The 72089-nt window shown below is 38.6% G+C and overlaps 2 protein-coding genes across 2 annotated transcripts; both read right to left on the reverse strand.

Annotated features, from left to right (window-relative positions):
- Nucleotides 1-9659: 9659 nt before the first annotated feature.
- On the reverse strand, nucleotides 9660-38348 carry LOC131689579 (dual specificity protein phosphatase 18-like). Its single transcript, XM_058974772.1, has 3 exons — nucleotides 37707-38348; nucleotides 10769-11015; nucleotides 9660-10708 (listed from the first exon to the last, which is right to left on the reverse strand). The coding sequence occupies exons 1-3, from the start codon at nucleotides 37985-37987 to the stop codon at nucleotides 10379-10381; spliced, it is 858 nt and encodes a 285-aa protein (XP_058830755.1). The 5' UTR covers nucleotides 37988-38348; the 3' UTR covers nucleotides 9660-10378.
- Nucleotides 38349-52612: 14264 nt separating this feature from the next.
- On the reverse strand, nucleotides 52613-59749 carry LOC131688049 (uncharacterized). The gene is made up of 2 exons (XM_058972193.1): nucleotides 59345-59749; nucleotides 52613-59287 (listed from the first exon to the last, which is right to left on the reverse strand). The coding sequence occupies exon 2, from the start codon at nucleotides 58910-58912 to the stop codon at nucleotides 52613-52615; it is 6300 nt and encodes a 2099-aa protein (XP_058828176.1). The 5' UTR covers nucleotides 58913-59287; nucleotides 59345-59749.
- Between the last annotated feature and the right edge of the window lie 12340 nt (nucleotides 59750-72089).

Consider the following 72089-nt stretch of genomic DNA (forward strand, 5'->3'; position numbering starts at 1 on the left):
GGCTCTAAATTTTCATAACTTATGCTACCCAGTAATCTCTAGCTAATTGAATGTCGTTAAAATGTAAAGAAGTTGCATTATCTTGTGAGTAAAGACATTTTATCTGCTTAGCAAGCTCATCTCTACGCTCGTGTCGAGTCCGTCTGATAGTTTCGCGATTTATAGCATAATCCGAAACATTAGAAAATTCTGCATGGCCGTCTAATACAATAGAATCTAAAATCAAACTTGCATGCAGCCAACACTCTAGGCGTAATAATGTTAATTTTTGCTGCTCTATGGCTAGAAACATCCATACACGATGGTTTCGAATGATCTGAATTCGCTAAATCAATCGAACTACATTCGTATATTTCAATCGCTTATGTCCATCATCGCACTCGGCAGCCTGTGGTCAAGAAATGGGTAGTTAGTCAGATTTTTTTTAAATAAAACTACAAAATACAATACTTACTTCACGGCTTATGGCCGTTGCGCAAGAGAATAGTTTAGATTTCGAACACAAAAATTCTTCGCGCATTCTTTTGTCATGTATGTGAATATTTGGTTTATATTCTCTTGTATTGTTTCTAATATATGAATATTTACTTCGTCATTTTTCATATATCCTTTTTATTTCACGCTGTAGCAAATTTTTTCGCTTTATCCTGAAACCGTCGATTCGAGACTTTTCTTGTACTTTCACGAATGGTTAAATTTTTTGTCATGGTTATGATTAAAACGCGTTCTGAAGATCACATGTTTCCGGTGATACCATCTGATCTATATTCGCGCTTCACACCAACTGTATCACTGATGACCATAACATGTACGTCAAGATTCACTTGATTGAAAGTCCAGTCTCCCGGGTAGCCAGAGATAATATTATTTTCATAACTTTCAAAACATCAATGGATAAATCTTGTAATTAAACAAGAACCCGCTGTGATAGCTATAAACTGTCTTTAGAAAAAGTTGTTCCCCTTGGTTGTATCTATAAAATGTGGCACACTATATATTTTTTGGTGGCACCCGACGATAGTTTTACGAATTTAATATTTAATGAAAAGTCATTGTTTTCCTATGGTAAACTTCATAGAAATTTGTAAACGCTTGTGCAGATTTATTTCAAATTTCGCATATGAATTCGGTGGCCAATTGTCAATTTTTCTAACCTGGTTCTGCATTGTTTCATTTTTTTCATACATGCTTGTGCCACCCTAATACATACGGGCGTAATAACCAAAGAGCGTGAAACTCCCATGCTCATATTCAATACGTCTCTTTCCAAGCTCTGATTTGATCGCTCTACGTATAACACTTTATGGTATAACTTGAATACTCGTCAAAAGCGTGTCTCCCGACATGCATGCAATGTTGTGTAAAACTTGCATCCAATGTTGAATCTTGTGAACGATTTAGCGTTATAGTTTGTATGGAATTTTCTATAAACAGACGAATGATGTTATGTTCGAAAAAAGAGAAAAACGCTCGTTATTGAATAATGAATTATGTATTTCGTTTATCATGCTTCATTGTAGTCTGCACAAAATTTTATATCAATCAATTGCTTCGTTCGGAAGAAATAGTAAAATAGGGTCAACAGGTCTAATACGCCCCCCTTAAGCAAAAATATCTATATTTCACCATTCGACGCTATGATCTTCTCACCAACTACTCTAATTTATTGTTATATTAGTTAGAAATTAGTACCCGTTTCATTTTTAATTAAAAACATCCTGATACAAGTGCAATGAAACATTTTTCAAAGATGCCTAAATTCTAGTTTTTTCTTTCACCCAGGGCAAAATGCCCCCGGTGAAAGTGTAATATGCCCCACAACAAGAGGACGGTATGTCCCACAGCAATCGGTGAGTATGCCCCACAACAATGGGTGGGGCGTTTTGGCCGGTCATGAGCTGTTGTGAATACATGAATAATTCTACACACACATATAGTTTTAAGCCAAGCTATAAACTAAGATAGTAACTATAACATTCTAGTAAGCTACTTGAAATAGTTCTATCGAATCCGACTATTTCTAATTGGTTGTAATGCTTTTGGAAAAAGTGGAAGCTTACATAAAAGTAGCTCGAAACTTTTGTGTATATTGTTGTTTTGCAACATATTAAAAATACCAAACTAACTTAGTACGTTGATTTCATGAAACGATACTGTTATCAGTTATTTTTACTTTTTAGATAATTCAGGAATCCTGGGAATCGAAGAGGGGCATTTATACCCTTTTACCCTAATTGATCAATATGATTACCATTTGTGTGATATGGCGTCAAGTTACCGAACAACTGATGCGCCAATTGCATTTCCTAAGTATTACACACAAAATAACGATCGTTTTAAAATGAAGCAATCACATCTATCTACTCCGCCAAATTCAATTCAGGACAGAGATATTGAATCTTACAGAAAGCAGGCCATTCCATCATAGACTGATCAAATGTTAAGATACGCTACCCTAATAAAAATAAATTATAGGTACACGAACTTTAACCGATATATTCCAACGATTCCACATATTCTTTGGATGATTCTCTGAACAGGGCGTTAGGCTGTTGGATCATAAGATGTTTATTAGGGTACCCATTACAATAGCTTAGGTATTTTTATTTTATTTTTCGTCAAGCTCAAATATTATTTTTAAGACAAATACTATACAAATGAAAACCTACAGTATGTTCTTGACAAACAAAACTGGAAATAGTTAATTTGTTTTCAACCTTACTGATCATGGTGATTTATAATTTTTTGGCTCCGTGATGAAAATCATACATATTTTGCAGTTTTTCTAATGTGAAAAAAACTCAGAAATCGAACGGAACCTTTTTGACTTTTGTCCAAATACGAGAAGTTATAGGGCTTTTTGTCATCCGTATTAAATTTTATCATTTTCTCGTGCATATTTCTCTTTTATTCTTCACTCAATTTTAATAAACTGTACCTTGTTGAACGTGGAAAATCCTCAGGAACACAATAAAATAGTTACGTTACCGGAAAAATTCATAAGCATAAAATTTTCTGACATTTAGCCTCGATTTCACATTGTTATCATTAAATCGCACATAATAACTCCATCCAACAATAAATTCTTATTTAATTTACTAGTTTTAGTGTAAAATACTCTTAGGAATCATACGAGAAAAGTTTCATTCCTGGAAAAATAAGGGAAGTTGAGGTATTAGGGTATTTTATGAAAAAATGTGATTTGTATAGTTAATGACAAAAAAGTTTTATTTCTAAGAATTTTCCACGTTCAACAAGTTACTTTTTATGAAAATTGATTGAAGAATAATAGAGATATATTCACGAAAAAATTATAAAATTTAATATGAACGACGAAGTGCTCTATATTTATGAGAATTTTTTATTTTTATGAGAATTTTTCACATTAGAAAAACTGCAACATTTGGAGACAAACTGACCCAGTACCCTACTTTCCTGTATTTTTCGAAAAACAGAAATATCCCCATTCAAATACTAAGGTTATTTTCTTTAAAAAGAGGTACGAATCGTAATTTTCTGAGCGCCGCTTCAAAAGCTATAGCATTTGATATATTTTTCTTCCATATTTTATCATAGTACCAATTTCAAAAATTTGAAGCGAGGTGGGCGGGGGTCAAGAATTGTCAAATGCACAGTGGTTTTTTTCGCCAAAAAACGCGCGAAAAAATAATTACGCAAAAACGGTAAAGCAGCAATGATGTCTTCTGGGATATTTTAAGATTATCCAGGACCTTTATTTTAACGATGTAGTCATAGTGATTAATCTCCCTTGAAGTGAGATATTTGCTACAATTTTTTTCAAAGTACGAAAATCAAGAAGTATTTGGAAGTGTCAAAGAACTTGTTTTTGCGAACATTTTTACTAAAGACCAAAAATTTCTATTTATAGTACACTCGAAGTGTGAACAACCCCTTAAAAGCTTTTACTCAACATAACTTCTTAAATATCAATGATAGAGCTTCAGTATAATTAACCTTCCCTAGGTGTTGGGGTCAATATGACCCAAAATGAACTTTTAAAATGCGCTAACTTTTTTAGTTTTGCACCTAGCAGTTTGAAATTTCTTGACTTTTCCTCTTTCATGGAGCGCAACGATTTTCAATTGAGTTCAAAATTGTCGGGCATTCCTGAAGGGCTGTACAAAAAAAGTTACGAATAAGGTGTTAGCGGGTCATATTGACCCCGATTTCGAACTTAGTTTTAAGGCACATTTTCAGCCAAATCTACATGAACTTGTACCCAAATTGTTTGTTGAAGTTTCAATTTTCAGTTTCTGGTGAATATTAATGTTTTTGACCAGGTTGGCCAGTGGGAATCGGTGCCGAATGGGGTCATGTTTGGCATAAAAAGATGTATGCAGAACCATCATCATAAATCACCGGTTTATTGACAGAATACTAATAATAAATGCAAATAAAACAAAAATGAGAATGTATATATTAAATTTGTACATGATACGACCGATCTGGGATGTCCTGGATTACAATTCCGATGCCGATTCCGGCAGTATAACACTAGTTCATATACTATTGAACAAACGACAAAGTGATCAATCATTGAAACTGATCCCAAAGTTTTGTAATATTCTTGAAAACTTATATAAAATCCCATCTAAAATGATAGGAATACTCTGATTCAAATAGTTACTCTGGATTATACGTGAAAATTATTCGGAAGATACGGAACATCCGTAAAACAGGCTAATTCATAAATCTAGTCCTAGAACTCAAAAGTTTTTTCGAAAATATTGGCATCAATTCGTTGTCATTACTGGAAAATCGACCCTATTGGCCATATAATAACTCTCCGGAGATCTGGAACATCCGTGGAACTAGAGATCTGAAATATTTTCGAAGACATATAAGGGTATATCATTGGCATAAATTCGTTCTTGTGACTGCGACAGGAACCCTTTGATCTATCGGATGATCCGGCGTAGAATAGGCCAGTTTACAAATTTGGTTCCCAGACATGGTAGCTTTCGCAAAGTACTTTTCAAGGTTTTGTGGAATTCATTCATTTTTGTGCTTGGGACATGAACTCGTATTGACTCGTCCTTCAATAACAGTTTGGAAGTATCAGTCTGGCAGCACATGTCACGTTGCATCCGCGTGCAATCAAGAGTAAATTTTCGAAAGGTTCGTTCTATTATTGTAAACAAAGATTCAACTGTCAATTCAAGGAAACTAATAACACTTCCAGGTAGACTAACACCACAATAATGAGGAGAAACGATTCGTCGTCAAGATGGTGATGTTAGTTTGCGCGGAAGTGGCATGTTTCGAAATGTTTACTTATTTTACAGTTCGTTTTTACGCGATGCCGTAAAAATGAAAAATTCCGTTCGAATTGTTGTTTGCGACAGAGGATTCGTGTTTTTTAGAAGAGAAAATCCTAGCAATGTAAAACTAGGAAAGATGGATTCTGTGTTTACAGAAAGAGTCACGCACATAGTGATGGGGACCTTCAAGCGTCGTTATTTTATTTAAGATGCTTCCCTGTCTATACAAATTGTCCTTAATCACAATACCAATTCACTGAAACCAGCATTTGTGCTTGAAATACAGGAAGTATATATCTGTAACAAGTTATCAGCAATTGCAAAGAGAATTCTAGAAATATTTTACTAAAAAACTGCGAAGTTTCAGAACCAATTTCAAATATTGAGCAGGCTGTTCCTAATTTTTTAGATGAACACTATGATACCAATTGGGTTCTTGTATCACCGCAAGCACAAATAGGCACATTGAGACTCCTACAAATACAACTACAAATACCTACAAGCTTATCAATTGTCCAGTTTTACGGATATGCTGGATGTTCCAGGAAGATACGACACAGCCAATACGGTACAAAGTCAAGTCACAAATAAGAACTATAATGATACTTCAAAAAAACAGCAAATATATTTTTCAAGAATGCTGATAAAAATACTCTCTAAATAATCACAGAGCTATAGGTCCCAGTACATATATGCATTGGTCTGAGCTCCAGCACCAAGCATATGAAATGATCCATTTTACGGATATTCCGGAAAGTTCTTTGCAATAATAATTATGAAAGAAAAACTTTTGGGAAAACCACAGACTTCGAGAGTCGATTCCGGATCTTCCGAAAGGTTACTATGTTACCAATAGGGTCCTTATCTTAGTCACAAGTACAAATTTCTGCGAATGATATACACTGAAATCTCCATTCATGAACCAAACCTGGGGTTCGTAAATCGAATTAGTTCGTAAAAAAAGTGTTCGCTATTGGGATTTTATTGGTAGAAAATATGTTCGTTATTTGGGATTTAGTTCGTAAAAAAAATTCGCTTCACCTTCCTTGCAAAATTCGTTTCGTCAAAGCAGTTCACAAAATTTCAATAATTATGTATGAGTATTTTTTGAACGGGCTTGACGAGTAGATGATGGAAATGGATGTTTGGAACCATTTTGAAATCCAATATAACGACTTCCGGTTGAGCAATATTCTTGTTAATCCTTACAATATGTTCCAAACATCCATATTCATCATGTACTCGTCAACCCCGTTCCGAAAATACCCATATTGCTGAGGTTATAGAGAATTCATCTATACCGGAAGCCGCCATCTTGGATTTCAAAATGACATACGACATACGATTTCCGTTATATACTCGTTAACCCCAATCCGAAAGTACCCAACTTTTATTAGCAATTGTTAGCTAAAAATAAATCAAACTGTTTACGACTTCATACTGCACTGTACGTACACAAACTTTTTTTACCTGGTTCGTAAAAAAGATTTCGTTATTTCGAATTTAGTTCGTAAAACAGTTACATAAAAAAAGAGTTCGTAAATGGAGGTATCAGTGTACCCTTATATGTTTTCGAAAATACCTCAGAGCTCAAGGACAAGGTTCGTGAAGAACATGTGTAGGTCATAAATACGAACTCATTCAAATGAGAATTCGAGAAACACTAAAAACAGAACACGTAAGACCTAAGGTTCTAAGACCAATTTTATGAATGAACCAGTTCAGCAAATGTTCCGGATCTTCTGGATGGTCACTATGTGAACATGCCAATGCAATGTGAACAATTGTTTTCGAAAAAATTTCAGAATTCTAGATTCATAAATTAGCCAGTTTTACGGATATTCCGGATCTTCCGAATAATTTTCACGTATAATCCAGAGTAAGTATTTGAATCAGAGTATCACTATCATTTTAGATGGGATTTTATATAAGTTTTCAAGAATATTACAAAACTTTGGGATCAGTTTCAATGATTGATCACTTTGTCGCTTGTTCAATAGTATATGAAATAGTATTATACTTCCGGAATCGGCATCGGAATTGTAATCCGGAACATCCCAGATCGGTCGTATCATGTACAAATTTAATATATACATTCTCATTTTTGTTTTATTTGCATTTATTATTAGTATTCTGTCAATAAACCGGTGATTTATGATGATGGTTCTGCATTCATCTTTTTATGCCAAACATGACCCCATTCGGCACTGATTCTCACTGGCCAATCTGGTCAAAAACAGTAATATTCACCAGAAACTGAAAATTGAAACTTCAACAAACAATTTGGGTACAAGTTCATGTAGATTTGGCTGAAAATGTGCCTTAAAACTAAGTTCGAAATCGGGGTCAATATGACCCGCTAACACCTTATTCGTATCAAAAAGTTAACACCTAGGGAAGGTTAATTACTCATATATCATCTTATTCCTTATAAAATGGTGAAATGGTTTTACATAAATCGGAACATTGTAATAGATATTACTAACATTTGCACGACATTTTACACAACAACTACTGTTGGGGAGACTTGACCAAGATTTAATGGGGAGACTTGACCAAGTGGAAATAAGCTGAATAAAGATTCAAAATCTGATAGTTACTATGCTGTGGTACCTAATGTTAATGTTAAACACTTCACAAAAAAATCCTACCTCAGACATCAGCCTATATCTTTTAGTACTAGTAAACAAAGTTAGCAGTAATATGGCTGATTTCGTGACGTGTTAACAAGCAATGTAAGCAGTACAGTTATTCCTTAAAAATAAATGCATAAAAAAATCGAAATTTATGAAATGCAAACCTTTTATATTTTTTACTGTTTCTTAAGGATCTCGACAATATGTAACAACATGACAGCATGTTTTATGCCTTAATTTATTGTTTTGATTTTACAAAATTCTCTTGGTCAAGTCTCCCCAAGCCTTGGTCAAGTCTCCCCACGGTGGGGAGACTTGACCAAAAAAAACCCATCTCCGAAAAACTTTTATAACTTTGGAAAAAGTAAACCAAAAATTCTACAAAAAATCACGAATATGCACAATACTGCTGCGCATTATGTTTAAATGAGTTTTAAAGGATTGAAAAGGTTTTTAGACATTTACGTAGGTTTAACTGAAAACCTGGTCAAGTCTCCCCATGTTCCCCTACGGCAATTAATTTACTCATTTAATGAATAATTTAACTAACGAATCGTTTTGAATCTTGAATGAGGAAGAAACGAGGACAACCGTACCGACCGTTTCAGGTTATAGGGGATTGGGATATATTGTTGGGAGTGACTACAATATATTCAACAGTAAAATGAAGTCAATCGTTTAGTAGGTAGTTTTTCCTGTTGAGTTACGTGTTAGTAGGTTGAACTATCGCGAGTAAAGTGTAATTTTACATAGAAATTTGTCGTCACAACTTTGCCATTGAAATATGTGAAGCAAGCCGCAAAAAAATACGTCCGTTCGTTCCGCTTAGCGCCTGCAGCGTCGCCTGGACCTGAGTAGGTGATGCAACAATTTCACGGATGTAGGAGAATTCTTCACAGAAATCTCATGAATTTATTTATTCAGAGCTGGTAAGATCGTTCATGTCATTTTTCAATGCTTGTCTACCTTTATAAATATTTTCCTTTTTGTAAATACATGCCAGAATCAAAAATATTTTTCATTCTGGAAGTGCGAATATATTGCAAATATTCAATTGATACGTCGATGTATTCGCGCGGGGCTTATTGTATATGAAAGCGGCCTCAGAATGTACGTGTAGGAACAGGCATTCTTGAAATGGGTCGTTGGATGTACAATAGAGCTATCGCCTTTCATTTCCAGGGCCAAATATCAATCGATGAAAACAAATATATCATTACATAGATGCAGACAAGTTTCTTCCATAAAAGCACTGCCGGATAGTGAAAAATGATTTGTATACACACACACATAACGGTATCCAGATGGATTACTAAAAAACACTGCTTTATTGCTCACTGGTCGGATAACGGTAAACGCACAGAAACACAAAAGAAGGGAAAAAATACTCAAACCTCGACGAGGCGGAGAATGCGCAAGATAACCTTGGTAGCGGATTAGCACTAGTTTTTTTTTAAAGTTACACTGCACGGACTAGAAAGATAACCAATTGGTCCGATCGTCACAGAACGAATGTACCAGTTATTTTATGTGAACATAAAACATGTTCCCATTTTTGGTATTAACATCTATTTGGCAGTTAAGACGGCTGCCGTATTCTGATAAGCTGAATTCGATTCGACAGACCCAACTAATTCAGGATATTTCTTCAAGAGGACAATAATTTCGGCAGAATATTACTTTGGATACAATTGGTTTTATTATAGTTTTAAATATTTATTTTTATTTTATACTAGCAAGACTACAAAATTTGAAACTAATAGCTAAATTCAAGTTAAACGATTCAATAGAACTCAAATACGATTGTGGTGTCGTTAACATAATTGGACCATCACATGCTAATATAGTCGATCTTCCGATTGTCCCGGAAAAATTGTAATGGTTTCATGTTAATATCTGCTGCTCCAAAAGTACGCTTTTATAAAAAGTATTAAAATATATTTCCACTGCTTAGCTACATCAGAATGAACTGAAATATTACAATTTTTCCAGTTCATAGTTAACAAGCATCAAATATAGAATTTATTTTCTATGATAATTGAATTCGATGATTGACTCGATCAATTGGAAGACCGAGTATAGTATTCTTAACCGAATTGTCTTAAACAATAATGAATCTAATAGGAAGCAATAGGTTCAAACCGAATCACCCCACTCGTGAGCTGAGAGTCATCCGATAAAGAAACGACGGGTATGTAGAGCCTGACGGGATTCCAGGGCTTCTCTCTAACAGAATCGACAGATGATAGTATGTATACATTGTAATCAATACTCGTGAGTAAATAACACTAACGTTTTGTATTAGCTTGAGGGTTGAATATTTGAACGATTTTGACGACTTAACCTACAGCTATCGATGTCAGTTTTTTCTTTAATTTTAAGTTTTTAGTAGCTTAAAGTAATAGATCATCTTACGAGTGATGGGAATACATTACGAACAATTGGGACAGTGAAACATGTCTAACGTCTTGCGAAATTCCGTCGGAACTTTTGGTACAATAGTTCCATCGTACGGAACTCCGGCTCGTAAATGTCTGGCAGCTCCTGGTCCAAGGCGTGGCAATACACCATCGACACCGATCGGGTTCCATTGAGTTTGAACTCGAAATCGGACAGTTGCTTAACGAAAGCGACGTTAGGCCGAATTTGGGGCCTTCGAGCTTTCACGTGGTTGTACGCATCCTTCAAACTCATCCGGTGATACTTGATCAGGTAGGCCAAACATAGCGATGCCGATCGGCTTACCCCGGCTACACAGTGAACCAAGGTGACACCGTTGCTTTGGGATTCCTAAAATAAGCGACAGGTTAGTGGGCGGAATTAAGCTCAGTCAGTGGCACTGAAGCTTACCTGCTCAATACGATCGGCTACTTGATGAAAATATTGCTCCAATTCGGCTTCTCGGTTGTCTTTTACCGGTACCCTCAGATATCCGGTCGTTTCATCACAGGGCAATGGAGTGTTGGGAAGTTCCGATTCAGTCGTTGCGTTGATCACTAGACTTACGCCGAGTTGTTTCATCATCGATACACTGGCTGCACTTCCACCGCACAGATAGAGGTTCTTCAGCAGCTTGGACTCCCCGCTGATGGAAAATCTGCGTTAAGTAAACAAGGAAATCCCACGTTAGTATGCGATTGAATGTTTCCAAAGTAGTTGCACTTTCTAATGGATAGAGTTAAATGAAATCTGTGGTAAAGTAATATGTTGTGGTTTTGAAAACTGAAATTGGATTTACGTGTATATAAACCGAAATATGCATTTTCATCGGTCACCCTAATGAACAATAATTTAGATATTTTCAGAAGAGTACACACCCAGATCAATAGTAAGCATCAAAGTCAAAACCCACTAATTACATCCCGTCGCTCCGAGAATGATCTGCACTCAACACGCGGTCTGTGTGTCTGTCTTCGGTACGTGTGCGAAAAATGTGTCAATATGATTGATCTCATGCCAAATGACCTCGCATTAGTGGTCCGTCTGTTGCTGAAACCGACCCGATCGGCCGCCTTTTCTTTATGGGGCGAATGAGGTAAAAATACTGTACAAGATGTAGTGCGTCTCCATCAGCGAAGAAGCTGTGGGCGCCATCAATACATCGCCGATTGTCCAAACAAAGCCATCCTCATTTCCCATCGCGTGAGTAGGTGCAAATTTGTCTACGGAAAATTCAGTGCCTGCAGGGGTATACTGGCGTGGCGGCTTTCATCGTCAAGACATATTGCTGGCTGACGATTGGTCGTTGGAATTCGCCAGTGCATTGATGAGTAATTTGGACCACTTCTCAGCGTTGCCATGCGAACGGTAGTGGGAAGTGTTTCAATGGATGACAGCTGCCCCGTTGCAAACTTCAAGCGTACGCGGGCCAGATGGGTTTGGTCGTATTCGGAGGGGGTACTAGCTTTTCTTCGATGTGTGGATAAACAATGAGTATTAATTTGCGATGAATGTTTCCATGTTGATAAATGTAAACAAAGTTTTTTTTTGCGAGTTCCCTTGGTCTCGGAACGTTGAACTATTAAGAAAAAGGCGAAGATATTTCACTCAATGAAAAAAAAACATTTTTCAAGGTTTCTGTATTGGTATCAACCGTTTTCCAACCAACTTCTAATATTTTATGACTAGAGTAGAAATAATTAAAGACTGAATGAAACTGTTTAAATCGCACAACAGAAATCTTCAGCATGACTGGGGAGCGCGTAACCCTGGAAAATGTTTCAACATAATGCGTGTTTACATTTTTTACGATTTTATCAGCTTACAAGATGAGCTGACTTTCCATCCAGTATTACATGTTAATTGATTTTTCATCGTTTGTTATTGTATTATTTTCGCTATGATTATCTTGTGGAACCAGGAACCTTTCGAAAAATGATAGTCACTGGTCAATAGCATGTTTACATTACGTTACTCTACATCCTAAACCAAGCGAGGAAGGAACCGAAAAATTCTAGAGCTTTTATTCAAAACGTCATATCAAAAATGAGAGACTCTATTTGTTTACTTTCCCTTTTGATTCCAGCGGCGTCACTATAGAACTTTTCACTTATTTTACAGTACAGATCGAGAGATAGATATAGGTTTTTAATACAGACACTTTATACACAGACTTGCGGAGACAAAAACAGTAAAACTAGCAACCATGAATGTAAACTGGCATCACAGAATATCCCATAAGATTTGCATGGGATTCTTCCTATTCTTCCCCTCACAAAACCTTCATGCTCGCTTGGCTGCACTTTTTGACAGTCCGTTTAGCTGTAATTTTTAACACTTCACTAGTATGTGTATAAAATGTCTGTAGTTTTGACTAGCATATTACTCAAAGAGTTGAGGATTAAATGTTAAAGCGACCGAATTACAAACAGAAGAGAAAGTAAGATGAGGTACGATATTGTATTACACAAGTATGACGTTGGTTGAACACTAACGCATCATTTGGGAGCTTTTCGTCCACAGTTCGAGAGCGAAAAAAACATATGCATTTCCGCTCCCAAAGATTCCTTTTTGGTGCACAGGCGCGCACAAAACACGTTTTATTCGGATCGCTGATACTCAGTTACTTTTTACGATCATGAAATGTGGTCGTTGAAAGAGACAGACTATCGAATGCTCGTTGATTTTGAGAGAAGAATTGTGTGCCCAATACTCAACGGCACAATTGAGCTATACTAAGTATCATTGGACAAGTACATCGGTATGATGATAACGCACGATAGACTCGACTGGACTGGGCTTACAGCACAAATACCGGAAGGGAGTCTAACTAAGGTTAGGAGCAGTGTTTCAAAAATCACTCCAATCAGCGTGCGTTTAAGAAACCTTAGTTTGACAAATCATTAAAATCCATGATTTCATCACTCATGGTTTTTTTGGCTCCTGAGGAGTGAAAACCGCAAAGGAGTGAAAACAGGTTACTAGATTATAATTGCAGCATACAGTTTAAAAGCCCGAGCTCAATTTAGATTTTCAATTTTCATTTTATCAAGCACAAAAGCAAAACAGATCCTTGGTACAGTTCATGGCGAAAGCTTCTTTTCGATAGACCTCGAAAGTCAGCATTTAATGGTTAGCGTACTAGGCTAGGCTTAGGCCATTACAGTAATAAATAGTACACCTGTTTTGCATCCTTCCACTATGCATTTGAACTTTCGGATTTCATCACTTCAGTAGAAACATTTTTACACCGGATTTGAGATATGTTTGCCCGTGATTATTGTTATAACAATTGTTATAACAATATATAAAATTAAATTGAAAACAAATGATTTGCTTCAATATTTACAGGGTGCGCCATCTGAATGTATCCTATTTCAACATTGAACAACTCCGCCATTTTCCAGCCTATTTTGACAGATAAACATAATTCTGAAACATCATTTAGTGCCATTTTAGCTATAAGTCCATTTACACCAAAAGAACGCGCTGAAATCGTAGCGCATTACATGGAAAACGATCGTTCAATAGTGAAAACTGTGCGTGCTTATCGTAAACATTCTGGCAGGCTCACTTCAGCCATTCCGGCGGAGTAAATAACCAAATTTGTGGAATTTGGGGGACACAGAACCCACACGTTATGCATCAAACACCACTGCACGACCAGAAAGTAACTGTTTGGGCCGGATTTTGCTCCAAAACAATCATCCGGTCCTTATTTTTTCAAAGAGGTAGAGACCATCGACAACGCACGCTTCTGTTGGATTTTGGCGCACTTTGCAAAAAAAGGTCTGAAGAACGTCTATTTTCAACAAGACATTAGCAGAGTTTGAAATTAAATTCGATCTATAAGCGGCGACAGAACAAGAATCACAAACCGGAGTGGACAGGAGGAGCCAAAACAAGGAGTGAAAATCTAAGAGTCAAAACCCACTTAGATTGCTTTGATTTTTTACTCACTCCCAGAAACGTGCATAACATTGATTGGTTTCCTCCGCTCCTTTGGAAACAGGCTCCTTGGTGTGAAATGTGTGGTTTATTTGAAACACTAGTTAGGAGACAATAGACTGGCGGCTCTAGATCGAACAACCTGTAAGTCGACTTTCGTAGCATTTCTACCAGTACATAGAGTGCCATTCGTACGGTAACTCTCGGAGCGATAAGTCGATCTTACCAGTCCGAGCAGTGAAATACTATAAAGAATAGTGCTGATTCTCTTCCAAGGTTATCTTGTGTATTATTTGAGATTTTGGATTTATTTTTTCTTTTTTGTGTGTGTGCGTTATTCTACCAGTAAAATAGTAGCAGTGTTTCGTTTATTGTGAGCTGCCTTGAAAAATGAGTTCCCTTGACAATGACGCGCCTCTAGGTGATGTAGATGTCGTAATAAAATTGACTCCCCAACTGAAATTGTATCCACCCTCTGGGTTATTTTCAATCTTTTTCGGGGCCAAAGATAATAAATGTTCGAATGCAGATTCGAGTTCTGACGGAGCGTTACTCAGCTGCTACAGAAATATAGAAAAAAGTTTCGGATAATGCTAAACAGTGTGAAGCAGGCAAATGATATTGCTGGCTGTGGACCCTTTACAAAGGAGTACAGAGTATAGGTACCAGCTAATCGGGTTGAATGTGACGAGGTCGTCACCGATTCGAGTTTGAAATGCGTGGATCTGCTGATACACGGGGTTGGATTGCATTTAGCATCAGTCGTTTAGCTGACGGGAAGAGGACATATTTCAACTCCGACTTTTACCGAATGAATTTCGCCGGGCCTGCTCTACCAAATTACCCTCTCTTCTCTATTCAACTTTTTGTGCCGCGGATTTTGAATTATACTAACTGCAAACCACTGGGACACATTCCCATTGTAGCAATAAGCTTCGTTGTGGGAAATGCAGTGGGAGTCATGTGGATGATTCCTGTGGAAGGGATGGTGAAAAATGTCTCAACCATTGCTAGAAAACCATTTTAGTGCTTAGATCTAGGGCGCGTTCCTAAAGAATTTATCGAGTGACTAGAGCTTGTTAAACTCATTTAACGATCTCTATAAGTAAGCTCCGTAAGTTCAAACCACCTCAATAATAATTTGATCTATCTCACCATCCAATACCTGACCTACATATCTATACAACCATCGAAACTGACTGTTACCCGCACATCAAAAGTTTTGTGACTTAATCTACTTTTGTAGTAGAGTGAGTAAGATGTTCGGATTTATGTATTTATTGCTTCTTGAATAAATAGACCATGAAGAAGGCCCAGAAAAGGAGTCGAAACGTTGGCGAAATAATCGACGCAATTATAATTTGATTGTGCCGTCGAGGCTCACCTTAGATTGCGTAATCACTAGTCGAAAACATCCCATCTTAAGCTCAATCATTTTTTCAACAAACCGAAAAATATTTTGTTTTACGATTTTGGAGGCAAGGCAACAATGGATCTTTTGTGTAATGTTAGGATTTATTTATACATTCATTGTGTAGGAAAAAAAATATTTTCAGTCACGCATACAAGCGTTTCAAGAGTAGACGTCCAACCTTTTCCACGGCGAACACGATAACTCTTGATAAAATTTTCTGATAAAGGGCGAACACGAAATTATTGCGACACATTCAACAGGGAATAACTTTTTTACCATTGGGTAAAAATCAACCACATTTTGCACACTTTCTCATTGATGTGTATTGTTTACATGCTGTCAAACTCGAAGTCGTGTTTTTCGATTCAACGAAAATGGAGGTGAACCAACGCGAGTCGAGAGAACAAATTCTTTCCAAACACCTGGAATTTCCTGACCTGTCGCACCGGCAGTTGGGAAAAATGTTGAACATTCTCCATTCAACCGTCTCCAGAGTGTTGAAGCGGTTCCAGGAGCGGTTGACGTTGGACCACGGCAAAGGAGCTGGAAGAAAACCGGGACCGGAGAACAAAAAGATGGAGGGAAAGGTGAAGCGGATGATTAAAGCAAATCCCAACGTCTCAAGCCGTGATTTGGCTAAAAAGATCGGCATGTCGCAGAGCTACGTCCAGAATGCAAAGAAGAGAGCTGGACTACATACATATAAGGTACAGAACTTCCCAAACCGCGATGAATGGCAACAATTGACGGCTAAAACTCGGGCACGGAAGCTCTACGAGAAGATGCTGACAAAATATGGCTGCTGTGTGATGGACGACGAAACGTATATAAAAGCCGATTTTAAGCAAATTCCGGGGTTGGAGTTTTTCACCGGCAAGAACAAGTTCTATGTGGACGACAAATTTAAGAAGAGGAAAATGTCGAAGTTCGCCTCCAAATATCTCATTTGGCAGGCCATCTGCTCTTGCGGACTGAGGAGTGAACCTTTCGTGACAAAGGGCACAGTAAATGGCGAGATCTACAAATCTGAGTGCCTCGAGAAGCGCCTTTTGCCGTTCTTGCAGCAGCACGACGAAGCTCCGCTATTTTGGCCAGATTTGGCATCATGCCAATATTCTAAAAGTGTCCTGGAATGGTATGAGGCCAATTCTGTCCATTTTGTTCCAAAGGACATGAATCCGCCAAACTGTCCGGAGTTGCGCCCGGTGGAGCAGTACTGAGAAACTGGTACCGGATGACACTGTAAAGACTTTGATGGAGGGCATGAAGCGAAAATGCGTTCAATTTTACACTCAAGGCTCCATCGATTAACTTTTCTTTTGATTTTTGAAGTAAATATATGTATAAAACTACCCTAAAATTTTGGTTTGATTTTAAACATTATAAGAAAATTGGCATGACATTTTGGGTGTCGCAATAATTTCGTGTTCGCCCTTTACACGAAATTCAATATGATTTGTAAAGCTTAGACTTGTAGTTACTCGTTGAACCTAAACAAATAAAAATAAGTTCACGTTTCAGAAAATGGCTTCAAGAAAACCGAAAAATCATATATTTTAATTCAAGAAAAAAAAATTATTCTGTTTTCTGCGGCTCATCGCAGGTCATATATATTGGGAATTATCATACAAAATCGAGTAAATACGTTGATTACTCAGTTTCGAGAAAAAAGCTATTAAAGTTGCCGATAGATTGAAGTCTGCGTGTGTAACAGCAAATACGTACGACGAATGCATGGCTGTTTTACACAAAAGAAGTTCAGTAGCCTAGAGGCTCAATACTAACAATTAGGCTAATAAAGATGAGTTCACAGCAGATGGATTTACTGAGCACACGATTTATTAGGGAATTCAACCCGCCTGCATCATGCAACAAACCGAAGAATATACTTAAATATTTGTTCATGCAGCAACCATTATATTTATTTCGGATAGTTAAAACCCGATTTCGAAAAGATTCAACCGAAGATGGGGCTTATGTTCCAAACATTACCCGCCCATCCCTTTGCACATGCGAATATTGCAAAAGCACTTTTATGATTTATTGCTGAATAAGCTTTCGACCCATTTTTCATTCCATATGCTAAGAAAATCAGTAGCATCCAGTCATACATCGAGTGAAAATAGGTGCCGTCGTTTTTACTTCACTTCTGATTTCATTTTACACTTGGCTCTGGTCCGTGTATAAAAAAATGCTCTTCAAAAGGCACAGCTGATGGTAAAATGGATGTCGAATAATATTTATTCATCAAAGACTCCGACTGCCAGTAAGAAAATCATGCACATTGAACTCGGTCGGACTATACCTGATCTTTTTTAAGATCGAAGAAAACCTATTTGGCGGGTTTCCATATTTTTCGAAAAAAATGACAGAAATATTTAGACGCGAAAAATATCCTGAAACTTGGCCCGGTAAGCTTAGAATTGTGATATTCTGTCTGAAGAAAGGAAATTACGTTGCTGGCGACCAGTTTTTGTGAAGTACTATCGCGTGTACATACCTGCTCACAAAGTTGAAATTAACGGTGCTGTCGTCGATTAGAGTTTATCGTGCGTAGGAACATGTGGTTTGTTGTTTCAATGACCTCTTACAATCGCACTGAACGTGGCTAAATCGTGTGTTTCTTCAAACTCGTATCGGCTGATCTTTGGTGAGAGTTATTTGTATTTATTTACGTTTATTTCGACAAGGATCGTTTGCCGACTGTTTTGTACCACGCGTCATGCATGGCAGCATCGCAATAAATATAAGCAAATGGGCAATTGAAGCAATATAACTTAGAGTGACAATTGTGCAGGGAATCATGAGGATAACGCTTGAATTGGGATTGCTGAAAAGTATTCCTATTATGGGGGTAGTCCACATGATCTTTAGTCATGGCTCGTCCAATGAATGAGAAGCGTTCTTCTCAATATGCTATATTTTTTTTCTCCCCAATGATTCTCTATGCACTCTTTTGTAGAAATACCAAAAAGAGTTACGCCACTCACCACGACAAATGATTATGATCTCTTGACTTAGAAAGAGTGTGACTCTGGCGATTCTCATGTTGGAACATCTTTTCTTTCCCCTAAAAACTATAGACAGATGAGATTCCTTGAAAAGGCAAAATTTTCTCTTTGAGAGGTTGCTAAATATAACAGCTTGAGGAAGCTCTGAAAGTCGAAACAAACTACTCCTGGTCTTAGAAATATGGCATTTCCAACTGTTTCAGGAACACCAACATCACATGTAACATTTCAACCAGATATTCTACTTAGTGCAAGACTGATTGCGGCTAGATTGGGCACAGGAAGTTTTGTGGTATTACAGAATTCCTCCCAGTACCGAACTAATCTTTTCCAGTTCAACAATATATTTATGTAGCTGGGAATGAAATATTTATCATGATTTATTTTCTAACTTATTTTATAAATCAGGCCAAGATTTCAGTTCCCCTCTACAGCTGGCTTAGTGATAGGAACAAGCTGAGGAATTCCACGAAGATCTGTCCAAAAATCTCTGAAATCGTGATCGACCATCTTAGATTCCTATGAAATTTTACAGGTTTTACCGGCATGGAAGACTAAACATTTTCCAGAGTCGATAAGATTATTTTGACTCAAGCGCAATTTTTTAAATAGACGTAGACGTTTCTACGTGCAATACTTTCAATTTTTTTATTCGATTACTCCATTTTATACAGAAAACTATCTGAGAGCGAGTTACAGGAAATTAATAGTTGTCAATTAATGTCATTTTTCACAATAACAAAAATTCATGTTAAAAATTCAAATTGCAAAAAACCCATTTTTCTAATTTTTTGAATATTGTCAACAAAAACTTAAAAAGAAAAGAAACATTTTGAACGCGATGATGGAGAACTTATCAGTAAAAAAGTTTTTCTAACAATAACTTTATACATGTTTTTAAATCTCATACTAATTGACATACAAAACTGTTATTTGATTACAGAATATAGTTCTTAGTATCATTTTAAATCAAAATGCATTTAACAAATATCTCCCAAAATGCGATAGTTTTCGAGATATTTGGAACTTTTCTCCAACACAAACAATCATTTCGTGAAAAATTTTAAATTTTTTAAAGTTTTTCGCGTTTCCCCACCATAAAATGTCAAAAAACTAATGTTTTTCGTTTTAAAGACATAAAAGAAGCTTTCAGTGTATTTCGATCATGGAGAAGCTTTCAATGAAAAAGTTTTCTTAACAACAACTCTTGAAAAAAATTTATAATTCATACTATTTGCAGTCAAAAGTACAATTTTATTTTTAACTAATGCCAAAATTAATTAAAGTGAGCTGGATGAAAACCCATATGAGTGTGAGGAGAAAGTAAATAAATTAATAAATAAAATTTGAACTGGTATTTGTAAAGGACTCCTTAATACATCCACAGGCTGAAGCAATTTAACATTATAACTATCTTGTTTGAGATATGGCATATTGCGTGAATTGCGTGGAATCGACATTTTTTAGTTTGGTTGGGAGTTTTGAACCATCACAAAAAGAAGGGAAAATGAAATAAATTGCTGTGGTTTATTTTTATTGGGGCTATAGACGATAAATTTTATATTATTTCTAAACTAAAAATGAGTTACAAATGTGATCTAATTCGTAATGAATAGGTGACAATATGATTCGCGCCAAACCACTTGAGTTCGTGGTTGCGGCACGGGGCGACTGAAATTGTGGTAGAATCCTGTTCTTCGCATTAAATTGCTAATGAGAAACTGACGTCATGACAGTAGAAATATTTAACAGGAGTTATATTTTTATAATTTATTTTTATTGGTTAATTTAGGTACATCTAAGTTAAAAATTTAAAAAAAATTGAGGTTAGTCCAAAAAATAGCAATAAACCCGGAGGTTGAATATTTTGTAATCCATAATTTTTCTTAGAATATTATTTTATTCATTAGCATATCCATTACAAGAAAGCAAAATTATATGAAGTAATGAAACATGATTTAACAACTCTTGAATTGTAACTTTGCTGCACCCTTTCAATAACTTGTCTCGAAAATATTGGCAATCTCCCAATATAGCCACAATCTAAAATAGTCTTTGTGGTATGCAATTATAACGAAATAAAAATTCACAACCTTTTAATTTTGATTTTTGGCCACGAAATTCAAATTACTACCCTGTGAACTGGGTGACTCACCGTATTTTCAGCGTTTCAGTTGTACTTTCTCAATCAACTGTGCATCTTTCAAGTGTTTTAGAGGAAGTACAAAGCTTTGTACACTCACGCGAACGCCGGAAGGTTAAAATCGTCCACCAAATCATTTTCATTAAAATGCGCATTTGTTCTACTTCAAATGACACATGTAAACATTCCGCGTGAAATTTCGAATAAAGAGAAATTACTGCACTAATGCGCAAAAAAAACACAATAGCTTTGAGACTACAATTAATTATAACCAACTCAACGGTTTCGGATGAATATATTTAACACTTTAATGATTCAAAGAAAGTGGAAATAATTTTACTCATAGTCGCAAGATCAGAAAGAAGCACAATGATAAAAAGGATGTTGCGATAATTTACGAACTTGTTTGACTTTTCCCGGCTCGTTAATGAAGCCATTCGGTGGGTGAAATTTGAAATATTTCCCACTGCGTCATTTGTGTAGAAATAGCTAATTTCAGGTACCAAATTTTTTCACGTCTTCGGCTAGGTAAAGAACTAATTACAGATCCAATGCTAATTTTATCTCTCGAGTCTCGTTAGATTACAAGGGGACTGCGCACCTGAGAAAGCAAGGTGCACAGCAGCCGGTGAGGCCTGAAGCTCGCAAATGATGTGGAATGTTTTAAATTTTTTTTACGTCGCATATATTCAGGTAAATATATCGGCTCCGTCCGAGGCATTCGCATTTAGGTTGAAGTAATCTAAACAGTAAACACTACTGGCTAATGTTTGCTATGAAATCCGAATGAGACCGGATGCCATAAGTGCATAACGAATAAATTAGCTTTTGATTGAGTGTGCTTCTCACCAAATATTCGTAAAGGAAAATTTGCATATTGTGTGCTTATTGGTGAGGATACAACGCCTACAATCGATGATTTGCATATGTAATACCTAGTATTAATATTTTCGCTTCGGGAACGTTACGATAACTGGAGTGAAAAATGTGAAACTAATGGCTTGAACAGAGAGAGCAGGCGCTGTTCTAACCTATGATGGGAAACAAATTAGGATAACAATGGTTTCAACACCCTACGATAACCAATTTCATAGCTGTATGAAGACCCATTTTATTCATTTTATTTTAGTTCAAAAGCAACATACTTTATCGAATCACCATGTTTGCTTCCAGGCACTTTTCCGTTGGAACATAAACAATTTTGCAACTTTATTTCAAAAATCACTTCTCTTCCACAGGATTCCTATACGGGGTCCAACATCGCGTGCGCTGTCAAGCGGCAACCTCGAGTGCATTCCCTGGTTCTGAATCATTTGCAGTTTACCGGTGCGCAAAGGAATTTTGTTATTCAACATTTCACTCTGTTGGATTTTGACGGGTTCCATACTGCTTCTACCACCCATAGTCCCGACCCGGTGAAAATGGAACCCGACGTGACGTGGTCAATTATTTGCGGCATGTGCGGCGGTTGCGGATTATTGGAACTATATCAAGTGAAACGGCTCAGCTCGGCTAATTGGTGGGTGGATTTCTTATTGCGCGCCGTAATTTGCATAGCGAGCAGCGAAATATTAATTTAATTTTATATCGGTATGAGGAAGTAGGTATACTATTATTTTTTTACCAAAAAGCCAGCTAATATCAAGTATCATGACAAACCAAACGTCAAATTTTGAACAGGTGATTTAATATTTCTATCCTTCGACCACATGTATCGGTACGATTCAAAGTTTGGCTTCATCCAAAAAACGAACATCTTCACCACATAACACAATGTTTCTTCTCATGACAAGCATAACCACGGGTAGGCACACCAAAAGAATGCAACGCCAAGAAGAAAATGTTTACGCCCACATATATGTCTCGTCGTAAATAGCAACAGCCTGTCACCACTGACAGCCAGACATGTCACCGCCGAAATCTTACGTAAAACAATGGTATGTACTCACCCCTCACCAACTACTCGTACACACCCAGATACTGAAGTCTGTCAGTGTAAGAGCTGCCTAGGATGTAAATTTCAGCGAATCAAACATTCACAACGATATTTCCTTCAAATTGCGGGGATCGTACCAACGTGCGAATTAAAAATACGTTAACTTCAGAATATTTTCTGAAATACAAAGCAAAAGATTTAGTCACTGAGTTTTAATGATATTTCATTTTTTTTATTTGGTTCCTGCATTTAATCATAAAGAAAGAAACTATGTCGTTGCTTATTGGAATTTTATTATTATTTGAATTCTCGAAAAACAATTACATATAGGTTTTGTAGTGCAATACTGAATGCGATAGCATTGATTGTTCATATGGGTGTACCCTAGAGTGGTCCAAAGTTGTATGAAAAAAGCGCAAAGTGCTAAATTTTAAACCTTGCACTTGAAAGTGATAGTTTGGGTGGCCAATAAGCTTCCCTGAAAATTTCAGCTTATTTGGTACACTGGAAGTGGTTCCGCAAACGGCTCATAGTTTGTATGGAAAATTTGACTAAATGTATGGAGAAACGCATCAGTTTCACATTTTCAGCTCTAGGCGGCACTGCCATCGATGAATGTATCTCGTGAGAAAAATTAAGAATCCTATTGTAACAAGAAATCGACTCGTGAAGACTGAAAGTCAATCGGATAAAATCAGACAAAGTAATAGGCGCGCAAAGTTGAGGGTGTCATATGCTGTAGTTGGGGTGGCTCTGTCGAAAGTGAAAAAAGCTGCTGTTGATCTAATATTAAAGAAAGGTTTTTCACATTGGTTTTTGTCTATGACTGATCAAATCAATTAATACCAATTCAAGGTGCTTTCCAACGTTTGTGTAGCGGAATACTTCTTTTCAAGGTTAGTCACTCAAGTAGATGTAAAAAGATATAATGCTATAACTAGTTCAAATTTTGGCCGAAGTGCGACCTACACCAACAATGCAGAATTGCTAAACACTTTTTGAGCCTTACTGGTGCATTCAAAATTGTTAAGTTTTAAGAAACAATTACAAAATAATACTGTCAATGTGTACTATCATCTAGACTAAAATAGTAAACCAAACATGCACACAAATTTCACTTTTCGTGAAAAAATTTCAATATTTCTAAGATAATAAGATAATCTAAATTGCCTTATTTGATTAAGGGAACGAAACTTTTCAAATCATCCCAAAAATATTTATTTTTCTTATGTCATTGATAGCCGTATCACCTGAGAGTATTATCGCAAAGTATCAAAGCTTAACTTCGAATATTTTCGAAGATAAATATAGTAGAACCGATTTGCACGGAGTTGCGTAGGGTCAAGACGTAAAATTTAACGGGTATTTAAAGATTTTAAAATCAGTGTAAATGATTGCAAGAGAAACTGATTAACTCGAGTACACACTTTGTTGTAAAAGTTTAACTACACTACTGCTTTAACCACCGAAATCAATAAATAAAAATTAAAAAAATAATCCATTAATTGTTAAAAATCGGGGGTTTTGTTGTTACAATGGTGGCTTTAATGCTTAACTTTGACAATTTGTTAACTTTTTATGGTTCATGCATTTAATGGTCCATGCATGTCTGCTAACTAGTGGTGTCTCAGATGATTTCACAGTCAAAATCTTCCGTCGAGAGGAATTTTGGGCGATCGTCTTTAGAACTGTCATTTTGTATTTTTCCTAGATCAAAACTATATTGAAATATATACATTAAATATTGAATGCAACTCTCTTTATATCCCATTTATAATTAGTAATACGAGAATAACAAAAAATAAAAGTCTACGTAGACTTTTTCAAAGACCCCCCCCCCCTCGTAGACAAACGTAGACTTTTGCTAGACACCCCCCCCCCCCCGTCCCCCTATGAGTCTACGTGATTTCTGAACGGCCCCTAAACTATCTTATTTCAGTATGGGGGCGTGCCAGTATATCAAATCTAAAAAAAGCTACAAACTACAACTCTTGCACATCTCTAAAATAGGTTAAATACTCTTGTTCAAAATCAGTCTATTTTGAATTAAGGTATGAATGAAGCACATCAACCCCTTCATGTCCATATTGCATGTAAACAACAACGTTTTTAAACTGCTAAAACTTTTCATTTAGGCATAATTTATTCACAAAAACAAGGAAGACCAGTAACTGAGACTATTAGAACTTACTGAACTGAAGTTATTGCTATTAGTCTTAACTGAAGTTATTGCTATTAGTCTGATATAACTCTGCTGAAGCAGTTACGCCAGAGATATTGACAGTTGGCGTTGATAAATGAAATTTTGATATATCTTCATTATTTTCCATTACTATTGAAAACTGCTAAAACGTATGTTCGACTATTTTTTCCTTGCATATAGAATATTGAAAATTTTCTAGGAGAATTGTGTTGAGCACCGGAAGGTAAATATTGAGCAGCTTCCAGCACTGCGAAAGAAGCATCTTTCCAAGTGTGTTTTTCGTGTTTCTTGAACTGTATGAACGCTAGAAAAAAGTTAGGCATGTAAGAGTTAACTTAAATTAATTCTTCATGCATGCAAGATGTAATTGTCCAGGAAGAAAATATATAACCTTGAAGAACAGCTCATGAAAGAAAGAATGATGCATTTTATTATTCATTCAACGAATATACGAATATTGCTGGTTCAATATTGATTATCTCCCATATTCTTAAGCACAATGATTGTATTCTCGAGGCCATCACAAATAGAACTACGGAAACTCTTTGATATGAGAGAGAGAGTTTAACCCTGTACTGTGACGAGTTACCGAAACGAAAAAGGTATCGTCACAAACGTAGAATCTGTAGTCTAATGTTGATCCTGTACACAACACTGCCAGTTTCCATAGGATCCAAAACTTAATGTTCATTATTTTGCTTTTTTTAATATTTGGATGCAACTGTACTGGTAATACATCTAAGAGGCTTGAAATGTCCTTGTACCAAAACTGTGAAACTTAAGGGGGAGGTGGGTAAGGGTTCCAACGTAAAAAAATCAGTTTTTTGTCAAATTTTTGAAGAAAGATGGATGAAGCGAATTGATTGAAACCTTTGTACATTATACTACATCATTTCAATAACATTCTGTAAATTTTTCATGCAAAAATATCAACCAGCGACTCGGTGACGAAGTTTTTTGCACGGTGTGTATAATAGAACAATATTATGACAAAAAATAAGCATCGCTGAATTGTTCATTATTGGATGAAAGAAACTTTTACCTTTAATTTAAAACTAATTCGGAAATAATACACCGAGGGATCAAGAACAATTTTTTTTTAGTTCAAATTTAAATGTCATGATTCATGAGACATACTATATTAGGCTGTCCCAAAAAAATCGATGTGCGAAAAGTCATGGTGCACAACCCTATAATGAAAGATAAGCATATTTTAAGCACTTTTGTAGAACAAATCAAGTTTCTAAAAAAATCATCTAGAGGTTCCATAAATGCGATTTATGAAAAATGGCCATTTTTGAGTAAAATTGTCGTATATAAGCGGTTTTCGTAATTTTTTCGAAGTCCGATTATTTTTTAAACATTTTTTTTTATTTTTCTGTGGACCTTGGAGAATAAATTCCATTTAAAAGTTTTTCACAAAAAGTGCTTATATCAATGATAGAACAACACGTTCAATGATCAATGATTAAACAAAGCGAAAACAATATTTTTTAGTCAATTATGAAGAAAATCATCACAAATCAATATTTTTTTTTCATTAAACCAAAGGCATGTATTAGAAAATACTATTCATTACAAAAGCTTTCGTGAATAAATATTGTGAAAATTCGGTCGGGAGGCTGAGATATAGCATTTTTAGTAAATGCTTTCAAACCATGAAACTTTGTCACATTTTTTTTAATTGATCAATATCTCAACCTTAACTTGACCAGTGTAGGCATTGTGGGTGTCAAATAAAAAGGATTTCTCTCTATCTTACAATTTTTTCCATATGTGGAATTTCCCATCTTATTCTAAAGTAGTTATTGAGATATTTATGGAATTGTGCATGATCAACAACTTTTTCGAATAAGAAATGATAACTTAAATGATGCTATAACCAGTATAACATTCACGATTGATTAGATTTATTTATTAATGTAAATGTATGATAAGTCTTGTAATAAAACACTTCAATATAATTTTAGGAACGTGTCCACTGAAAGACAGACAGAGCAAGAATGACCGGAACGGTGAGAATGAAGAAACTTCAGCTCTAGTATTTCCATAGAGGATCGCCTTGAGGAGATCTGATTTTTCCAGCAGTTGTTGTTCTTTTCTTGCACTTTAATTTGTTTATAAAGTGGTTTGCCCGTTTAACAGTTATCGCCATTGGAAAAAGAGCTATTTTCAATCAAAAAACGTGAATATCTCCACACATACTAGCAATAGCAAGTTTCCGTCTTCGGCAAAGTAATGCAGTTTAATAGTCCAAATAATGTTCTAGAACATTTTTATACTGGAAAAAATCTAGAAGAAAACCTATGAGGAAAAAACTAATTTTAAGGGGCCTTTAACCAATAATGCCCCATATCTCTAAATACTTAAAAGATAGTGAGTTGAAATCTTCAAGTAAAATGTTTGTGACGAGTTTCTCTACAACTTTGCTGAAAGAAGTATTTGTCTATCTGAATCATTGACGAAAAAAAAATTCGTAACTCACTATTAGGGGGATTAATCATCAAGCCGATAAGACAGAAAGAAGGGGAGTTCTACTCCAAGAAACTTTCTTGAAAACACCATTATGCTAAAATCAACCGCTTTGACGCAATCTAAAAAAACCCTTTTTTGCTCTTTGGGATCACTGTGCGTTCCGGTCATTCTTTCTCTTTCTGTGTTCCAGTGGACACGTTCCTAAAAACCACTGAAAAAGGAAAAAAACAAAGACTCACGTCAAAACAAGGAATATATACTCAAATTGAAACCATTTTATATGTTGTCGAATACATATGGCATGATTTATTATTTTGGCCCCTTCTTCTTTTGGCGATAGTTCGCCAAATTGAATTGAAACAATAAAAATGTTCATCGACCCTCGGTGGATTATTTTCAAACAAGTCTTAAATTAAAGGTAAAAAGATCTGCTATCGAATAGAGAAAGATTATGCGATGCTTATTTTTTTGTAATAAGGTCATTTTATATACACACCGTGTTTTGTGGAACGTCTTTGGAAAAAATACGATTTGCGGTGTTCACTGCCATTCAAACTACTTGACCGATTTATTTTAAATTTAGCATACACATTCTGCGTAAAAATACCTAACCACTACGTTGAATTTTCGGGACAGTTTTTCAATTAAGGGGTTTTTTACACATAAAATGGCGAAACTTTTCTTGAAAAACAGCGATTCCGCCATTTTATTAGTAAAAAAATACCTTCAATTGAAAAATTACCGCAACAACTCAACGTAGGGGTTAGGCATTTTTACATAGAATTTGTATGCAAAGCTTGAAATAAATCGGTCAAGTAGTTTTTGAGTGTGGCAGTTAACACCGAAAATCGTGTTTTTCCAGAGACGTTCCACATCACCAAGTCGCCTGTACATATTTTTGCATGAAAAAATTGCAGAATATTATTGAAAAGTAGTATAATGTACAAAAGTTTCGATCAATTCGCTTCACCCATCTTTCTAAAAAAATTGACAAAAAAAAACTGATATTTTTTTCAGTGAAGCCCTTTACCACCCCTAAAATGAAGAAATATTTTCTTCATCTTGTTTACAGAAAAAATAGAAAAAACTCTACACTTGCAAGGGTTAAATATCTCGTACTGTATTTTTCATTTTGGAGTCTCTCGCACAAATTATGCGAAGGTATAATATAGCAAAGCGTCTTTTTTCTAATCTGCAAAGCCAAGCGAAATGTCTATAATAACGAAAGTCTTGCGATTATTTTTATGAATTATGCCTAACGTCCATTATTCCTAACCTACTTATGCCTAACGTATTTATGCCAAACGTCGCGCACCCGCTCCAAAAAACGAAAACACTATCTGGCGCTAGCTTAGTCCTGTCACTAAGTTAGTTTCGGATTCTGATGAGACGAAGTTGAAACGCAAACTCCACAACAAATTTATTTTTTACCGCTCTTATTTTGTTGCAAATAAGTTGTAGTCTTCATTTTGTTATTTCCAAAGTTGCACATAATTTGTCGTATGCAATTTTAAATGTTCGTTGTTTTGATGGCATTGTAAAGGGTGACGTATCCGCCAGGTGACGCCAATCGTGTTGACATTGCTTTGGACTGAGCAGACTAATTTCTATGTTTATTTGTACCAACTAGGGAATTAATCCACGGGGCATTAGGTGTACGTGGAGAGGACGCATGGTCTTGTCTGAGTGAAGTGATGACTTCAGTCATGTATGAGGGTTGAGAATTGACCATTCGCGAGAGGGATCGAAGGTCAGTTATCGATTTTCTTCAGTCATATCAGTACGAAAAAATCTTTTTATATCCCTGTCGCGAAAACGGGCGATATTTTTATTTTAACCTTAGGGTCATTCGCCTCTTTGTCGGGTTAGAGAAATCTCTTTAGAAAAATCTCTAACCCCATGTGCGGGGGTTGGGAATTGAACCTAGGTGAGCTGCGTACAAGGCAATAGATTTATCAACTACGCTATCTCCACCCCCTACGGTCGATATTGTTTAGTTGTGGCCCCAAATCGTTTCGGCTCCTGTTTTTTTTCTATTTGAGATTTTTTGTTACTTTACCTTTTGCAGGTGTTGGAATAATGTCTGAATCAACTTTATTCTATATCTACATTCAGAATTGAAGTGATGTCAACTATTTCATATTTTTATACTTCTTTTGTATTCACTTGGCATAACCGGTAGTGATCATAACAGTAAATTAATCGCGCGCGGAAGTGATTGCTTAGAATCGGAACTCTATTTTTTGCTTAGAATCGGCATTCTGTTATACTAATGCCACACAAATAAATCAGTTCCATTCATACATTTTCATACTATTTTTGTAGTTTAATATTAATAAATATCTATATTTTAATCCAGGAGAGATCTGGTAACACTGCTCCAGACAACGGTTCAACTTTTCGGCTCCGTAATATTTTTGTTTTTTACCGGTTGATTTCGCGTCTTCGGTGTCCGATTCTGTTTCGAGTGCTCGGGTCGCGTCCGTGTTACGTGTAGGAAGTGAAGTTAGAACACTCCGATTCCGTAATTGAGGAAAATACAATTTTCCAGCATCTGTTTTTGACGGTGAATTCGATCACGTCGGCTTGTCAAAAGGCGTAGTGATTTTCGTTTATGTGTTGGTGTAAAAATAGTTTAGGCGACCTACACAATCAAAGGGAGTATCCTTTTATTCCATTTCATCTTATAGTATGGGCGCTCGAAAAAGTCACAAGTGCTTCCAGCCGGGTTTGCCCTCGATTCAATTTTTGTGTATTATTCCTATCGCGTAGTGACTGTAAAAATGAAATCTCCACCAAAATTACAGTATCTCAAAAGCGGAGATTGGTATTTTTGTTTTTTTTTTAAACCAAATTATCTGTGCGCACAATCAAATCTTGAAAGTGAAATATCTGTATAAGTACAGGTTATTGCGTATTTTGGCAACCAGTATAGCGGTGAACGGATCAGATGTGATCACTGTCTATACTTACAGAGTAACGTTCAATCACACGGTACGTCGGTTTCAGTTAGCGGAACAGAGCACCAACGAGGCAACGGTGCCTCGGGATGATTGGAATGCACTTCCTGTGTGCGTACACCGAAACGTTGTGTTGTTTTTTGTTCTGTTTGAATGTCTGCATGGGACCTGCATGTAATTCATTTTGTCGTCCCGTTGATGTAATGTACCGTTGACGAAGGAGTGACGGATCGTGCGAATCGCAATTAATGTTGATCAATGACGAGTGAGGCGTTTGAAGTTTCCATTATACTCACACACGTAGACGTTTCTTCTGCGGTAGATTTTATTCATTGGACATGTTCGGTCGGTGCACTCATTGAGTGCCTGCTGGAGGTGTATGCGTGATGATGTTTGGAATCATGGCGTAGTGGATGAGACGGGGACGGATTAGGGATGTGCATTGTAGTGATATTGACGCATTGAAAGTATTCCATCAATACGTCAAAATATTGAACGTGTATCGCCCGCTGATGATCAACAACGTGTTTGTGATCAAAAGGTGTAATTTGATGTGAGGGTGGTTGATATGATTGTGCGTAGAGCGACAGTGCTCCTGATGTGGTATGATGAGCCGGCGTGGCTGGAATTAACATTGAATGTTGCTACACAGGACAGATTGACCGTGGCTGTCTGTATATTTGTCCAATGAACGTGCTTGGTATCACCAAGAGCCTGTGTAATTGTTGTGTTTGGGTTTGCTTTTCTAATCTTCCGGCTATCATATCACATGATTTGGTGTTCTGGGGCGCACTGGAATTCCGTGAATCCTTTTTTTCATTGGATTGTCTGCTCTAATTATGTCACCAGGGGAGCGTTCATGGGTGATGTTGCGGGTTGTTGGTCGATCGTATTTGGGGGGGGGGGGTGGTATTAACTAACATGGATTACCAAGATGAAAACTACACACTTCTTGAGGCTTTTTTTTCGGGGTGACCTGTCTACGGTGAGCGACTCCCATTGTATACTTTCTCTCCATCAACTCTGCGTAGTTTGGTAGTCAAAACCACCGTCTTTCTATCTGTATTGTAAAATAAGTTAAAAGTGCTATAATGATGCCGTAAATATCGAAAGAGGGAGTTGCCAGGGGGGGGGCACTCATTGTGGATGTGTCGTTTTCAATAAGGGCTCTAGACTTACTTTTTCTGCCGAATCTCTACTTGGGGAGGGTGATGCAGGAAAAAACTTGTTTTGGTATGTGTTAATCTCTTCTTCATTTTTTGTATTTTCTAAATTTAAAGTTTTTATAGTTGTTTATAATAATATATTGGTTATATTTGGTCTATAATAATATATTAATATATTAGTTATATTTGGTCTTCTTGTCGACCATTCTTCCTTCTATTTCTAGTAGTTAGCAAAATATAAGGCGCGCCTGTTGTCGGTTGTATGTTCGACATACAAGATCGGTCGTTTCAGATACCTAGGTGGTGCTGATCGTATGCCGCTCAAAAATCACTCACAAGAAAACGCGCGCGAATATTAATTGCATAAGAGTCGGTATCTCACTAAATCGTTCGTGGTGTAAAGAAACATTACATAGCTGTCGTTGTATTGCTTATAATAATATCAGTCTATACTTCGAAATATTCCATTACAACACTATAACCGCGTCTTTTTCGGCAAATGTCTCGAGGAAGTAAAAGTAAAAATAATCACTTCACGTTATTTTGTATTGTTCTTTGGATGTCGTGTTTTGCCGGAATACAGAAACAAGGGATAATAAAATCGTTCACAAGTCGTTTGATTCAATTTAATATAAGTAACACTCCCGACAGTCGTGTGTCCGGAGCTGACGTTACATTTTTACATTGCCGAATTAATTCAACAAACGATAAATCTTTCATATATTCTCGGCAACCGGTTGCCCAGAACAATAAACACATGATAATACTTCTTAAACTTGCATAAATCGCATCACTTATCAAGGTGAATCCAGATTTGTGTAACTCTTTTCCCCTTCCCACTAACAAAAACTCCTTCCCGTGGCAAACGTGGAGATGCAGAGGTATACACGGTCTCCATAACAACGTTTGTTACACTAACATTCCTTTCCTTTCCCGATGACTGTAAGGACGTGGCCGGCGCCGTTATTGTCCTTTCAAAGTATAGAACTCTCGAAACGTGCACATTGAGAATGGATAGTTACTCCCAGGCTCCATTCGTTGATTCTCTGTGCAATTTTGCTTGTTCTGGACAATCACGGAGTAGCAACTACGAATTGTACGGTCATCATGCTCATGCTCATGCTCATGCTCATGCTCATGCTCAATAAATATCTATATTTTAATCCACCTAGTGGTGCAATTGTGCCTTTCTCATTTATCCAAACTATGATTTCTTAGCTATTTTTTTTTGTTAACGACTTAAAGTGAGTCAATCTTTTCCTTTTTATATTGTGCGTTGCAGAAGACAAAAGGTTTAATCGCCGGGAAACTAAGCTTGCTCATATGACCCTATTCCACGCTTTTCTAAGCTTTCTTCCTTCAACTCCTTGCTCTTTCTTATGAGTACTATAGCTCTTAATATTGAAAAATAGTTCACACCTTCCTGTCCCTTGCTAATTAGCTGAGATTGTTCAATATAATTCTGAAAATGTCTATTACATTCTTATTATACGTAGCACGTATCCCAATACTACCACGAAAGTTGACGCCGAAACACTTTAAACAAAGAAGTATAATATTTAATTGACTTTATCAGCCTGAGTTCAATGTTATATTCATGTAATCGGATTTTGAAATTTTGAGGGAATAGGTTTGGAACTGGAGGGGCGGGGTTCAGTGGCTTGAGAATGGAGGATGCGTCAGAAACCCTACATCTTATTTCGGTATACGGGGTGGATGACAGGAATGCAAATGTAAGGGTGGTCCAGGGAGGGGAGGTGGTGATGAAGGGGGAAGGTGTAAGTCTAACAAAGGGGGGGGGCGATGCTACTTCCAACTGCATATTATATCTTACATTTGAGACTCGGTTAAGTCATCACCTAAGAATCGATGTGACTTTAATTGCGGAATGTACCCGGAATCTCGAACTTCCGGAATTGTCGATAGTGAACAATATATTCAAAGAATGTTTGATTGGCAATCAGTGATCTAAACGTGCGAGTCGAAGTAATTTGGTGACCATTTCAATTGATTTTTAGCCTACGAGGTATTACGTACGATTGTACGGTTTATATGGGAAATTACAGTGTGACCTTACTAACCAACCTGTAACTCCGGAACCAAGAGTCAGAACCGAATGAAATTTAGCAGCAGTCAATGGTATTACTGTATCTTTCATTCGAAATCAGGTTTGTAAAAATCGGCAGAGTATTCGCTGGAAAATGTGTGTTCAATTAGTTTAGGAGCTTGGTGAGTTCCCCGGGGGCATCAAGAACCGTCATAAGTGGCCAATGAGGTCAAAGATACTTTGATTGGTCATAACTGATCTAGACCTGCAAAGCCAAGTAATGTTGCACTTATTTTAATATGTGTTACATCATTTAGGCATCATGGTGTTACCAGTTTATATGGGAATTTGCTGGCTGACCACACTCTTCAACCCGTAACTCCAGAATAGGACGTCGGATCAACTAAAAATTCAATATCAGCTTATGAGAGCGTTACACCTTTCATTCGAAACTAATTGTGTGAGAATCGAATAAGCCATCTCCGAGAAAATTGCGTGAGTTTTCAATGACACACACTCACACACTCACACATACACACAGACACTTTCCGATCTCGACGAACTGAGTCGAATGGTATATGACACTAGGCCCTCCGGGCCTCGGTTAAAAAGTCGATTTTTACAGTGATTGCATAGCCTTTCTTTATATGAGAAAGGCAAAACCCCTCTTACTACGAAACCATTATACATGTGCAATTCCAACTATCTACAAGAATAGTATATGACACAAGAAAAAAATAAGACGCACTCAAATACCTCTTGATTCCAAGTTTTATTCAAACGGTCGCCGGGTAAAATAAGAACCGAGATGATAGAAACCACAAAAAATCCGTCGCGCGAAAGAGAAGTGAACGTTTCCGATTTATTAAAATATAAGCAATGCTCCTAATAGTCGGCTTTCCGAAGTTCAAGTAACTTATTTGGCCAATCGTAACAATACGACAAAAGATAAATTTCCTAAATTCTCGGCAGCCGGCTGCTCAGAGTAATTACTACATGATAACGTTATTGGCACACTTACTAACAACTCTTCCCTTCCCGTGTTACATAGGGAGATGCAAAGGATTCCTTGGTCCGTAGCAGCGACATGTATCGGACTAACATTCCTTCCTTTCCTAGAAGAGCTGCATTCGGATGTTGCCGGTGTCGGTATTGATCAGCATGCAGGGACCAATATTGATTGCACAATATCATGTTATTCCCAATCATGTTGTTCTAATGAACATTTTGCAATCTAAATTGGTTCTGGTCATTAACGGAGTAGGAACCACGGACGATCTCTGATGCTTATGTATTTTTTTTATTTTTGACGTATTGGGTATCCCAATTTTAGGTTTTTTTAGCACTCTACAAGAGTAATCTAAGTTTTAAGAGTGACTTCAAGGGTACCATAAAACCAAAATTGTTACTTGGGTATGGGAAAGTTTCTGTATACTTTTTAGGTCCTTGAGCCACAATTTTTTTAGAACAATCGTGCTGTTTGCCTTGGGAAAAATGTAAGAATTTGAATGGATCTAAGCGATCAGACTTAGTAATAATTCCAGCTCGCCAATTTGGCAGCCATATCTATCGAATCTATTGTGCTACAATAATTCCACATCACATTTTAGAAGAAATTCAAGAAAAAACCTAAATCAGACCTGGGCATTGATGAATTGACATACCATAGAATCACAATACCAGCACCGTACAAATAACATCTTTCGAAAACATCCAGCTTCTTGTGGGACAGAAGAACAACTTCTACCCTACTTTGAGAGCTATGTCAATGACTACTAGTTCAAAACCATCATAACATGATTTATATAGCTTCTGTGACCACCCCTGGCTGCTACTCCGGTATCGATATGGACTAGCTGAAGTTGCGCAGGGAATCAATAAATAATTATGCTTGGGAGTAGCGAAATATCTTTCAATGTACAACTCCTGGTAATCTTAAACTGCTTTATTGATCAATACTGGCGCCGGCCAGGCCCGAACGTAGATCGCGGAAGGAAAGGGAAGGAATGTTAGTCCGATGCTTGTATTTTCTGGAGGCCGTATATACTACTACTGCGCATTCCACAAATATCACAGGAGGAGGATATTTGTATTAGTAAGAGTATAGAAGTTGGATCTACTTCTTCTTTGCCGACGCCAGAGAGGTGACTCCACTATCTGGAATAGATATCGATCCCCCAAACTCATGGACCGGAAACCAACGGCTTTACATCCCTTCCGAAGAAAGACGTGACCACAATTTTTTTCACGTCAGAAAAAATCTCAACGACCTCGGCTGGAATTGAACCCAGGCCAACTGGAATGAGTGGCAGTCACACTTACCACTCAAACCCTAGCGCCGTCATAACAACATGATTTCACAATGCCCATTAAAGCTTTAGCATCCCATGTGATTTTTGTTACAAATGAGCTATCTGTTGATTGCATTCGAAATTAGTTTTGATTCGCAATACACGAGGACCACCAGGTTTGTTTCGACAAAATCAAGAAAAATACCCAAACAAGGTTGTCCTATCCAAAAAGCGAATCCAAAATCGAAATCTTGAACAGTATATTTCTCGGCTCACAGTTTTCCAATGCAGGACTCTTTTGCTTTAAGGAGCAGTAAAGCTGCCCCATAGTTGACCCAATTTTTTGCGGGTGACAGTAACACAAGACTTGTCACAAACGGTGTTTAGTTTCTAGTCTAGGTTCCCTTCAATCGCTGACAAGTAAACAAATATTGACAGCCGGTTGAGCACGTTCTGTCAGTCACATTTCTAGAATTTTCTTGAAATATGCAAAACGCGGCTGAAATAAACGCGGCTCACCGACGGCCCTTCACGTGAGGTGGAAATGCCTTGACATGATGCGCTGTAGACATTCATAAGTTTACAAGCAAGTCAACAGACAGTTCACGGTCAAGGTGATGGTGGAATGTTCTGATAGTATTATTTCCAATTTTTATTACTCACGACACTGCTATTTTCTTGTAAATTTCTTTATTTAAAAAGATGGGAAAATAATTCCACAAATTAATCATTATGGAAATCATATGATTCGGCGCATCTTTTTATAGCCTAATCATTTCACCGCAACAACAGCATTGTTGTATGAGTGTGCCCAAACGCTAAACAGACCTATTTTTAGTTCTCCAGGACAGGGTGAATTATTGCACTTTTTCGGCGACGTACAGTCATTCGTACAGCAAAATTACTAAATTATTGAAGCCATTCAAAATAATATAGTTGCACTGCTGACAAATTGAATCACTGGGTGTCCGAAATTCATTCAGAAATAGCAATGGCAAACTCATTAAAATATGTTAATGTGCAAGCAGCTCCGATAATGAATGATGCGCGAGCGAACTTCGAGAAAGTTCCGTCTCAGCACTAAATTTTCTTGAAGACCACAGCTCCGTCGTCGCCCACATCTCGTCCGACATCACAACGCAGAACGAAGCGTGACCAAACGTTACTCCTGACAAATAAACCCATTCAAAATGTCGCCTTCTATTCATAAACCAACTAATCGGCTACCTGTTTGGTGAACTCGACATTTATTCTTGCCTTTAATTCGCCACCACAACGACACTTGAATATTTATAGCATCACAGTGGCGTCGTCGGCACGTCGCCATCCGCATTAAAACACCCGATGTTACCTTGAATTCTTTTTCCATCACATTCTTGTTCCTTTCTTGATTTTCCAACTCAGCTGCTAGCATAGCGAGTGTGAAGGTAAAACTTTTCACTTCCCGCATCATCTCTGAATTCCTCTCTAAATATAAAGAAAAACTCCCAACACAAGCCAACGATGTTTGAAATGAGCCGGCGAAATCACCGCCGTCGCCGCCGCATGAACATCTCACTCAATCAGAACATTCCAATTCCTCATCGATGCGAAGGAAACTTGATCGCATAGCAGCGTGAAAATAACAACACATCGGCAGACGAGGCAATAAACAGGGAGTTAGCTCACCACCGCGCTGGTTCGGAGTGAAAAATGATTTCCGATTCGAACATTCCATTCCCTTCGCATAACAAAGCAGGCGCAATAATTACTTACGTGGAGGAGCTGCTGGTGGTGCTGGTGGAAGCGACAGCAGTCTGTGGATTCTCATGACGCTCCAGCAGAGCCTGAATCTGATTAGGCTTTCCGGATGGGAGCACAATGCCCGAACAGCATCCGCCACCGCCGTGACAATCACCACCGGTATCCCGCCCGGAGACACCTTCGACTGCCACATCAGAGGTGGCCTTCGGCGTGATTGGATCCTCCATTAGCGTCGTCTGCAAGCTGTCCAGATGATGCTGATGATTCACACTGTTTATGTTTACCACTTTCATTTTCCGCCCCTGTCGCGCAGATTTTTCCCGTGTTCACTCACTTCACTCGCTCTGGATTACCAAGATTAATGGACGATTTGCTTCTTGGCACTGAACAAGCACTTCAATGTCCGTCCCGCTAGTTCGCAATTTATCAGAATCAGGCAGCGCCCTTCACTGTATTTTTTGTACTAGTCACCAGAAAATCACAAAATCGATAACTACACCTACTGATTCGATGAACACAGTGTCGGCAATCTGGATCCGTCCAGTAATAAATATTTGTACAAGTCTTTGGCTCTCGTTTCTAACTGTTTTGATCACGAAGGATAAAATTTTGCTTGCGCTCTGTATGAAATTCAATTCACGACTGATGGCAAGAATGGAATGCCTCTGAAGCGACTCACCCGACAATTTCGACGATGGAGGCGAATGGTTGCCGGTGACAAAATAGGTGGAAACTTGGTGTGGTGAAGGAGCGCGTCACATCATGCACAGTGAGTTTATTTTATACGTTAGCTGGCAAAAAAATTTGAAAATGTTCTATGTCCGAATTACATACCAAAAATAAGGAATTATAGGAGTTCTGATGTTATTGAGGGGTTATTGAGTGGATAAAAAATTGATTTTTTGCGTTTTCTTAATGTACTCAAGAAAGTTTCCACAAAATTTCAAAAGAATCCGACTAGAGCTTCCAACACGGGATTTTATTTCCAGGGAATCCCGGGACTATTGCTTTTCCCTGGATTCTTGTTTCTCGGGAATTTATTTTTACTACTTCCCGGGATTCGGGAAAAAGTGTTTTCTTATTTTTACGAAAGATTTGTTTTCTCCAATAGAATTTCTGCAGATAATATATTGATCTGCACATTTTGAAGCTTATGGAAGGGTCCATAGTACGCTGTCAACTGGTTGACTCAATAATTATTTCGATTTTGAACTTTTGCGCAAATGTAACAATCCACATGACAAATTAAAGAAGTTTCGAGATCATTCATGGACCAGCTCTTCATCTAAAGAATTACATTTGATGAAAATGTTAAAGCTTCACATCTCAGATATGATTTATTTCAGCACATCGCGCTTCCATCTACGGTTCTTAAAATAAGGCAAAATGTACTAGTAATTTACCAGATAACAAAACATTATAAGTCGATAAATAGTATTACAATTATCACATTATTTGATTCACACAATATGGAAATTATATGAAAAAATTATTTGTTGTCGATTCTACTACTGTTCGTTTGTACTACCATGTGATTTTTGACCATCACTTCTTTCAGTTCTAGAGCTAAAAGTATTCCGGGCAAAGCTAACTGAAATCGGGTGTGAATGAGTCGTGGATTCATTTTACAACTTAACTCTCTATTACATTTGGCCTGATATTGTATTATGACATTCTTCGAAATAGTTGAAATAAGCCAATAAAATATATTTACAATTTGGATTATTTATTATTGGCAAGACCTACACTAGTATGTGGTTATATTGTTCGATTCAGTGTTATTCTTAACTTGTAGAATATGAGCAGTATCTACAATATTCCTTATCTGATAAAACTGAGCACAGTCGAAATCCTACTACGGAATACACTTTTTCTCTTTCAATAAATATTCCACTTCGCAAATAATTTTCGAGTCTTCTGAGCGGGGAAATCCGCTCTGTTGTTCTTTCAGAAATTGTAGCTGAAATCAATTACAATCGATTGGTGTATAGAGATGTATAGGCTATCGCTTCGAATTCGAAGTTGTTTGCCAACTAAAGGAAATTTCTGTAGTTCTACGTATTTTTGTCTATTTTTTGAGAAAATATAAAAATTGTTCTTTCAGAATTTGTAGCCGAAATCAATTAAAATCGATTGGTACTTCAAAAGGTATAGGCCGTCCCACAGAGGAGTAACTAGAACAAATTCTTGGCCAAAAACCAAAATATTTTTTTTTAATTTTTTGTTTCGTTATATTTTTTTACAGAACATACTGTATAACGTGGCAAAATCAGGAGTATATAAAAAATAGTTAAAGAATTTTTGTATGTATGCCCAATGGTGATATTTTAATGGATATTTTAATCGTTTGCGTTATATATTCAGCAAAATCGCTTTCTAGTGATGATGACTGTATTAAATAAGATAATATCATTACAAACCTAGTTCAACACAACCGTTTGTTTAACTTTAGCTTAAAACTAACTAAAAAGTAAACTTGCTGTGTATTGCACCACCTTTAGAAAATACCTTTTTTAAACATTTTATTCCAAATTTGAATGATAAAAAAGTTACATTATACGGCTAGACCCAGCAAAGTTGCTAAAGCAGTATTACAAAACAAGATTTCAGCTATACAAAAAATATTAGAACTCTTCCGATCTTTTCCGATCCACCAATCTCAAGCGATTTGAAAATATTGAAATTTTTACTAATTTAAGGTACACCGAAATGCTGTAGGGCCAAATTATATGTTTGCCAAAATGTATCTCTATGAAAATATGCACAGGCGTCCCTTTTCTTCTCCCTTTTCCACTGATCAAATGTTTATGCAACTGGAAAAACAAATGTATTCACAAAGATCACCTAGAAATTACTAGTATTCAAAAGGATATAGAAAATTGGCCTCTGCACTGGTAGGTGGGTAGATCCCAAATTGTTCCAAAAACTAGTAATTGTCTATTTTAGTTCATATTAAGGCATAATAACAACAATTGCAGCAGAAAATAATTTTGGCCAGGATTCGACCCCAATTGCTCCTCTGTGCGTCCCTTTGAATTCGACGATATTTGCGAACTAAATGAATTTTCTGTAGCTCTACGTATTTTTGTCTATATTTTGAGAAAATATAAAAATTATTATTTCAGAAATTGCAGCCGAAATCAATTACTATCGATTATTACACGAAAAGGTATAGGTCATCGCTTTGAATTCGAAGTTATTTACCAACTAAATGAAATTTCTGTAGTTCTACGTATTTTTGTCTTTTTTTTAGAAAATATAATAATTTATTCGTTCAAAAATTGTAGCCGTCATCAATAACAATTGATTGGTATATAAAAAGGTATAGGTAATCGCTTTAAATTTAAAATTATATGACTTTATATTTTGAAAATTCTGAACTTCTTCGTATTCACTGAATTTTTCCTATTACACACTATTATTTTGTAACTTACATACAAAATTCCGTTTCTCCACGTTTGTACGAACATTTTGATATAATAATATCCATATGTAATATGTAGAACTATTGAGTAAATATGTAACATTTCAAACCGTAAGGCTAAAAAAGGCGCAAAAAAATTTAAACAACCGTTTGCGAAAAAGTATAGTATTTTTTGAAAACCTAGCATCTATTGCATACATTACAAATCTGGGAGCTCTAATGGCGATTTCGCTTGAACCTGAAACTGAATCAGGTTCTAACCCCAACCGCTGTCAGTTCATACATTTTGACAGCAGTTGGGGCTAGGAACTGACTCAGTTTCGCCTCAAACAAAAACCACATAAGAAATTCATTGGTGTAAGGAAAATTGCAATTGATTGACAAACGGCCGAGATACGATTGTTTGAACAAAAAAGCTCATTTTGTCTGTAGTGTATTTTGCCTTTCAGTTACTGTTTTTACAATTACTTTGGATCTACAAATTTACTATCCATTATTTTGTCAACACCGTTGTTGTAGAAGATATACCTATCCAATGGCGAAGATTTTAAATCGGTGAACAAACAGCTAAGATATGGCAGGTCAAAGTTGCGTTCCCATATTTTTTCGCTGACTTTGTTTTACTCTTTTTAATATAACTTACGGTAGACGACACTATTTTCTGTTTTTTGCAATTATTATCAAAAGACACACCTTTCCAGTGGTGACAGATTTAAAATCGATTTAATAACAGCTGAAATATGACCGGTCAAAGTAAGCGTTCCCATTTGCTTTACCCCCTTGGTAGTTCGCATAATTCCGAGTATTAATCTGTGACCCTCGCATTCATGCACGGAAAAAAATGTTCTCAATAACGTGAAAAAATGCCATGAAATCAGAAACAATCACGTTTTTACGTTACGAAAACAGGACCATGAACAAAAAACATGTGTTTGATAATTTTGTTCCATTTGCATTCAGTAACGCCTAAATAACGCTTTTATTTGTGAAGATATTTGTTTTTGTTTTGTGAACTTCAGTCACGCTTTGCGTCATACCATTACTAAATCAATTTTCTGTACGTGAACTAGTTCACAACTTTGTGAACATTGTTCATAAAACCAAAGCTAATGGAAAACATATTTGCGCGTGAACTATTTCACGAAACCCGGAATATTATTCAAGAATCCTTTCAATCATCGTGAACTGGTTCATGATTCCAAATATAATAGTCGCGATTCAATATTCGTGCTCGTGATATAGTTCACAAAATCATACGATGCTATTCTTGTATACGTGAACTGATTCCTGATTTCTAGCGAATTAGTCACAACTCGCCATTCATGATCATTAATTAGTTCACCTAAACCATGAAATTTTTTTTATATATTTATGAACTAGTTCATGATTCCTAGTATAATAGTCATAACTTACCATTCGAGCTCATGCAATAATTCGCAAAATCGAAAAATATTATTCATGAATAGGTGAACTGCTTTATGATTCATAGAAACCGACCATTCACAAAATCGTGAAATTTTATTCATTGAAACGTGAATTAATTCATGATTCCTCATATAATAATTACCTGAAAATGTGTGGCTGTAAACTAGTTCACAAAATGAAAAAAATATCGTTCCTGTGTTCGTAAACTATTTCATGATTCCTAGTAAAATTTTCACGACTGACCATTTGTACTCGTGAAATAGTTCACAAACTCATGGATTTGTCAACTTGTTCATGACTTGTAGTACATGATTCACGATCTATCTTGAAGGCTTGTGATATTTAGAAGACATCCGCAATCATCATCACGCGAAGTGATTAAGGCACGTGTAAGCTACCTTCACGGATTTGAACCAAATTTGGAGAAATTGTTCATCTAGGGCCAATATATAAAAACCCAAATTTTTGTGTCAATTGAACCACCCCTCGGGTCATGGGAGCACCCCCGTTTTGACAAATTGCCTAAACCCTTGATTTTCTTTTGATCATATTTCTGGTTCTATTCACTCTGGAATCAAACCGCAAGATGGGTTTTGAAGAAAATTATACAAGGAGTCCAGAAAAATATTAATTTTTGGTGGCAGTGCTGCCAACTATGCGAATTTTTCAGTTAAATATTAAAAATTATTTTTCTCTCGTTACAAATATTTTAATTTTAAAATTCTAATTTCATCGTACTCCTCAGACATTTTTACATAAGAAACACTTATAATCTCAATATAATCCGGATCCTACTATACACCGTTTTGAAGGGAAAAAATCTCAATTTCCCGAAATCGTGACTCCTTAAATTCATGAACATAAATTACACTACTCGAGAAGAAAATCTCAAAAATCGTGACTGTGATCCTGTAATTATGAATACAAATCACTCTACGTGTGACTTTAATATCACGACGTGAATAGAAGTTAGGAAAACCGCGACTGAGATCCTGAAATCATGAACATAAGTCACACCACTCTGCCAGAAAAATTCAACACGAAACTCATGAATAAAATTTCATGAAAATGTGAATATAAATTACGAATATTGTGCTAAAACCCTGAAATTATGAACATAAATCGTGTTATTCTGCCAGAAAAATCCGATATTAAATTCATGAATAAAATATCACAGTAACGTGTTGAGAAATTACGAAAAATCACGACTAAGGTTTTAAAATCTTGAACGTCGTTTTAGTTTTATACTATAAACCAGTGCATCCCCAAAGTATGAACAAGAATAATAACAAAAACTAAACACGTCTAGGGAACAACCACAGTAACCCAACAAAAAATTGCAATGTAACGCCATGTACATTTTTGCGCGAACTAACTTTTTAAAAAACACACATAGTTTCATGAATACGAGGATTATTATCCATAATTTTAGGAACTTGGTCACGATTTTCGTAAAACGCTCAGTTCACGAAATCGTGAACGGATTTTTTCCGTGTACAGTAAGAACGAACTGTTCTTTGTTATATTGTATGTTATGGTACGAATTGTCGTTGGGGTAGGCTCATTGTTATAGATTATACGTTATTGATTTTTTGCACTCGTTTGTTGAGAGGTTTATTTGATCAAGTTTATAGCTCTCTCTCTCTCTCTCTCTCTCTCTCTCTCTCTCTCTCTCTCTCTCTCTCTCTCTCTCTCTCTCTCTCTCTCTCTTGAGCCCTTCTGTAGCGAACAGTGCGTCTAGACGAGCCTTCACGATTAACTTCTTGTTTTCATAACGGTTCGCTAACATTTCCCACGCAAAGTTGTAGTTTACGGCTGACAATCCCACATAACTAATCTCCTGCAATGCGTCTCCTGATAACGATGATCTCAAGTAGGTGAAACGATCCATGTCGGTCAACTGAGGATTGTTGTGAATGAGGCTTTGAAAGGTTTCGCGAAAGATTACCCACTCGAAGATCATACCACTGAACGACGGTAGACGGATTTCAGGTAGCTTCACTTTTGAAAATGTCGGCGTTGGGTGCACACCGAAAACATTATCTCCTGCAATTGATGAATGGGGACCTCTTTGCGACGGTGGCGTTGTGGTAGCAAAGTCACAAGCGGCGCCTTCAGTGCGTAGAATCGATCACGAATTTCCTGCATAATACGATCATTATCATCGTCCATGTGTTCCAACGCCTCCTGCTTAACGTGTGGTTCAGATTCAGCATGTTTCTGGACCTCAACATCTTCCAGCAGCAACTCAAGCTTACTCCGAACCACAAGAAAATCCTTGAAATCTTCCTCAAGTTCATGCAGCCGAGGGTTGACTTGCCCGCCATCAGTATCCTGGTCGTATTTCTTGCGTTGCGTTGCGTTGCGACGATGATTTTGGCGGATTGCCCACTGACTTCATCATGTTTAACTGCTAATTATCTAATAAGAGTTGCTTAGGAAATGGTAAGTAGGAACTCATACCAATCCGACCCATATTAAAACCTCAACAGCATGATAGCCATCATTGCCGGACGCCCCCATCTCCATCGTTCACGGGGAAGGATAAAGGATAAGGTAGACAGGAAGTGATGGTGCTCCATCTACTTAACGGAAGGACGACGATTCATCATACTCTTCCATAGGTGTCGCGGAATTGGTAGTTTGGAAGGGTATCAGGTCTAGGATTCGCTCCAAGCAAGCGATGCGACCTGTAAAGCATATTTTATGAGGTATTTGTTTAGTTAGTCTTCAAGTGCACGATCACTCGAAAAAGAGATCTTGTTTAGTTTTTGGTTCTTTTTAAACTCTGGGCAGCCGGCTACCGAGAGTATACTATGTTCCCTAAACAAAAGCAATTTGAACTCCACTCAGCCGACCGTGGGAGTATTGCCTAGAAAAGCTAATCTTATCTGCGTAATGGGCCGGATCACTATTTATTGCAACAGTATTTAGACAGAATTCGCTACGAATGTACGATATATTTATTGGCTTGAAAACTACCGAGTGATAACACATTATACAGGCAAAAATAGCGCGAGATGTTATAAATTAAGGAAAGTATTCCTTATTTTCCATATCGGACTGTTTGTGGAATACAAGTATACGAGCGATAATAAAGAACACTGAAGGGAAATATAGAGAATTGTTAAGGTTGGACAGAGAAAGGGCAAAATTCGCAAACGAAAAAAGCAGTTTTTTTCCACAACGTATGTCAGATCTTCATAAAAATCAATCAGCAGTACTGTAACAACATTCTATATACGCTGATTGATTTTTATGAAGATCTGACATGCGGTGTGGAAAAAAACTGCTTTTTCGTTTGCGAATTTTGCGCATTCTCTGTCCAACCTTAACCTGATGCACGGGCTTGTTCGAAATAACGGAGCTTGAAATTAGGTTCATAAAAACAGACGCGGCGAATTTTCAATACGTATTGACCCGTGATCATAGATACTAGTCAGATTAGTCCTATTGGGGCTAATTTCTGAATAACTATTCATTTTTACGGCAATGTTTTCTCGACTAGATCTGTTCGCACCCTCTCATTCTGCTACTATCGGCAGAAAGCTGATAGCACCCAGTCGTCGCCGGTCTAAGGACCAAATGATCGGTGTTAAGTCAGACCGAACCAAGTCGCAAAACATCAAAAAATGAGTTAATGATAGCACTGGATAAAGAGTTTCTTCATCTACATTCCACTTTTACCAGATTTGAAATATGAAACAATAAACAAGAATTATGGTTAAAATATTTTCCAATTATAATGTAAAGGATGCTGCGATTCAAACTTTAAACGCGTTTTTCTCGAAATCAATGCACTGTCACTTAGTCCGGTCTGACCTAACACCGACCAAATGTCATCAATAGACTTAGACTCGCGTGGAGGAATGAGATAGGAAACTTGTGAGAATTTTGTTATCCCACCGTTTGACGACCATCAGTCTCCTGGTCGTATTTCTGGAGAAAAAGTAGCACGCTGTCGAAAGCCTTCACAATCAGGTGTTCCCGCTTACCCTGAGATCTAAGTTCTGCCATTTTGAATCACTGCACTTGACCTGCACTCAGCACACCGTTTACAAAATTCAAACCAGGTTTAATTGAAACAGCCACTGCACTTTCTACAAATAAATTGACTGATCAACTCGACCCACACTACTAATTCGCGAAACCGAAAATTGACAGAACAGCCAAACTGCAACAGAGAGAAAGCAGACGGGTGGAAAGCAACAGGCGAAAAATCCGGCGGAATTTTCGAGACCAACTTTAGCCAGGGACACACTTGCCAAAAACAAAATGCTCGCATAATCTTAATTTTTTTTTTCAGCCAAACACAACATCACATGCGCCACATGCAAATGCGGCACCACACAAATACTCCCTTTAATTCCGCTCGAAATCCCCGTCCGGGATAATTCTGCCGTTGCATTATGACCGCCTAATTGTCGTAGCCGTTAAATAACTGCAGCAGAAATACGCGCTCCGATCCGCGATGGCGCCGAAGTCTTCTCGTGATGGCGTCAGCTGGCGTCGAAAATGGCGATGCTCTTTTTCGCGCACTATCACAAATTTCACTAGACAGTTTTTGCATAGGGGTCAATGCCCGCTTTTAAATTTCACTGACCGCAACTTTCACAGGGATTGTCCACCGGTAGTAAACTGTCTTTTAGAAAGTGTCCGAGAATCTCTTCACTGGATCTAAATCCGGCTCGAAGGACCAATGTTCGCGCGCTAGTTGCATCCTTCGGACACTTCTAAACACTTTCAATTTTCTAACTCAAAAATGCACTTTATTGCGCGAACTAAAAATCGTTACTTATCGGCAAACGAATGACGTGTTGATCACGCGACGGTTTATTTGATCTGATTTGATCCCTTCTACATCCATAGACCAGCTGGCCGGGGGACGGGTAAAGCACGACGGCAAAAGGCCCATTCGCACTAGATCGGTTTCTACATGCACTTGTGGAGTAAAACAAACCAAGAAGTGGCGTGTGAATGAGTGAGATCGCACTGATCATAAATTGTGGATCATATTGGGGATGCACAAGATTTTCTGATTTTGACTATCGTTTCTCGCTCGATCAGCGCCGAATCGCAATAGACGAGAGAGTACATTGGAAAAATAACGTGTGTGGAGCTCAACACTCGGCTGTTAACGAAACCGCATTGTCTTGTCATGGATTGTGAAACCAGTTTTCTGGCAGCTTCCAGGACTCCTTTATTCACCTTCATAAATTCGGCCAAAGATTTCTAAGTTTGCCAAAAATATGTGATCGAGTAAGCAATTTGCTTGTGTGGAAAGCGGAGCACACTGTTCGTGACTACTGGAACATCCAATGGGCAGGTCGCAGCTGTATTTGAAAGAATGCCTTCAACATCGTTTTCTTCCACCTCTGAGGTCTCACGATGACGCTTTTCTGGCCGGATTTAGCCTCGTGCAATTACTCGAAAGATGTTCTGGAGTGGTGCAAGGCAGAGGAAGTCAATTTCGTGCCAAAGGATCTCAATCCCATGAATGCAACGGAATTGCAGCCAATTGAGAAATACTGGGTCATCATGGAGCAGGCACTCTGGAAGCATCCTATGAAAGTGAAATATAACACGGGAATGAGGAAATATGGGTTTTCACACAAACATAAATTGGTTCAAACGTTGTTCAAGACCTTTTGAGTAGTGTTAAGAAGAAAATAAGTACATTTGGATATGGCTATGCAATTGAATTAATCAAACGTGGAATAGGTTTAAAAATAGGTTTTATTTTATTCCTTAAAAGTTTGAAATCGATCGATTTTATGGGTGAATTTTTGCAAAGTTTTTCTTGTGATGCAATTTGATTCCGTACCTCCCTTAAATATAAGCAAACATGGCAAAATGTGTAGCGTTGTTCTTTTGTTTAAATAATCACGAAAACTTTTTGGAGATTGAGGATTGAGTGGTCTCCATAAGAGAAGGTACCACAATAGTATAGCAATTACATCTATTAGCGTGTTGAACAGAAACAACTTTAAGGCCTAATAATAATTAGTAGGACGAGAAGAGCAAACAAAAAATCAAAAAACTTTGGTAGACTTTGGCGAAAAACACGCTATCCCCCCTTGTAGACAAACGTAGACTTCTACTAATCCCCCTCCCCTCCCCGTCTCCACATGAGTCTACCTGGTTTCCGAACGGCGCCTTAGTAAGTATAGAAGTAGGATTCTACTTCGTCATGATCGACACCTGAGAGGTGACTCCACTATCTGGACTAGATATCAGATCCATCAACTCATGGACCGGGGACCAACGGGTTTACTATCCTTCCGAAGGAAGACGTGACCACAGATTTTTTCACCTCAGAAAAATCTCTACGACCCCGGCTGGGATTGAACCCACACCGACTGGGATGAATGGCGGTCACGCTTACCACTCAACCACCGGCGCCATCTCACTAGGCTATATTTCTCATTAGTGGAGAAAAATTTAGGGCGTGCTTTGACGTATCCGAAAGCCTTACTGCATATTGATGACGACTGCAGGTTAATATGATGGATTTTCGTTCAATAAACCGAAAATCTATCATTTAAATTATGGTCCTCGAACCGTTCACTTTAGCCAACAATGCGCACCGTTTCCTTGCAACCCCGGGGCGAACAAACGAACCGAGCCAACACTCGACGTGCGGCGATGAGTCGGAAAATTCCTAGAGTAAGCAAGACGGCCTCATCGATTTTTTTTCGCGGTCTCTGTTTCGCTCTCCCTCACCCGGCCGGATTGTTTTCAGCTCTGCTCTTTTCAGTTGGCAGCTTCACTTCGGCCCCTTCTCTATATGTATACTCACCCATCAGTTACCGTCAAACCCGGTATGTCAGTTGGGTGCATAAACTGTTTCCTCTGGTTGGGTGTTGGGTGGTCGCTTCACCAACTGGTGCCAGTGTGCTGCGGCTAGTTGGTGTGCAAATTAAATCCATATGTGATGTTCAAACTGACCGGTAGCACTTGCAGAAGGGAGCAGCTGACATTCCTCAGATTGTTTTTTTTTCATCATGGCGACGGTTATCTCACTCACTCCCATGCGCGCGTTTTTCATCGGTCGTTGCGATTGCGAGCCGGAGTCGGAGCCGCAGTAGGACGCGACAGAGATTCGCGACTATTAATAAACACATTCTCTGTAAGGAAAGGTGAGCCGATGATGGGTGGCGTTCGATCCTGTTCTCTTGACTAGCTTTAACCGTGTATCTAGCAGTGGAAGTCATTATAACTGGCAGTTCAAATGGCGTGGTTGCAGCGGGAAGTTGGCCGGTTGTAAAATATCATATTTTATTGGCATGGTTTTACACTGTCGCTAGAGTTGCTTCCATAGCGGCTAGCACACAAATCAAAACGAAGCAAAATAGGAATGTTATGCATCGTCTCACTCTTCTCATCGCAGGCACCTTTGAACAATTCCTTGAAATTGACCTATGTATACAATAATAAAATGCCTCTGCACCATCTTATTCGAACATTCAAAGTGAAAGCAGCAATAATTACAATTTGAGGATGGGGCGACCATTTTTTTCTCATATTTTATTCGAATTCGAGTGAGATTCGAACAAAATTGCATGCATGGGCATCTATATACTTTTCGCATAGTACTTCCTAAATTACCGTACTAATCCGAACAAATGGAACAATTTAAGAACACAAATCTATAGAGATTTAGTTACAGGTTGCAAGAAAATACTGAATGAACAGAGCCACACCGCTCATTTCATTCATTCTGTATGTATTAAAATTTAAAAAAAAAATCGTTACACGCTATGATTACCACCTCTAATGTTCACCACATGAAGCGATAATTTTAGAAGTAAAAGTAAACTAATGTTATCTATGATTATGGCTACGCTCGTGCGCTCGATTAGTGCGGGAAAAGTCACAAAGAGTGGGCGAGCATTTGTGCGTAAAAATAAACAATTTAAAAAAAACTCTCGCCAAAAACAGAAATCAGCCACAAGCGCCGGTGGGAATCGGTTTTGTAATTCTTTTGAGGTAATTATAGTTCCAAATGAAATGATACGCGAAAAACAGCTGATGATGGGTAATGTAATTAGCAAATCTTAATCAGTTGGCTTAAAAAGCTAATTAAATAAACCAAGACGTCTTGTTTTGGGATATGAAAAGCCGACGGTTGTTTCCGTGTTGTTTGTCACTAAGGGAACGTGAGGATTCTTGAACCGTGTGAATGTCGGAATAGCATGTGAATTATTGAGCCTCTTCTACATACACTACCCGTAAAAAATTTGGAATCGGTTCAATAAGTATTAAGTAACACCCATATTGAATATTGCAACACAACAGATATACCGACAACGAGAGGGAGGACAGATATTATAGTCACTTCTGCTTACTTCCCAGGGGAACCAGACTCAGCCCCTCCACAGTAAGTAACTGAGTTTGTTGGCTACTGTAGGAAAATAAATTAGCAGTTTCTTATTGGTTGCGATTTGAACGCACATAATACGTTACACAGAGTTTCCAAAACGTGATCGAAATTGCTTTGCCCACGAAGAAACGATTTTTTTTTCAATTTGTTTATTTGATAAGGCACGTATGCGTTAGCTTAAAGGTGCCATTTTTCATTGTTTTACATTTTGAATTTCTCAAAACTAGGGGGTTACACATTTCAATATTATTTTGTTTTATATAATTAAACTAAAAAAAAACATTACAGCTAACTTATACATATAAAAGAGGGTATAATATAATATTCGTAAGATTTGGGGGACGGGTCATTTTGTGTGTTCTTTTTATAGAACTTTTTTTAGAATTAACTAGAAATAACTAGAGAGAGTGGTTCAAGATTAGGGGGAATTAATTAGGGCTATTTTAAAGTAGTGGTACTGTTGTGCATTTCTTAACGAGATTAAATATTGATCAACTAAAACTAAAAGATAGGGGGACACATAAGTTTTGGGAAGATATTCAAGGGGAGAAGGGGGTGATGTCATACATCTGTGTATCAGAGACATGGGAGGGAGGGTGGACAAGGGTGAAGGGGGGGGGGGGGGGGGGGGCGGGAGATATAAACTTTCAGTTTCCGGCATCAGGAATTAACGGCCAGGATTACAGATTCGAACGGATGCATCAAGTATTGGGACGCCGGGCGGTTTTCCTCGAGCCGGCAGGGGTTCCTCCAGACGATTTCGTAGTACGGCTCAGATACGGATCGGAAACACCGCGCTGCGCGTGTGATGTTGTACTGTAGATCTCGTGTTGTTGGTTCATTCGACAGATGTTGTTGACTTTGGTCAACCGTTTGACAGAAGGTAGTTTCCGGAATCGTAATCCCCAATAAAACGCTCGGGTTTTGTAACGGGAGATTATAATTTTCCTATCGAGAAAACAATAAGTTCTACTGTAATTTTATCTCGCATTTTCGCATAGTTATAAGTTTAGATAAGTAGACCGTAACTAAATATACATATATAACTCATATGTGTAAGTATAAATATTGTATGGTATGCGCATTATAATTTCATATTTAAATTACTCACGTTTAGTCCTTTTCTGCCTCTCGTCTATTCGAATACGATCAGGGAATTCTGACAGGTTTTTGGTCGATAAGCTGTTCGAATAAATTCAATTTATAATATCCTGCCTTAGTTCTGTTCATATTTCTTACCGAATCGTAGCAAGGAGCGAATGGAGAATTCTGCTAGTGAGCTGGCTATTATGTTAATCTAATTTTAAGAGTAATGTAAGTAGTAATTTTAAAGTAACTTCAGATTAAATTCTTACCGTTTTTATATGTAGAAATAAGGTAGATTTTAAGGCACTTTTAGGCACTAGTTTAGATTAATTTTAAATTCAATTAATTTAATGTAATTAACTTAGATGAATATACTTTTAGCAATTGGCTTCCTACACTGGGACGAATAGAATCTTTTTGCTTACTCACCGCGATGACAGTTTGACAGTCGTACCCAAGATGTTACCTGTCACCTCCAGGTGAGCTCCGTCGTTGACTGAGTTAGTGTGCGAGGACCAATGTGTTGGAATATCAAGGTGCGCTAGCCGAGTAGAGTCGGGTAACACTCCCCCCGGGTACGCCAGCCTCCAGGTTGGCTTACTACTTCTCGCGCCGAACGTCCAACACAGCCAACTTCGAAGTGGGTCGCTCGTACACGCCTACAGCTGTCCGCACTGTAGCCGATCGTATCTGGCCATCCTTGCCAGCATGCGTCTGGATAATCTTTCCGATGGGCCAGCAATTCCGGGGTAGTTTGTTGTCAGTGATGACCACAACGTCACCAACAACGATTGGTTCCGTATGGGCGAACCATTTTGTCCTCCTAGTAATTTCTGGCAGGTAGTCGGATAGCCACCTCTTCCAAAATCGGTTCGCGAGAATCTGAGATGTACGCCAATTTTGTCGGAGCGCAGCACCACTATCGTCCAACAGACAAAGTGGCTTCATACCATTCGAGGTTCCCAGCAAGAAGTGGTTCGGGGTAAGAGCGGGTGCGGAATCGTCATCAATTGGAACATGTGTCAAAGGACGAGAGTTTACAGTGTTTTCGATTTCTGTAAGCAAGTTGCGGAGCACTTCATCAGTCGGCTTTCGTGATGGACAGATGGCCATTAAATTGTTTTTTACAGTGCGTATGAGACGCTCCCAGCTTCCGCCCATATGTGGCGCCAACGGCGGATTAAATACCCACTCAGTATCGGGGCTTATAAACTCCTTTGTGATCATTTCCTGATCTATCTCCTCAACTAGCTTTTTTAGCTGCTTACTGGCTCCAACGAAGTTTGTACCCCGATCACTATAAATTTTCCTGGGACAACCACGCCGCGCAAAGCAATTTCGAAGGGCAATGATGCACGAATCAGTGGTAAGTGAGTGGACTACTTCGAGGTGGATTGCGCGAACTGTCAAGCAGGTGGCAAGCATAACCCAGCGTTTTTCCACTCGTCTTCCAAGGGCGACTTCTACTGGGCCAAAATAATCTACGCCCACGTGTGTAAAGGGTCGGGAAAATGCAGCTAGTCTGGCTGCAGGAAGATCAGCCATGATTGGGTTCCGTGGCAATGAGGCTTCGTTCTTACAGCGTTGACAGTTACTGCGTATTGTTCGATAGCAGACACGGATTCGGGAAATGTAGAATTTTTGCCGTATCTCGTTGATCACGGTTTCATGATTTTGGTGGTGGTATTTGTTGTGGTAGTGTTGCAAAATAAGAGTGGTTATGTGGTGATTACGAGAAAGAAGTATTGGACTTTTAGCATCCTCCGTAGCGAAATCGCAAGCAGCAATCCTACTTCGCATCCGCATTATGCCGCGGTCATCCAACCATGGTGTCAGTTGGTACAGTTGGCTCACTTTGGGAAGTGGTTTTTGAGGGCACTCATTAAGTAAATTCACTTCTACGGGAAACGCTTCACGCTGAGTAAGACGCAGGATATACTCCTCGGCACCACGTTGTTCTTCCATGGAAAGTGGTGCTGTGCGGATTCGCTCGCGTTGTAGTTTGCGGCGGCAGTTAGCCAGAAAACGCTGGACAAGTGCAACTACACGGACTAATCGCTTCCAGCTAGAGAAATCGACGACGCTTATGATTGGTGTTGGTTCAATGTGGTGAAATAGTAAACGGTGACGGAGCTCGGTCTCGGTAGCGTTAGTCACAATCGTTGAATGTGGCCAATCGACTTCTGGGCATTTCAGAAACTCGGTACCATTGAACCACCTTGCTTCTGGAGTTAGATCTGGCTGTCTCGCCCACTTAGTTCCGTCGTCTGCAACGTTAAGCTTGGTTGGGATCCATCGCCATTCCCTTTCATCGGTAGTTTCAAGAATCTCACTTACACGGCAGGCGACGAATTGCGAGTATCTGCGATGATCTGAGCGTATCCAGCACAGCACATCTCTGGAGTCTGACCAGTAAATACGCCTGTTGATTGGTATAGAAAGTGTCTCTTCGATTGATTGAGCAAGCCTAGCACCAATTACAGCCGCCTGAAGCTCCAGCCTAGGGATAGAGTGGTACTTCAATGGAGCCACTTTGGTTTTGGCTGCTACGAGGCGGCATTCAACTTCTCCAGCATGCATGAAACGGAGGTACACTGCGGCCGCCATCCCATTCTCACTAGCATCTACGAAAGTATGCAGTTGTACTTCGACGGCATCCTTCGAAGACCGTGTTTGTCCATTGTCGTTTTGGATTGATGGATTGATGTTCCGAGGTTGGTTGGCACAGCTTAAAGTTGAGTGATCAATCCTGAAACATGAAGATTCCACGCTATCAACTGGAGGTGTACGTAGTTGATAGCAACGTGAAACCTGAACGTGCTCGACTTGCGGAAGGACTGCTAACCAAATTTTCCATTTGTTGTACGAATCGTCATTGATTTCTTCGTCCCATTGGGTACCGGAACGCCAGATATCCTGCAGCAGAACTTTAAGATACATAAGGTAGTGAGCGATCAAACCAAGGGGATCGAAGATCGTCATAAGCACACGGAGGACCTCACGTTTCGTGGGGCATCGTTGACCTGACAATAAGGCGCTGTCATAACGGTTCCATCCAACCTTGTAAGTGAAAACATCCTTTTCCGTACACCACCACATCCCAAGCACTTTCTCGGTGGACAATTCGGGCGAGAGATCCAGATTTTTCTCGTGGGTCTTATCTTGTTTTAAACACCCCAAGACCCGTTTGGAATTACTGATCCAGTTGCGGATTTCAAAACCACCTCGAGAGTGTACATAGTGCACGTCCTCTGCAATACGAATGGCATCTTGTTCCGAATTAGTGCTAACCAGCATGTCATCAACGTAGTGTCGCTTTATTATAACCTTCGCCGCTGTAGGAAACTCGTGAGAAAATCGTTCAGCGTTTAAAGTCATCGCATACTGCGCGCTGCTAGGCGAACAGCAGGCACCGAACGTCATCACGCTCATGACGTAGGTCGCCAAATTGCCGTCCTTGTCGGTCCAGAAAAAGCGTTGGCACTGTTGGTCTTCGTCACGGATACGTATCTGGTGGAACATCTCGCGCACGTCCCCAGCTAGACCTATTCGTCCTTCTCGAAATTGAAGCAGGATAGCAAATAACGAGCAAAGGTGATCTGGTCCTTTTAGCAGAACGGAGTTCAATGAGATCCCGAAACTTTTGGCCGCTGCGTCCCAAACCAATCGCACTTTTCCGGGCTTATTCGGGTTTGTTACCGGGAACACTGGAAGATACCAGACGCGCGGAAACGTTTGTTTGAGTTCGTCGTCGCTAAGTTTCCTTGCATACCCTTTCGCAACGTAGTCGGAAATCATCTGTTGGAGTGCCTCCGCTAAGAACGGGTCTTTGTCCATTCGTGTAATAAGGCTTTGGTGTCGACGAAGAGCCATTTCACGGCTATCAGGTAGACGGATATCTTCGTAGCGCCAAAGTAGACCAGTTTCATAGCGATTGCCAACAAGTTGGGTACGAGACTTCAAGATATTCTCAGCACGTTGATCTTCGGAAGATAGAATAACCTTGTCGGATTTTGTGATGCCTAGGCTATCCATTGCGAAATAAGCCTTCACGGCTTGATGCAAGTTCTCGTCGGAGTGTTCTGCATCTACACACACATGAAACGCACATTGTCCAGCAGCAAGGGTTTCATGCAGCTTCCATCCGCCACAAACGGTCCATCCTAGCCGTGTTTTTACTGCAATTGGTTCATCGTATCCACCCTCTTTGGTCTTAAGCACTACACTGACTCCTAGGTGCTTCATTCCGATCAGTATACGTGGTCTTGCGTCGCTATATGATTCAATGGGCAGTCCGCGGATATGCGGGTAGAGTTGCGCCAATTCCTCCGTGTCGAGCGTTTGGTGCGGTAAAAGTAGGCTTTCAACAGTGCGCACGCTGTTGAGCTTGAATTTTTTGGCAGAATTTTGTATTCCTGATACTTCCAGGCTGACGACTCGGGAGTTCGTCTCATTTCGTTGGGAGCCTCCGGTCCATCTCAGACACAACGGTTGCACATTTCCTTCCAGCATCAACTCTTCTGAAAGTTCCTGGTCGAGTAGTGTTAACTCTGACCCCTCGTCGAAGAAAGCATACGTACGAATCGACCGGTGTTTGCCGTGTAACACAACCGGAAGGTATCGGAACAACACGGCACTAGAGTTGGAATGATGTATGTTACATCCATGGGATGGTTCACCACTCTGCTTCTCCGTAGGCAACTCCGGCGATGTAATCGTGGCAGGCGAATCGTCCTTTTGATCGTTGTGCAGTAGTTCATGATGCATCCGCGTACAACCGTTTTTTCCGCATAGTTTAGCAGTGCAGCCGTCCCTAACGTGTTTGCGGAGACATCTGCGACATAAATCGAATTCTCGCACTGCGGCCCATCGTGAATCCCGGGACAGCTCCTGAAAGCGCTTACATTTGGCGACTGCGTTACAGCTACCTTTGCAGATGGGGCAACTATTATCGAACGATCGTTTCACATTTGCACTGGACTGAAGTGTGTGCAGGGATGCAGAAGCTTGGCGTGACGTTTCGGCATGGGCATTAAGGTAGGCACTTTCCCTTTTAGTCGCTCTAGCCTCGAAACGTGCTGGCTTGGACTCCATCATAACCGATGGGATAGTTATTGCACTGGCTGCCTCCGCCAATGAGTACACCCAATCTCCAAACGTCGCTAGATTGACAGTAGACAGAGTCAGCCGGTATCGCGCCCAATCCAACTTGATGGTCGGCGGAAGCTTGCTAACAAGTTGGTGTAGCAGAGAAATGTTATACATATAGTCTGCAATACCGCAGGCGTCAACTGTTGCACAGAAATTCTGCACGTTCACAGCAAAGTCTACGATTGTTTCCAGCTTATCTTCCCGCAGTGGGGGAAGTGCGTTGATTTTCCCTATCAACGAGTTGACGATAGCCTCTGGTTGTCCATAAAGCATTCGCAATGTTGCAATCACACCGGAAGCGTTGGATGGATACAACAGTCGACTTTGTACCGCCTCGTAAGCTTTCCCCTTCAGGCACCTTTGAAGCCGGATGATGTTCTCTTCGTCTGAGAATCCACACATAGCCGTAGTACTATTGTAGACTGAAATAAAAATGGGCCACTCTTCTGGTTTACCCGAAAAGACAGGCAGGTCCTTTGAAATCGCTTGACGTGCGGCCAACTGTTTCTTGCTGAGCTGGCAAAAGTCCGTGTCGTCTTCTTCGTCTACTGGCAACCGACTAACTTGTTGCGTCATTTGTACGGATCGCGTGAGCGGATGTTCGCTACCGTGTATTGTAGAATCGGAACGGGAACGGGTTCGGTCGGCCGGCACCATTGAATCATTTCGAACGTTACATGCGCTTCCAATAATGGAACCTACGGCTGGTGCATTACTTCGGGGAATATCATCATGGTCCGGAAACGTGAATTGATGCTGAGTAGAGTGTCGCTGTGGATTGAAGCCGCCAGCGGTCTGAGTAACTTTCCTCCCTCTTTGTTGCAGAATATTTACGCTGTTTACCCAATCATCAACTCTGCTCGCCGCCTCGCTGCGACTTGAATCAGACCGGTTCGACATTTCTTCAAGTAGAGCATACTTCTTCTTGATGTATTCACGATACTTCTCCGCTTCACGCAGCTCAAAATCTCGTCGTCTTTTTGCTTCCTCCTGCTCCAGCATTCTACGCCTCTCCGCCTCCTGTTGTTCGAAAGCCCGCTCCTCTTCTAATTTTTGAAGTTCTAGCTTCAAGAGCGACTTTATCGAGCACGATTGTGAAGTTGCTGACCGTGCTCTATTCGCCAATATAGTCGCCTTCGTGTCCGAATTGGGATGCACCGGCAACGTAACAGATTGACTGTGTTTAAACTGCTTGACCTCCAATGCCGCAACCATTTTGGAAACTATTGGATTTCGTCCAGACGAAATCGAGAGGCCCGCCACACCTACTGCGATGGGTAATCCAATCGGCGCATTAATCTTCGGGACCGCAGGCATAACCGAATCACCACCGGTTTGATTTTGTTTAGACGATTTCTCTAGACCACCTGCATATTTTGGGATCGGCTGCAGCTTACGCTGGTACTCCCTTTCAGCTACGCAGTTGGGACACCTCCAGCTCACGTTCGCAATATCATCTGCTACTCCAACACACTCATAATGATGCCACTTATCGCAAACATCGCATTGTACCATATCTTCGGTATCCGCTCCCTGGCAGATTTTACACGCCCAGCCGGGTACAATATCATCGAACTGCTTATCCCTTGGAACTTTCAAGGCCACCTGTCCAATTTTACCACTACCACACACTTTTCCACTGTCCGACACACCCCTTCCTACAGGTTTTAGCCACGCCCCAGTAGCATTATCTTTGGCACCCTCTGAAGTGCTTTTTCCACTCTGTTTGGCTCTATTTCGGTTCGACATACCCGAGAATTAAACGTAGATATTCGCGTAAACGAAAATTATAATTTGTTGACTTTGGTCAACCGTTTGACAGAAGGTAGTTTCCGGAATCGTAATCCCCAATAAAACGCTCGGGTTTTGTAACGGGAGATTATAATTTTCCTATCGAGAAAACAATAAGTTCTACTGTAATTTTATCTCGCATTTTCGCATAGTTATAAGTTTAGATAAGTAGACCGTAACTAAATATACATATATAACTCATATGTGTAAGTATAAATATTGTATGGTATGCGCATTATAATTTCATATTTAAATTACTCACGTTTAGTCCTTTTCTGCCTCTCGTCTATTCGAATACGATCAGGGAATTCTGACAGGTTTTTGGTCGATAAGCTGTTCGAATAAATTCAATTTATAATATCCTGCCTTAGTTCTGTTCATATTTCTTACCGAATCGTAGCAAGGAGCGAATGGAGAATTCTGCTAGTGAGCTGGCTATTATGTTAACCTAATTTTAAGAGTAATGTAAGTAGTAATTTTAAAGTAACTTCAGATTAAATTCTTACCGTTTTTATATGTAGAAATAAGGTAGATTTTAAGGCACTTTTAGGCACTAGTTTAGATTAATTTTAAATTCAATTAATTTAATGTAATTAACTTAGATGAATATACTTTTAGCAATTGGCTTCCTACACTGGGACGAATAGAATCTTTTTGCTTACTCACCGCGATGACAGTTTGACAGTCGTACCCAAGATGTTACCTGTCACCTCCAGGTGAGCTCCGTCGTTGACTGAGTTAGTGTGCGAGGACCAATGTGTTGGAATATCAAGGTGCGCTAGCCGAGTAGAGTCGGGTAACAGATGTTTTGTCTCGTCTTGGAGTCGTATCAAACCATCGTTGGGGTACGGTAGGCGGAAGAGGGTACTTCTGGGAATGATAAGAGAAAAGATAGGGGCATTTAAATTTGGATATTGATGGTTTTGAGGAACGTGTATATAAGGGACATGTAGAGAATATCGCGGCTTGCTAGTACATCTCGAACCGGGACATTGGGTGATCTTCCTCGGGCCCGAAGGGAATCGAATAGTTGTGATCTGGCAGAACAGTACTCGGCGCATGCCCAGACAACATGTTCGATTTCGTGATAACCGTTGCCACAAGCGCAGATACTGCTATCCACGAGCCCAATACGCCGGAGATGTGCGTCCAGCGTGTAGTGATTGGACATGAGCCGAGACATCACGCGAATGAAATCCCGACCCACATCCATCCCCCTGAACCAAGGTTTCGTCGATACCTTAGGGATTATCGAATGTAGCCACCTTCCCAGTTCACCATTGCTCCATGAAGTTTGCCTACTTTCGAGGGTTCTCTGATGAGTAATACTGAAAAATTCGTTGAAGCTAATTGGTCTTTCATATATGTCACCTTGTAAAGCGCCCGCCTTAGCTAAAGAGTCCGCTTCTTCATTACCTGGAATGGAGCAATGCGAGGGAACCCAAACTAAGGTAATCTTGTACGATCTTACAGACAAAGCACGCAGGCGCTCCCAGATTTTCCCCAGAAAATATGGAATGTGCTTTCTAGGTTTCATTGAACGGAGAGCCTCGATTGAGCTGAAGCTATCCGAGACAATAAAGTAATGATCGGTGGGCAAAGTATCAATGATCCCAAGGGTATACTGAATAGCAGCAAGTTCTGCGACGTAAACTGAAGCAGGATCATTGAGTTTGAATGAGGCGGTGAGGTTTTGATTGAATATACCGAAGCCAGTGGAGCCGTCGAGGCTTGACCCGTCGGTGTAAAACATTTGTTGCAGTCGACTTCTCGGAATTTACTATGAAAGATGCTTGGGATCACTTGCGGACGTATGTAATCCGGAATTCCACGAATCTCGTCTTTCATGGATGTGTCGAAGAATACAGTTGAATTAGAAGCATGAAGGAGATTGACACGGTTGGGATAGTATGAAAAAGGATTGATATTTTGTGCCATGTAATCGAAGTACAAAGACATAAATCGGGTTTGAGAATTGAGCTCGACAAGCCTTTCGAAATTTGCAATTACTAACGGGTTCAAGATATCGCATCGGATGAGCAATCGATATGAGAGTTCCCAAAATCGATTTTTCAGCGGAAGGACGCCCGCCAGCACTTCTAAACTCATCGTATGTGTCGAGTGCATACAACCCAAAGCAATACGCAAACAACAATATTGGATTCGCTCTAGTTTGATGAAATGTATGTTCGCAGCGGAGCGGAAACAGAAACTCCCGTACTCCATCACCGACAATATTGTTGTTTGGTACAGCCTGATCAGGTCTCCTGGGTGGGCACCCCACCATGTTCCGGTTATTGTACGGAGAAAGTTGATCCTTTGCTGGCACTTCTGTTTCAGATACCTAATGTGACATCCCCAGGTTCCTTTAGAGTCGAACCAGACCCCGAGATATTTGAAAGTTGAAACCTGAGCAATAGTTTGACCCATTAATTGAAGCTGTAGTTGCGCTGGTTCACGCTTCCTTGAAAATACGACTAGCTCAGTTTTCTCCGTGGAGAACTCGATACCTAGCTGGAGGGCCCAAGCAGACAAATTGTCCAAGGTATCTTGCAATGGTCCTTGTAGATCGACGGCTTTGGGACCTGTAATAGAGACCACACCGTCATCTGCAAGCTGCCTTAGCGTGCAGGAATTGACAAGACATTCGTCAATGTCATTCACGTAAAAGTTATAGAGAAGGGGGCTTAGACATGAGCCCTGGGGAAGACCCATGTAGCTTAGACCTCTCCACATTTTGAAAAAGTTTTGAAATATACATGGGTCAGCTCAAATTTTTGTTCTTGGTGTGAATTTAAGAACATTCGCCAAAAATGGCTTAATTTGGACATGATTTAGAGGTGTCTCCAATCAAAAATCGTGTTTTTGCTATGTTTCCATGGAAAGATCACTTACACTCTGATTTGATAGGCCCTACATGCCCACATATCATCAAAGGTTGTTCCTTATACCTATCTTAACATGTTTTAACAGGTGAACATAGCCGTGATCGCAATACAAAATTTGCTAACTGGACTTTTATGTAGAAAAGAATACCAAAACCAAGAAAAAATACTAATAATTTTCCTTGGTTTTGATATACTTTTCTATATGAAAATCCAGTTAACAAATTTTCTATTGCGAATAGAGCTATGTTCACCAGTTAAAACATGTTAAGATATGTGTAAGAAACAACCTTTGATGATATGTGAGCATGTAGGGCCTATCAAATTAAAGTGTAAGTGATCTTCCCATGGAAACATAGCAAAAACACGATTTTTGATTGGAGACACCTCTAAATCATGTCCAAATTAAGCCATTTTTGGCGAAAGTTCTTAAATTCACACCTAGAACAAAAATTTGAGCTGACCCATGTATATTTCAAAACTTTTTCAAAATGTGGAGAGGTCTAATGTAGCTAGTTCTTGATGTCGATAAATCACCATGCGAAAAATGCATATATTTTTCGGACAGCAAGTTTAGCAAAAAGTTGTTTAGAGTCGGTGAAAGACCATGCTGGTGCAGCTTCTCAGAATGAATTGTGATAGAAACTGAATCAAAAGCCCCCTTTATATCTAGGAAAACAGATGCCATCTGTTCTTTGCTAGCATAAGCCATTTGAATTTCTGTTGAGAGCAACGCAAGACAATCGTTCGTCCCTTTGCCTTTGCGAAAACCAAATTGTGTATCTGACAGTAAGCCATTTGCTTCAACCCAATTATCGAGGCGAAACAAGATCATCTTCTTGAACAACTTTCGGATACAGTACAGCATCGCAATCGGTCGATACGAGTTGTGGTCGGAGGCTGGTTTTCCTAGTTTTTGAATGGCGATGACCTTCAGTTGCCTCCAGTCATGAGGGACAACATTACCCTCAAGAAACTTATTAAATAAATTCAACAAGCGTCTCTTGGCAGAGTCTGGCAGATTCTTTAACAAGTTAAATTAGATTCTGTCTGGCCATGGGGCTTTATTGTTACATGATAAGAGAGCAAGTGAGAACTCCACCATCGAAAACAGTGTTTCGTTCGCGTTATTGTGAGGGGACGCGGCGCGGTAGATCTTCTGTGCCGGGGCGGAATCCGGACAAACCTTCTTGGCAAAATCGAATATCCAACGGTTTGAATATTCCACGCTCTCATTAGTACTGTTTCGGTTTCGTAAGCGCCGGGCCGTACTCCCAAGAGTGCTCATCGATATTTCTCTCGTTAGTCCGTCGACGAACCGGCGCCAGTAGCTACGTTTTTTGGCTTTTATCAAACTCTTCATGCGCGTTTCCGCCATCACGTACTGTCGGTAGCTAGCTGGCAGCCCGTCGTCCCGGAAGGTCTTATACGCAGCGGCCTTCTCCGCGTACACGTCTGAGCACTCTTTGTCCCACCATGGATTGGGAAGACGAGCGCGTGAGTTCGCGTCTGGTACGCATTTAGTCTGAGCTTGAATCGCGGTATCGAGAATCAAGCCAGCCAGGAACCCGTACTCTTCCTCCGGAGGAAGCTCTTGAGTGCACTCGATTTTGTCGGATATCGCGGACGCGTAGCTCTTCCAATCAATATTTCGTGTGAGGTCATACGAAACATTAATTGTATTCGGTGGCCCCGAACCGTTGGCAATATTCATTACAATTAGCAGATAGTCGCTGCCGTGGGGATCAGAGACTTCCTTCCACATGCAATCTAACCGCAGCGATGTCGAGCAGAGGGACAGGTCTAAGGCGCTCGGACGCGCTGGAGGGGCCGGAATCCGTGTCATTTCACCCGTATTCAAAATGGTCATATTGAAGTTGTCGCAAAGCTCATGGAGTAGGGTAGATCGATTATCGTCATGAAGGCAACCCCATGCCGTGCCGTGGGAGTTGAAGTCACCTAAAACTAGCCTCGGTGCGGGGAGGAGTTCCGCAATATCGCAAAGCCGTCGGTGGCTAACTGAGGCTCTAGGGGGGATGTAGGTGGAAACAGTGCAAAGGCAAGCAATGCAAAGGTTTGACAAGCGACAACTTCAATACCTGGTGTCGAGGGGAGATCGATTCGGTTGAAAGAATAGCACTTTTTGATCCCCAAAAGTATTCTTCCGTAAGAGTCTTCTCGATCCAAACGAATAATGTTAAAATCGTGGAAGTGTAGGTCTATTTCTGAAGTGATCTATGTCTCGCATAGTGCAAATGCATCACATTTCAAGCTATTTAGTAAGATGTTAAAGGAATCGATTTTCGGGATAATGCTTCTGCAATTCCACTGTAGAACAGTGATTAAATCCTTGATCTCGTTCGATAAATTAGCCATCGAAAGAAACAATCGCAGTGAACTGCATCAAGAACGTATTGCTTTTAAGAGGGTCAAAAATATTTAAAGCTGCACGGTCCACAATGTCAGAGAAATTTATTAAGCCAGCACTGTTTTCTTTCTCTGGCTGAGATATGGCAACACTTGGGGTTTTTGATATTCCTGGAAGTGCTGGGAACTCCTTTTCTAAGCTCAGGTTACTGAGACCGGGAGCGACTTGCTCCGGTTTTGCACCAGTACTTCCTTGAGTAGTTATTTTAGGGGGGGGGGCATGAAGAGACACCTCCTGGCCTTTATGACGAAGCTTGGGAGAGGAAATGTTCCTCCTTTTTCTATTGCTTCTAAGCACAGCAGAAGATGTTCCCTCCTAGGGTTCATCACAGTCGCCTTCGTCAGTAGACAAGTTGGTAAAGATGTTCGTAGAGACAGGTGGCGTAGCTATCTTAAGCATTTCTGCAAAACATCGCTTAGAGCGTCCCTGAAGGGAACGCTTAAGATTCTCATCGCGCTGTTTGTACGCGGGACATGAAGGGAGATCATGTGGGTTTCCCCCACAGTAGAGACACTTTTCGACATCTCTACCACAGGAATCATCCGCATGATTCCCACCGCATTTCCCGCAGCGGGCTTTGTTGCTACAATGGGAGGCTGTGTGTCCCACACACCTAGAAAAAATAGTGTAAATTTACGTCTCCTGACCCTGACATATACGAGCATCAAAAATGACTTAGTTTTACGTTTGATTTTAATTTTACATGACGTTTAATTTCGTAAATCATGTAATTTTACTCCACATGCAGCGTTTGTTCTGAATGGTAGGAAGTGTAATTTTATGTCATCGCGCATGTAAAGTATATGATTTATTGAAAATTAAATGGAACTCGGTAATGTTCCGTCATTTCGTAAATTACGGTTTGTTGAATTGTGTCATGTTTGCAATTACGTCAACGATAAAATTCAGATTTTTTTGGTGTGCAGTTGTTTGCAATTAGTACAGTTCATGACCCGTGGCACAAAGAGGCGAACGGGTAGACGAACCTTGTCAAAGAGGAGGTAATTGGGTAGAGCAGAACCGGCGAAGGTCACCCGATAAGAGTCTGAGTTGACGTGTGTTTTCTTCTTGTCAGCTGCGAGCTGCTAATCCTGAATGCAAACGTTTGCACTCCAGTATCTTCGCTGGCTTAAAAATGGGGTATTTGAAACATGTCCCATGTTTCAACAGGTCCTCGCAACTCAGTTTCGAATCGGAAACAACCCCACAGACTTCAGCCCAGTTAGCTAGAATATACACCCGAAGGAGTACGCAAAGGGACCGTAACCAGCAATATCATTTGCCTGATTTCAACTGTTAACAACCTCCCGAAGCTTATCAGGACGAATTTTCGATATTTCTGTCACGGCCGAATATCGGTCCGTCAGAACTCGAGAAATCTGCAACAGATTCAAATACTTTTTGTCTTTGGTCCGAAAGAAGATCACGAAGGGCCCGGTGGCCAAGCTTGGATATACTTTGAGACGGGGAGCCGGTTTTGTTTCGAAGTCCATCTCACCTTGATATGAACCACCGTCAGGGGAAATCATTTTTGCACGGGCCTATTGCCCAGTGCACGTTAGTATGCGAACCAAGAAAGGGAAGCGTATAAAATAACAGTACACAACTGTGTGTATAACGGTATCCAGACGGCTTACTAGAAAATCTCTGCTTTTACTCTCGAGGAACTGACTGTAACTAACAAAACTACTCTTGTGAAAGAAAAATATTTTCAATCAATTCGAACGAATCGTGCATAATATGTACTTTAATTAGTAAAAATGAATTTACTCTTCTAAAAGCATTGTCCGTTAGCCATCAGTTACTGTGCTCAGTTCCAATGCGGGAGCGTATTTACATAATATATGAAGTTTAAAAATCAACCTCTAATTATAACCGTACGTGGGATCGAACATCGGCATCAGTCGGCCTACACAAAGCGCAAAACCGTGCCATCCGGTGAAAATTGGTGTGTTCGAATTTGAGTCATGTTTGCTCATCATTTTGCGAACAATGATCTTTGGCTAGCGGAGGGCTGTTTTTTTTGCGTGGCATTGCCAAGTCGCAAAAAGATATCGGCCATATCTCAACGGTCTTGAGCTAGATGTAAACACGCGGCACGAATGAGTAATTGTCATATTTTAGCACCCGAACGGCGATCACATGAGGTGAACGTAGGACGGTTAGGTCAACAGGTACTGATTGGAAACGATGAAAGAGGATGTCTTTCTATCCAGGTGGGGTGACACCCGTCATGATGCCGAAAGTATCCATTCGATCTAGAAATTATTTCGTCCGGCCCAATAGGATCTTACCTTAAAAAATAATATAGTTATAGTGTAGTGTTAACATTATGTTCACAGCAATTAGTAAAAAGTTGAACTGCAGAACGGAATGCATCGTCGTATGAATCTCAAATTTCAAGACTAAAATTATTTCCATCATGTCCCGAGTCGCAAAAACATAAATTCTTCTTTCTCAACAAAGTAGCAAAGTTCATTCCAACTACATCAATGCAGTTCGCGACTCAAAACACCCAAATCCAAAATTAGTTCAGATGGCGTCGTGACACCGATGGAATTTTAATGCTATAAAATGTTGAACCAAAATAGATGCTATTTTTTACCTCACTCCATGTCTCCTACTCATATTTGAACCACGGACCAGCATGCCGCGTGTTTATACATCTTCGCCGGACTTCATTAGCGAAGTTCTGATGATATGTTTTGAACCATTCACCTTTTCGAAAATATTTTCATTGCGATGATGCGAAGAAATGCGACGCCACTTTCGATGGTTTCACTGGGCAACTGAAAGATTGCTGTGTGCGACGCAAGCTCTCCCCGTTTTCCATGGTGGAGGAGACGCGAGGTCATTCATATTTTGAGCCGGCGGTAAATATTCGTGGAATGCGGTCAACCGCCAGTTAAAAGGTTTGGCTCATCTCCACCGGAGGGCCCTTCAAAAAATGGTTGTATTTTACTGTCAAAGATAGTAGAACGTTGTGAATTTAGTTTTGTAAGCAGATGCAGTGGAAAACGGTAGGAAATAATCTTAAGAATATTTTGAAAAATTGCAATGTTTGTTCGGTACACTAAATGACTATCGCTCTACTCCGACATTGCCGATCTTTCAACACTACATAATAATTACACTCATCATCCACTTTCAAGCGGTCAAAATTTCATCGCCCCGAACGGTACCGGTTTACGTCTTTTCCATCATCTCGTCTGTTATGATTGTTTTCTGCACCCTACAAAAATAGCATTCGGATACGTAAACAGAAATTCACTGCTCGAAATTAATATCCATCTAGAGTGCATTCCACTGCACTAGCTGACGCCTGGGTGCAGTTGGTGATGAAAGCAAAATATTCGGAAATTTGAACGGGTAAGAATTTTCAAACAATCGCCAAATTACCGTCCACCAACGTCGCTTATAAAGAAATAAATAACATCTGCTGTGCATTCCAACGCCTTTGTTCGTCCCTCATCGAATTCCTCGCTCAAGTGGGTACAATTTCGAAAACTGAATTGAAGTCGTGTACGAAAACTGGTACTGGTGATTTATTTACTTCGCAATGAGGCCATAAAAAATAATATCACTCTAAGTGATAGTCATAAGGAATGTTGGCACATGGGGAAAATGGATTTGATTTCGCTTTTGATAGGTTATGCGAAAGAAAATCTACCGTTGATCAGAACACTGGAATGTTCAATGTACAAGAAAACAAGAAAACAAGAAAACAAGAAAACAAGAAAACAAGAAAACAAGAAAACAAGAAAACAAGAAAACAAGAAAACAAGAAAACAAGAAAAAAAGAAAACAAGAAAACAAGAAAACAAGATCTTATAGAAAGAACGAAAATAGCGGATAAGGCTTAAATAGAAGTAGCAGTGGAAATAGTAGAACTGCTGTTGTTTTTGTTGTTGTTGTTTATTACTGCAGTGATTTTTACAATCTAAGGCATTCAGGTTAGGATTTTCTCTGCGAGGAAACAATTTCTTCTCATTTTCCCCATTGTGACATAGAGCCACTCACAGGTACGCCGAACATGTATCGTGCTTTTTTTCTAAGGTCGTCATAATTTCTGCAGCGAATGCTCCATGGCGGAATGCTACACTAGTGGCGAAGTTTTCCTCGGCAGGAAGTCGCGAGTTGACCAAAAAGAACAAAGTGAACCAAATACCAAAATAACATAAAAAACAAAAAAAGAGAAACAAAAGAAGCAATAAATGAAATTAACAAAACGAGTACAAAGAAAACGAAACATAAAAGAACAAAAAAACAAAACGAACCAAATAAACAAAAGAAACTAATAGAAAAGGACAAGGATTAAAAAAACAAAATGATCAAATAGAACATAAAGAGCAAAAAGAACACAACGAATATTAAGAACAAAACTACATAAAAACAAAAATAATAAACCAAACAAAAATAACAAGAAGAACAAAATGAACAAAAATGACGAAAACAAAAGGAACAATAAGAGCTAAAGTAACAAAAAGAACCTAAAAACGAAAGTAACAAAAAAAACAGAAATAACAAAAAACGAACCAAAAGTACACAAAGAGCAAAACGAATCAATAGAGTATAAATAACGGAAAGTACAAAAGAACGAAAAAACCGAAATAACAAAAAGAACGAAAGGAGCAAAGATAATACAAAAAAACATAAAAATAAAAAGAGGATAACAAATAGAGCTTCAAAAACAAAAAGAAGCAAAAGACCACAAAGATCAAAATAAGCAAAAGTGGTAGAACAAAAAGAGCACAATAACAGATAATAAAACGAACGAAAAGTTTAAAAAAAAAACAATAAAAAAACAACGAAGCCGCAAAAATCATAAAGAACAAAAAGTAAATAACAGATGGAGCATCAAAAATGAAAAGACACAAAAGAACAAGAAGAACAAAAAGAATAAAAAAGTAGAAAAACTAGCAACGATAAGAATAAAAAACGAAAACAACAAAAAATCAAAAAGAACAAAAGGAAAAAAAGGAAAAAAAACAAGGGAGCCAGAAATCAAAAAGTTCAAAACGAGCAAGAAGAACATCAAAAATAACAAAAAGGACAAAAGAGAACAAAATGAACACAAGAACTAAAATATCAATAAGAACAAATAACAAAAAGAAGAAAGGAACAAAAAAAACCAAAAGGGCAAAAAAACAAATGGAACATAAAAAACAAGAAACAGAGTAAACGACAAAAGCAACAAAAAATTAACAAAAAACGAAAGAAAAAGGAAACAAAAAGAGCAAGAAGAACAAAAACAAAACGATAAAAAACAAGAATAATAAAAACAAAAATAGAACAAATAAAACACAAAAACCGAAAAACCAAAAAGAACAAAAAACATTAACGAACCAAAAGAACACCAAAAACCAAAAGAACAAAAAATAGCAAAATAGGACCAAAAGAAAAAAAGCAACAAAAAGGAATAAAAACAATCAAAAAAATTAAGGTAAAGAATAAAAAAAATAGCAATAAGGGCGAAAGAACATAAAAACTAAAATAACGAAAAGAACAAAAAGAAATAAACAAATCGAACGCAAATCAAAAAGCACAAAACAAACAAGAACATCAAAAAACTAAAAGTACAAAATGAACATAAAGAACACATAGATAAAATAGAACAGAAAGTGTTGAACATAAATAACAGAAAAACTAAAAAAAACAAAAGCACAAAAAGAACGAAAATCCCATATGAAATGAAATTGAACTAAAACATATATCAAAAAAACAGAAAACAAAAAGAAATAAAGTAACAAAAGAACAAAGCGAACCCAAACAACACAAAAAACAAAACATGTAAAACTAAAAAGTTAGCAAAAAATCGAAAAGAGCAATAGAACAAAAATAAAAAAAGAACAATAAACAACAGAAGCAAAACACCAAAAAGAACAAAACGAAAAATCAAGAACAACAATGACACCAAAGAAAACAGAAAAAAGAACACAAAATCAAAACGTGCCAAAAGAACCCAATAAAAAATAAAAGAAAAGCAAGGCAATAGAAAAAAAACAATAAGAAACAAGCAGAACAAATAAAAACAAATAACAGAAAAGCAAAATAACAAAACGAACAAAAATAACAAAAGAAAACAAATAAAACAAAACGAACTAAAAGAATAAAAAACAAATATAACAAAAGGAACAGGGAGAACAAAAATAACAAAAAAAAAGAACAGCAAGAACCAAAATAACCTAAAGAACACGAAGAACTAGAAAAGCACATCCAAAAAATAAAAGAATAAATAGAACACTAAGAATAAATTAACAAAAAGCGCAGAGTAAAAAACAAAGAAAACAAAAAGCTCAAAGATAACAAAATTACAAATAAAACAAAAAGAAAAAAAAGAAAAAACAAGTGCAGGAAGAACATAAAACAAAACCAACTAAAAGAACACAAAGAGCAAAAAAGAATGAAACGAACAAAGAACAAATAAAACAAAAAGAACAAATAAATTGTAATGAACAAAAAGAAGAAAAAATAACAACAAGAGCGAAATAAGAAAAAGAACAAAAATTACAGAAGGAACCAAAAACAAAGATATCAAACAGAGCAAAAAACAAAAAGAACACAAAAACAGAGCAACCCATAAGAATGTGAAAAACAAAACGATCAAAAATTAAAACAAAAAGAACAAGAAACAAAAATCACAAAAAACGTAGGAAATAAAACATCAAAACAACCAAAAACAAAAAGAACTAAAAAAAGCGCGAAAAGATCGAAATGAACGCAAAGACCAAAACAACAGAACAAGACGATCAAAACAAACTAAAACAACAATATTAACAAACCAAACATGAAAAAAATGGAAAATAGTCCAACATTCTTTAGACAATCTAATTTGATTACGAGTATTGTTGGTAAGCTGGTGTTATTTAACTGCTGCTTTCTTTGAAACATTTATTTACTTTATTTGTGTTAGTCGAAAATACTTCTAAATTTAATACAAAAATGTTGTTGTATTTTGGGCTAGACTAAGCAAAACATAAGTCAAAATATCAGATTTCATTGAAATTCAGAATCTAATGCCATTTTTCAGTCAAACATTTTCATTAGATTGAAATTTTATTATTGATTTACAAGTTTAAATTCTGTTCAGGAACAGGCTTAGTGTAAATAGAAATAGATTGTCTTGTACACATCTTTTCTGGATACCGCACATAGGGGTAGATGATTTTCAGAACCCGAAAAAATAGTCGAATATTACAATATTAATACCTCTTTAACCGAAGTACAAATAGATTTATTTTAGTTTTGGAATTTGTGTTTCGACTTCGTCTCATCAGAATCCGACACTAACATAACTAGGGGTTTCCTCAGAAACACAAATAGTGTTTTCGTTTTAGAGCTAGCATAAAGCACTAGCTTAGTCCTTTCGCTTAGTGTCGGATTCTGATGAGATGAAGCCGAAACGCAAATTCTTTAACTAATTTAGTTTTTCGTGTTGTGCTCTTCACGCGCAAGGTTTTAAGCAATTCTTTGCTAAAATGTGACAAAATAGTTCTTACTTAAATTGTTCTCCTCCAAGTAAGTGAGCTGAGGTTGTTAGATTCAATATTGATCATATAGTCTCGTTTTCCATGCTATTTTAAACAATCAAATGCTGCTGAATGAGAGTGATGCATAATCACATAGCTACATCTGAGAAATTTAACTATAAATGATGACTTATTGACTGTATAACGTGGCGAATGAATAACTGACTAACCAATTTAACCTTCCGGAAGTCTCGCAAATGGCCCACTGAACGAGCAGCCGCTGGTACGCTAAGACGATCTCGCTAGATTTTCAAAGCAGCGTGCACTCAGTGCACCAACGCGACTTCCGGAAG

This window comes from Topomyia yanbarensis, chromosome 3, assembly GCF_030247195.1.
Source record: "Topomyia yanbarensis strain Yona2022 chromosome 3, ASM3024719v1, whole genome shotgun sequence".
Classification (NCBI taxonomy): domain Eukaryota; kingdom Metazoa; phylum Arthropoda; class Insecta; order Diptera; family Culicidae; genus Topomyia; species Topomyia yanbarensis.

What these genes read in the sequence shown, in the direction of transcription:
- LOC131689579 (XM_058974772.1), bottom strand. Translation starts at nt 37,987, where the DNA reads ATGAAAGTGGTAAACATAAACAGTGTGAATCATCAGCATCATCTGGAC. An exon ending in ACCACCAGCAGCTCCTCCAC is followed by an intron (nt 11,016 to 37,706) that starts GTAAGTAATTAT and finishes TACTTAACGCAG; the next exon opens with ATTTTCCATCAGCGGGGAGT. An exon ending in TAGCCGATCGTATTGAGCAG is followed by an intron (nt 10,709 to 10,768) that starts GTAAGCTTCAGT and finishes CGCTTATTTTAG; the next exon opens with GAATCCCAAAGCAACGGTGT.
- LOC131688049 (XM_058972193.1), bottom strand. Translation starts at nt 58,912, where the DNA reads ATGTCGAACCGAAATAGAGCCAAACAGAGTGGAAAAAGCACTTCAGAG.